At 37.2% G+C, this 72,089-nt stretch overlaps 1 protein-coding gene across 1 annotated transcript; it reads right to left on the bottom strand.

Moving 5' to 3' along the window:
- Nucleotides 1-12,467: 12,467 nt before the first annotated feature.
- Nucleotides 12,468-70,367, bottom strand: LOC131168649 (uncharacterized). The gene is made up of 11 exons (XM_058128252.1): nucleotides 66,883-70,367; nucleotides 66,470-66,709; nucleotides 36,093-36,222; nucleotides 27,533-27,685; nucleotides 27,138-27,373; nucleotides 26,940-27,009; nucleotides 21,877-22,083; nucleotides 16,360-16,577; nucleotides 14,802-14,880; nucleotides 14,580-14,720; nucleotides 12,468-13,258 (listed from the first exon to the last, which is right to left on the bottom strand). Exons 1-11 carry the CDS (start codon nucleotides 70,191-70,193, stop codon nucleotides 13,091-13,093), a joined length of 4,953 nt encoding a protein of 1,650 aa, XP_057984235.1. The 5' UTR covers nucleotides 70,194-70,367; the 3' UTR covers nucleotides 12,468-13,090.
- Nucleotides 70,368-72,089: the final 1,722 nt, after the last annotated feature.

Below are 72,089 nucleotides of genomic sequence, written 5' to 3'. Positions count from 1 at the left end.
GGGTTAAAGATTAGGGCTAAAACGCTAGATTTTTTGGCTTAATTCAAAAGCTTCGACCGTAAGGAACCGGACAAGGACCATAGCTGACCTTAGGGGCAAAATTGGAATTTCACGTGCCTTTTTTGGCTTAATTCAAAAGCTTCAACCGTAGGGAACTGGACAAGGACCATAGCTGACCTTAGGGGAAAAATTGGAATTTCACGTGCCTCGGTCGACCGGCCATCGCAAGGTCATTTGGCCTCGGTCCACCGAACTGAGAAATTTGACCAAAGTCAAAGCTTCAGTCGACCTAACCTTAAGCAATACAAAAGCCTCGGTCGACCGAACTAACCAGAAGTCAACATGTTGACTTTGCTCGGTCGATTGTTCTGAAATGAACGTGTCTTTCACGGTCGACCTAACTCGCACGTGTCTGACCCCCAACAACTTGGTCGACCGAACTCATAGTTCAAAGTGGTCATGGTCGACCGAACCTCATGAATGGTCAACTAAACCTCAGCCTTAGTCGACCGAACCTCAAAGGGTTTAGAATCGCCTTGAGACGGTCAACCGAACCTATAGTTCAAAATCACCACGACTGACCGAACTTATGAATACGGTCGATCGAACCTTTAATACAGTCGACCAAACCTCTCGGGTTGGCCAGATTTTTACCTAGGTTAAACAAGGTTATTTTTCATTAAACATGATTAAACATTTTCAAAAATACCCAACGTGTCCCCAACGATTATATTTTCACCCAATTCTATATATACCCCCTCATTACTCATAATTAGGAAGTTGATTAGCTCAAAAACTCTCTCAAATTTATACTCAACATATACTCTCTCTATTATTTCTTTTGTTCAAGAGAGCATTGTTTTAAACATTCTTTGGGCATTTTTTTTACATATCTAAATCATTTTTACTCTCATCTTGCATATATATTTTATATTGTATTTTGAGAGTATTATCTTAGTTTCTCCCACATATTTATTTTGATAAATATTTTTGGGAGTTAATATTATTTTCTTGTGAATCTTGCACATCCATTGCAAGATTCAAAGACTCATTTGCTTGTCCTCAAGTTCCTGCCTAAACCGAATAGAAACAAGACCCTGTATTCCAAAAATCTCAACTTACTCAAATCTCAGGAAAACACTCATTTAATACTTTCTAGGTTCCATATATTTCAAAATAATAATAAAACCCTAAAATATTTCACTTACCTTAATTTTGGGATGGTTTCTAAGTACTCCAAATCAAAAATCTGCTTCGCCTATGTTGCAGATAATCTTCCCAAGAGTCTCGTGGTGGCTTCCGATTGTCGAATCGGGTTAAATCCGGATCATATTCGAAGAAAATAGGTAGGAAAACCAAAATACAGTGAGAGAAAATGAGAGAGGAGAGAGAATTTTGTGGAAAGAAGTGCTAAGGCCTATTTATAACCACACCCTCGTCGACAAGACACATGGATTCGTTGATGAGGCCAAGAAGAAAATTCTTCTCTGAGATAAAAAATGTTCGTTGACGAGGCGTTTAAAACCCGAATGTTCCCTGCTCTCGGTAATTCCTCGTCAACGAAACCTAGAAGATCGCTCGTCGACGAGAAGATCAACGTCGTTGACGAGTCCCTGTTTGATACTTTAAAAATTTCTTTTTCTTCTTTCTTTTATTTTTTCCTATTCCATTTATTATCTTACTTATTATTTTAATGGTTAAAATTTTTAGGGTCGTTACATTCTCCCCTCCTTTAGAAAATTTCATCCTCGAAATTCGTTAATTACAACATTCATACAATTCAATTAATTCTAACATATGCAACATCAAATCACTCAAAGTCAAACAAATCATTACTTATGCAATCGTAAACATATTACCTGCACCTCTGGTATTGTCCCCCTTAGCTGTACCAAGCATATAAACCTACACTGGGCTGCTGCCGCCACGAGGCACTAAGTTGTTCCTTTGATTATGATTTGGAGCAGGTGCGTTGTTCGGAGGTTCCTAACATTCGCATGCTATATGGCCATATTTAGCACATCTATAACACACGACACCCTTACCTAGACATTCTCCCCAATGCCTTTGATTGCATCTAGAACAGTGGGGGTGCGACGAATCTCCCTATTGCCCTCGATCATTCCTTTCCAACCCCTGACCTGTAGCATCTTTGTCTCCCCTCCATGACCCTTGTTTGATATTTGCTTGGGGACGAGGAGATATGGGTCTCCTTTTTCGTTCCGATGCCTCCGCACCTCTCTGTAAACTCGGCTCTGTAACAATGGCTTTTTCCACTAGTTCTGCGAAATCTTGAATCTGCAAACACGCCATATGCTCATGAATCCTTTGATTTAGGCCCTTTTCAAACCACCTCGCCTTTTAGTACTCATCTGGAACCATAAAGGTGCAAAGCGGGAAAGTTCCAATAAATCAACAGCATATTGTTGAACAGTGAGACGCCCCTGAGTCAAGTTGAAAAATTCTTTCGCCTTCACATTTCTGGTGGTGACAGGAAAATATCGGTCGTAGAAGACCTGCTTGAAACAACCCTAGGTCATCGCTATAGGTATTGCTCGCTGCTCTTCCAACATCTTCACCGCATGCCACCACTGTTTAGCTTCTCCAGTCAGCTTAAGGGTGGCGAAAAGAACTTTCTACTCCTTAGTGCAATTCAGCACTACCAGTATCTTCTCCATCTCTTGCATCCACGTCTTAGCCTTGATTGGGTCAATGCCACCCTCGAAAGCAGAGGGTTTCAAGTGGATAAATTGATCAATCATACAACCTTGGTGCACTGGTGGGTAGCTTGATCCCCCAGGGTCTCTTCTCATCTCTTCCCTAACCCGATGAGCTATTCCTCACAATAGTCGGGAGGTGTCAATCTCATCCCTGCTAGAAGCTCCCAACTCGCTTCCTCCTCCTTCATCCACGCCTTTGCCTCTAGGATCCATCCTGAATATATACATAGGCAAGTTTAGAATCTCTACATCTTAATATATCTAACAAAATTATAAAACAAGAAACCAATTTAATATCCAAATTCTAAATTAAACATCCGCCATCCAATTATTCGCAATCATCTTAACCTCCAAATTCAAATTCCAAAATTCAGTTCCTCTACTTGGAAACATCACCATCGATGGATTTACCATGGTTTTCTGAAACCGTCGACTGATTCAGAAAATTATAGAAGTCCATCAAGGGATTTCTGCCTCCAGGCTATGAAACAAAACTCAAATTCCTGTCAATACCTTAATCTACCCGTTCCTATCCTTTTTCAACTCAAACCTAAACTCTGGTATTAATCCTCCTAAAGTTTGCAAAATCTATAACTTAAAGCTCTGATACCAACACTAATGCCTCGTACCCGCCATGTGGGGCCTAGGGTGTTATGAGACCAATCCGATGTCTCTAATACCATTCATGCGGCAGAACTAATAAAAAAAAAAAAACAACCTTAAACAAACTACTAGAGTACTATATTTACATATGCAAACATAAAAGGGTACAACCATACTCTCCATATAACATAACCAAGACAAAGTTATTAAACATAGAACTGTACACATATTCGTTCTTTTAACTACTCACAAAACTAATCCTGCCCCGGAGCTTCCTAAGCTCGATCACCTGAAGAACCTGAAAAGATTAATAATTTGACGGGGTGAGACACCTCTCAGTACGGAAGAAAGAGCTATAAACAGTGTGTGGCAGAGAGTTTAATACATACCAAAAGTAATTATATGATAATCAATAACATAAATGCTGAGAAGTCACATTACCAACAATCACACTGTCATATGATATTATATACACAACCATATTTATTTTTACTGATAATTCCAGAGAATAGGGAAGACTACCCGCCCATACAAGTAGCTTCCCTTTACTCTAACACTAATGTTAGGGCATTCACCTTACTCAGTAATCCCTCGGGTTATGTATCCAGGTAAAGTCTTCGAGAATATAGAAGATTACCCGCCCATACAGGTAACTTTCCTTTACTTTAGTACCATAGAATATTACCAAGGCACTCGCCTTTCTCGGCAAGCTCTCATATGGAGTATTCTACTTTACCATAAATACTTATGTAATTAAAGTTACACATATCCAATGTCATCACTCACAAAGATCCACATACATACGCATACCACAAGCAATCCAAATAGGATACATACACAGTTCATGCACACCCACAAAGGGTCAATAACCACACGAACGATACAGTCCACACAAGACCCACATCCACACAAGATTATTCACACAGTCTTCATTCACACCCACATAGGGTTCAAATCCACAAAAAATACAACGTCCATATAGGACTAGTCCACACAAGACTAACATCACACAGATTACATGGTCCACACAGGACTATCAACCACACAAATTACTACTTCGCACACACAAACCCATTCATAGAAAATCAGTAAAACAAACTCCTCATACCACTGCCAATGTTTTACCCCATTAATATAAATGCCCATATAACGACCTCCTTATACCACTGCTAACGCCATATGACAATTTATATCAGGTACGATATAACGACCTCCTCATACCACTGCCAATGCTATATCACAATTTACATGAACTACAAAACATAACAATAACAAAACCAACCACTCAAGCACATCCACACATTTACCACAATATACTCAATCAAACAGAATTTGCAGCCCAAACAGTAACCACAGACACACAAAAAATCATAATCCCGCAGTAATCGTAACCATTTAATTATGAAAGTATTTTTCATACCACACGATTTTCCCCAAATACCATATATTTAATTAAAATCATCCTTGATCCAAAAGTTAAACCATTCAGAAAATTATACCTAAATATATATAATTTTATACTAGAATTTAACCGGTTCAAAATTAATTATAAGGTTGCTATAACATTTTCCCCTTATCTGGTCCTTAAGTTCCTGCCTAAATCGAACAGAAACAAGACCCTATATTCTAAAAATCCTAACTTACTCAAATCTCAGAAAAACACTCATTTAATACTTTTTAGGTTCCATATATTTCAAAATAATAATAAAACCCTAAAATATCTCACTTACCCTGATTTTGGGATGGTTCCTAAGTAATCCAAACCGAAAATCTGCTCTGCCTATGTTGTAGAGAATCTTCTCAGGAGTCTTGTGGTAGCTTCCGATCGTCGAATCGGGCTAAATTCGGGCCGAATTTGAAGAAAATATGTAGGGAAACCAAAATCCAGTGAGAGAAAATGAGAGAGGAGAGAGAATCTCACAGAAAGAGGTGCTAAGGCCTATTTATAACCAGGCCCTCGTCGACGAGACGCGTGGATTCATCAATGAGACCAAGAAGAACATTCATCGCCGAGATAAAAAATGTTCTTCGATGAGGCATTTAAAAACCCGAATGTTCCCTGCTCTCGGTAATTCCTTGTCGACGAGACGCATATACTCGTCGACGAAACCCAGAAGATCGCTCGTCGATGAGAATATCAATGTCGTCGATGAGTCCCTGCTTGATACTTTTAAAATTTATTTTTATCATTTCTTTATTTTTCCCTATTCCATTTATTATCTTCCTTATTATTTTAATGGTTAAAATTTTCCGGGTCGTTACATATAAAGTGCAGGAAAGTAAAAGCAGCACACGATATGTTATTAGGGTTTGGCCAATACTGTCTACGTCCCCGCCTCAGCTCACAAGTTTGAGGATTCCATTAATGCTTACTTAACAGGTGGAGCGGCACCGGTTACAACCAGGTCAAATTACACCAGAGCTGAACTTAACCTTTACAAACTCTTATTTCGGGGTGGAGAAGGCCCTACCGATCCTTACGGGCTAGATCAAACCCCTTCGGGCTTCGCCTAGAATACAACCAATTCAAAATACAGTTTTGTGTACAAAGTATGTGCTTCTCCAACAAGCAGATTTGTACCAATATCAATCAATGCACATCAATAAGATAGGAACTATAAGCTCTGTGTAATATGTGTGATAACACTCAATTTAATGTCAATATGCAGTCAAGTTCAAGATTATTTAATCAATCTATCTTTGAAACTATGTATCTATATTAATCAAACACAACTAGGGTTTCGAAGAGTTCAAGAGATATCTCAAAAAATGATTATCTCAAAATATTAGCTTAAGAGATATTTGAAGTATAAGCTTGTCAAAAATAATTTTATCACAATCAAATACAAGCTTCGGAGTCTTGCAATACAAATGCAAAGACTCATTCAAAGTTGTCCCCACACAATGAAGTTATTAAATAAACCGGGGGGAAAACTTTGGCTAAAACTTTCAATACAAAATCAATCAAGCAATAAATCAATGAGAGTTTAAGCTAGTATAGACAATGTAAAATGACTCAAGGTACTCTCACCAAGTTAGATTTTGCAAGGGAATAACAAAGGGTGAGTGTATAAGCTTTGTTTTTGGAAGAGTGAGCTTTGAAAATTTCAGAGAATTTCCACTTAATAAAAAATGCTAATCAATTGTTAATTTAAGCAAATGAGGCCCTATATATAGACATGCCACAAATTATGACTGTTGGGGACACCAGGGGAATTATTAAATTTGTTTTAAATGTGTTTAATAAAATTAACCCTGTTTTACCCCAATTAACCCTCGGTAAAATTAGGCCAACCCAAAAGTTTTGGTCGAATGAGCCATAGGTTCAGTCGCTCGAACATTCATAACAGGAAAAGGCAATTTTGAAGTTCGGGTGTCTGGTGAGAATTTTGGGTGGCTGAACCAAGGCGATTTCCAAACTGCTGGAGGTTCGGTCGCCCGGTCCTAAGTTCGGTCTGCCGAACTTGCATGTTCGGTCACCCAAGGGTATTTTGAACGTGGAGTTCAGGCGCCCGAGTTATTGGAAAAGTCAGGTTTAAATATTAGGTCGGCCGAGAACATTACATTCTTCTTAGTTCAGTCGCCCGAAGTCAAGTCAACACTTTGACTTTCCTATGTTCAGTTGACCGAGGCGTTTTCAACGCCAAGGTTTGGTCGCCCGAAACCTTAACAATTTACCACCTAAGTCATGTTTTTGAAAAATGGTTTCCCCTGATGGCATATATGATAGTGAGGCTAAACCTAAGTGCTAGTGTAAGGACCTAGGATCTTTTCTAAGGTCTAGGCATTTTAACTTAGCCTTAAAAACTTGGCGTCGGTCGACCGTCTTGGCTAAGGTCTCTTGATTTCCAAGTGATGTGTAGGGACCTAGGGTTGTTCTAAAGCCTTTGAGCTTGTAGTTCCTATCATTCATAACATGCATCAATTATTACAGACCTTTTGATTAAAATTATAGACCCGAATGAATTAAATATAAATTGCAAATGTAAATAATTTGTCTTCAAATTCTTTGAGTCACCACATGTAACGACCCGAAGAATAATGGTATTTAAATAATAAAGAGGGAGAGGAAATGGAAATAGTAATAGAAGGAGGTAGTCGACAGTGTTCGTCGACGACATCGCATTTTGAATATAATAACCTGGGGGATTTTCTCATGGCCTTGTCAATGAACACAGGGGATTCATCGACGAGGGTACAAGAGGGTCTCGTCGACAAGGGCAAGTTTCGTCGACGAGAAGATGCCGAGAGAGGATTTTTGGAAGTCTGAAATTCATCGACGAGGGTGCAGGTTTGTCAACGAACTTTCTATAAGACTTGTCGACGAGGTAACGTGGTTCGTCGACGAATCCCGCAGTATAAATAGCCCTAAACTGATTTTACTCGCAGAAAATCGGCGAAAATCTCTCCTCTCTCTCTCTCTCTCTTGGACAGTTCTTTCTCCATCTCTATTTGATTCCGGTCTCGTCTCTTGCTGAATCGACGATCTGAGGCCACCATGACGCTCCTGGGGAAGTTCTCTCCAAGTCTACTGGAGTGGATCGTCGGTGGGACGAAGTTGGAATTCATCCCAAATTCAGGGTAAGACCTTTTAGTCAATTTTTGGCCTTCTGGCAGTTGTAGGAAATGATGTAGGCAAAGAAATAATGATATTATGTTCTGGTGAATGTTGTTTTTAGGGTGTAGAGTAGGAGCCCTACGGGGGTAGAACTAGTATACACTAAGAGCTTTTTAATAGTCAGGTAAGGGAAATATGCTATGTTAGGGAATTTTAAAATGATTTCTAGAATGAAATGTATATTTTTACCAGGATATTATTTATAATAGGACTTTATACAGTTTATTAATTATGAATATTACGTATTAAATTACCGTGTTGCTTGAGAATATAAATATATATAGAACCATGTTTTACAATATTTTCAGGGTATGTTTTACAGAATATACAGCCAGTGGATATGTTTTATAGTAATTACAGAATACCATGATTATACAGTTTTCAAAACTATGATTATACAATTTCAGTACCATGACTTACAGATTATAGTTCAGTTCAGGAATACAGTTGACACAATTATAATTTATTTCGATGTAATGGTTAATACAGTTATTTCAGAATTATGGTAAATCAGATAGTTGTATATAGAGATGTATTATATAGTATCAGACCCTGTTGGACCATACAGTTACAGAGCACGGTACTGTAGCTACAGATATTCAGTTCAGAGTGCAACCACCTATTTAGATCATACGTGGTAGTAGGTCAATCGTGCCCAGACGTGGACAGGCTCCCCATCAGATATGGGTTAAGGAGTGGCGGATCTAACTGAGGGAGTATAGTGATTTATCTTGGTCGGCTAGCTAGGGTAGATCCTGCCTATGAACCACACAACCCTATCATGAGGGGTTAAATCATGACACACAGTTATCCACAGGGAAGTTTTCAGTTACTATTATGTATATACAGATTTACAAAGACAGAAAGTACACTTATTTATATTAGAAATATTTTGAGTGGAAACCTAAAATACAGATATGTTAAGCAACATGGAAATGGGGATGGTTTCTATTATTTGTATTGTATTTACAGGTTCAGTTATACATGATTTTATAGCTACAAATTTTCATAGTATTGTAACTCATTTGCCACACACTAGTAATAACATATTTTGTCTTACTAAGCATTGGCTCATCCCAATTACTTTAACTTTTTTCAGGTGATCCAGGTAGATGAGCAGATCAGGCTCACAGATAGAGAGACCTCAGTATTGGCTTGACAGTAGTGTGAGTATTTTTTGAGAGTATTTTTGTATAGCCCTAGCTGGTTGAGAGTATTCTAGAAAACAAACATGTATGTATATTTTGGGAAACATTTTAGCACTCTGGTATTGTATATAATTATATATGATTATGTTAATTTGATTTTCGCTTCTCGCTGCTTAGGTTGATAGTTGGGTTTAATTCAATTTGGTATCAGGGCATTATAAATGTTGTAGTATAAAAATAAAAAAAAAAACCCAGTTAAATAGCAGGTCGTTACACTATATGCCTTTTCCAATTCATGCAAGACTGATAATACATGCAAACTCGACAAACATTAAATATCAAAGTATTTGTCATAATCAAAACGGGATTTGACCCATAGGGTAAAAAGAGATAACATCACAATTGAAGTTTGGAAATGCTTAGGTGATAACGAACTTACATGATTAACTAATTTATTTAATACTATTATGAAAATTAAGAAAATGTCAGATGAATGGAGGAAAAACACTTTAATATCTATATACAAAAATAAAGGAGATATTCAAAATTATAATAACTATCGTGGAATTAAACTTACAAGTTATACGATGAAACTATGGGAAATGATAGTTGAACAAAGATTAAGGATAGACACGAAAGCCTTAGAAAATCAATTTGGTTTTATACTTGGGAGATCTACCACAGAAGTTATATATCTTTTAAAAAGATTAATCGAAAAGTTTAGGAAAAAGAAGATGGACTTGCATATGATTTTTATTGACTTTGAGAAAGCATATGATACCGAGAAAAGTTCTATGGTGGGTTTTAGAAAAAAAGGGTGTATGTAGTAGGTATACTGATGTCATTAAGGATATGTACGATAGAGTAATGACTAGTGTAAAGACTATAGATGGAGAAACTAAAGAATTTCCAATCACCATAAGTGTACATCAAGGATCTGCTTTGAGTATTTATCTTTTTGTTTTAGTGACGGACCAATTGACTAAAAGTATTCAAAAGGAGGTTCCATGGTGTATGTTGTTTGCAGATGATATTGTATTAATTGATGAAATTAGGGACGGAGTAGAGGCTGAGTTAGAATTATGGATAAAAACTTTGGAATCTAGAGGGTTTAGGATAAGTAGAAATAAGACAGAATATATGAAATGTAATTTTAGTAATGATAGCACGAATATTGGAAACAAAGTTACACTTGATGATGAAGAAATAAATAACACTTGTAGATTTCGATACCTTCTTGAAATATTTTCTAAAATAATCAATTTTATGGGTTTTCAAAGTCTTCCATTTCTGTATTTTCTAAAGCATTTATAAGGAGCATTTAATATTATGTGGGTTTGTCTCACATTGGAAATAGTAAAAAAGGAAAAAGTTATTAATAAAGGTGAAATATTCTCTTAAAGTTGGTTAAGAGATAGTGCTAGTGTGAACCCAAATAATAGATTTGGATTTACTTTTGAACTCTAGTACGAAGCACCGTCCACATAGGCACACGCACACGCACGCGCGGGCACGCGTGGCGTGGTCTATAGGGCGCTAGTGGCGCATTTGAATAGATCTAACAGTTGGCAATAAGCATAATTCTATCTATTTAAAGAAAAAATTAACTCCTAGAATCCTACAAAAATATTCAATTATTCTCTCATTCTCTTTCTCTCATAAGGCTTTCACAAATTATATCTTCTTCAATTCTGGGTTTTGTTTTCTACAAAAATAGAATTCTAGAAATTTGTTTAAATTCTTATAAGGGTGTTTGTGATCATTTTTCATTTGTGTATAAAGCAAATTGATATCAAATTATATTCTAGGCTTCATTGTATCTTAGAAACGTATTTGCTGACTCAATACACACCGATCTAGTGGGGGCAAATAATGTTTTAAGGAAAACGATATTGTAATGTGCCTTGAAGCGTTTTCTGTTCTGCAGCATTTTCTCTATTTCTTTTTACATACATTGAATTTATTATGCAAGCTGAAAGAGAAATTGAAGATGATGTAATGCATAGATTTAAAACAGGTTGGGTAAAATGGAGAAGTGCTTCAAGTGTGTTCTGTGATCGTAGAATACCCTTAAAATTGAAAGAGAAGTTTTAAATGTTAGCTATAAGACTAGCTATGCTTTATGGATCGGAATGTTGGGCGACGAAAAAACATAATATCCAAAAAGTAAAAGTTGCCGAGATGAGAATGCTTAGATGGATGTATGGTATAACATTGAAAGATAAATTAAGAAATGAACGTATTCGTAGCAAGTTAGGTGTAACTCCTATAGAGGATAAGACAAGGGAAGGACGACCCAAATGGTATGGACACTTGCAACATAGGCCACATAATACACCAATGAGGAAGAGTGAGTTAGTTACCGTGGGGGACAATAGAAAGGGTAAGGGTAAACCTAAAATAACTTGGGAGGAGACTCCAAAAAAATAACAATTCAACGACTACACATTTGAGATATATTTAATTGTCTTGAAATTTCTGTTTAAGTCGTATTTATTTTCTCTGGTTTCTTTTTTGTAGTGAAAATAATAAGATTTATACCCATTTAAAATAATATTTCATCCTGATTTTTAAAATTTTAATTGATTGAGCGTTATGGCTAGATTGGTACTATGTCAAAGAGGCAAACACACGAGGCAGAGGCTGTTGAATTGTTTCAACACCCCATCCCCCTCCCCTTAAAATTCAGTAGAACGCTGCTTTAGACCTTCGAATAAGCAAGCATGTGAAGCTTCCTATAATAGCATTAAAATTTTGAAGATCTACAAGCACCATGGAAGCTGCAGTAGAGTGGATGGCTTGCGGGGTGCATCAAAGCTTGCAACCCAAAGATCAAACAAATAAAGGGATCAATTTCTTCATATTGGGGTCTCCTATGTTTAGATATTGATTTTTAAGCCAGTTTCATAATTTAGAAGTAGACATTATTTAGGTTTTTAGATTATGTTTAATTCGCAAAATGCGTTTTTCTAAAAACAAATTAGTTATGGTAAATTAATTATCATTAAATAAAAATATATTTGCTTCTACAAATCAAATATTAATGTAAATTTTTTTATTAATTCAGAATAAGAAATATAAAGGAAATAATTATTCTCAAATTTCGTCATGTTTATTCCTCTCATTACATGATGAAATAATAAGAAATATAGAAAGATAGCTATTATTTCTATTCTCAATTTTCTCATTGTTTTCCATCTTATTCCAAAAACGAAAAATATATTCTGTGTTCCAAATGTAATTTTAACACTTCAGTTTTGTGAAGCAACCCTCAATCAAACTGGAAAACCCGAACTGTAAAATCTAACACTATTTTCAGTTTTTTTTTTTTTTTGGACTGGGAGGAGCATCTAGTGTGGCAGAGACAGCACAGTAAGGACCAGCAATCAGTTCTTTATTCATTATTTTTATTATCATCACGTGTTCTGCAAAATGTCTAAACTACACAAACTTACTTCATTGACTCAGGATGCAAACAGCTGCAAAGCTGTGAGATTCAAGAATGCATCTTCTCTTAAATACAATCCACAAACAAATCAAAAATATTGTCTCATATTGAACATTCACCCCAACACTCTCCCCCCCACCCCCCACAAAAAATAAGTAAGTAAAGAGAACACAAGAACCATTTTTACTCTTCCATCACTGGCACTGGCAAAACTGTAGATAGATGAACCCATTCTCTGTTGTTCTATGTAGATACATTCCTATGCATATTAAGGTTGCCGCTGCACAAAACCTCTCAGCCATCTAAATTATCGGTTGTGAAAGTTCAAAATCCACTGTGCAACACGGAGCTGTCCTCAAACAGAAGTATAGCGCATCCATAAAACAGGCCTAGGCGCCAACCATTTACAACTTGGCCATATAAGTGCACAGAATCTCTTGGATCCACAACCCATCATGGGTCTTGAGCTGTCCATAGGCTGATCTGGCAAACTCTTAGTTCTGCTAAGCAGCCCAAGTATAACGAATGGTTAACTGTTTGGCCCAGATTCATCTTACCATTGCGAATGTTGGTGCCCATATGCCCTAGGTGTCCCGCGCCACTTTCTCCTGTTTGGACTGGTCTCGAATGGATAGCTATGAGTACCTGAAGGTCTAGTAGAAGCACTGCTTCCGTTTCTTTCTTTTGGTATTTTCCTAATTTTTTCTTCATATTCGGACCGCTGCCAAAGGAGTCAAAATGAGTGGTAAGCTTAATAAAATAAATGGGTCAAGATACAATAGCCACTGCATAGGTCAATGCATGAGTCAAACTAGATCCCTACATCAAGATAAAGACCTTGGATAAAGTTCAAATGTAGCAAGATTGTCCACCAAAACAGACACATGATACGTGCGTAGCAACAAAAAATGACCAGAATACAATACCTAAACCATCTTCCACTGTCCCAGTGTCATGATCAAACCCAGAGTAACTGACATGTCCTGTAAACCCAAGCTTCAGGCATGCATATTTTATATATCCAAGATGGGAACCAACCAAGGTCTTAAATTTCGATTTCAATTCAAATTTAGAATCTCCAAAAGTATGGAAATTTTGACGGAAATTTCAATTTCCGTGTCAATTTCGATTTCAATTTGACAAAATAATGGAAATCAGTTGTAAAGCATGAAATTCTTTTATGAAACTTTAGAAATGGATAATAGATGTAACAATATAAGTTTTAGTACAAGTTGAATACATCTATGTTGTGTATGAGGTGGAAAAATTGTAATATAATTTGTGTATCAAACATATTTGTAAGATAATGTCCATTAAACATATTCAGTTAATACAAATTAAATTCCTAAATCATTTAAATATTATTTATTATACAAATAATGATAATTTAGACATGAATGGTTCGATAAAAAATATTGTTGTAAGTTTATTTTTTTATATAATTTCAAAAGCCTTCGTAATACTCTTTTGTTTCAATAAAAAAATAAAATAATTTAAGAAAGAAATTTCACTTCGATCATAAATCTCTGATTTTAATTCCGAAGAAATTTTGCTCAATAGTTAAAATTTCGACAAGTTAAGCTAAAATTTCGAGATTTTAATAAATTTTGGATGATTTGTTGAAATTTCGATGGAAATAATGTAAAACAGAAATCAACTGCAATTTCGATTTTGAGGGTGATAGAAATCGGAAATTTCGATGGAAATTTCAACAATTTCATGGAAATTTAAGACCATGGGACCAACTATATCGAATTCTGGTTATTTCATTGGTAATGCGAAGCAAAAGTAGGATGTGAATATGATCATGTGCATGCACACATGTAAAGGACAAAAAAATTCTTTACATCCATTTGAAGAAACCTGACACCATCACTAACTAATAATCTATTAATCTGGGTTATAAAATTTAGCATACTATGAGACATTCAAGAGAACATGTGCTGCTGATGAGTTACCACCAGGGGCAATGGTTGAAATTTTGAGCCAGAATATGCATATAAAAAAAATCATGCTGCAACCATTATGTGTAGGAATAAAACCTTGGTGGGATCAGAAAGTACTGCATATGCCTCCCCAATCATTTTAAAAAGCCTGTCAGCATCCCTGTGAACCTCGTCAACAATTTCCTTCCAGAGTTGCCCATCATCTCCACTCCCACTTCGGGTTAAGAATTGACCCGCCTAGATCCCAAAAAATCATCTGATGAGTAACAAATATGGTTGTCAAATCATAGATAAATAAAAAAATAAAAATATAAAGACCTTGTCTGGATGATGTCTGAGAGCTGCTTTCCGATATGCCTTCTTGATTTCAGATGCTGCATCTGATGCTTTGATTCCCCTGGCATTAAGAGTTGACAACACAGTTAGCTAGCACAAGATGAAAAATAACCTCGAAGCAACAATATTTCCAGTACTCTGTAAGCACAAATGGGAGTATCAACCAACATAGTTGGGTTGTCAAACAACTCAAACTCATCAACAATTAAACATGTTGTGGCAGTTATCAAAATATTTTTACCCCGAAAACAATATAAATGTCCTATTTCAATGTCTTCAGGTGAACAAAAACTGTTTCCAAAGATAAAAAATAACCCTAATCCATTATCATAAATATTTCAATATTATAATGTGTTAACAATTGAGATAATTGGAATTTGGTGAACTAATTGTCCCGTACCAATTGTAATCATTCATACACAAAAATGTAATTGCCAAGTTTACAACAAAATTCACAAAAAGACGATTATAGAAATAAGGACTGAAAGAAGAATTTTGTAAGCTTCACAAATAGAAATGCTATCACGAGTCTAACTGTCAAGTTTGAACAGCAAGTTATTTGCACATGTACAGGTGACACTGATGCTGCAACTGTGAACCACATTCTTTTCTAGGCAGCAGGTGAACTATGAAAATGTGGAATGCAACTGAATCTCATGGGCGACAGCTTGTTCAGTGTCCTGTGAGCCGTGGGCTAGAAAGGGAATTAAGGCTTGTAAAAAAAGGAGGAAAAGTGTTATTTTTGATCGCTATCACTGCTTTTTGGGTCATGTGGTGGGAAAAAAAAAGCATTTGAAGGATAAGAAGTGGATATTCAAAGCCTAAAGGCATCAATTTTTGGTCTTGGTATACTGAGAATTATTCTGTTGATGTGCAGTCTCATACATAGTTGATTTATTGATTTTGTACATGGATTGGCACCACTATTGGTGCCCCTTAAAGACACTTTCTACCTCTTTATCAATCCCAACCACCTCTTCTCCAAAAAAAAATTAAAAAAAAAAAAAAGGTGAAATTGTCAGAACTAGCCCAAAAAAAAAAAAAGATCCAAGCATTAGCAAATGAATTAAGATACCATTAATAAAAAATGCCACTAAAGTTGGATCAACAGCCTATGAAAAATTGAAATAGGCAAGAGTTTGAAAAGAAGCACAAGTAAATGTTTCAGTGGAGACATGGTTATTGTTTCTCAAACACGGGTACCATAAGGCTGCCTAAAGCTTTTGCTTCCACACATAACATATAAGAATAAAAAGGGTTCTGAGATGCGGCTGTCTTAATGTTGGGTATACATAGGCCAGTTGAGGACTCAGTTGCTGAGGATTTGTGGCTTTGGCCGAAAATAAATTGCAACTACTTGTCCACAGAAGAAAAGGTCATTGTATTAATCCTCCTAAAAATCATTGAGTTGAGTAGAGGGAAAGAGCATTTGAGGGAGAGATGTCAAATAGCTGAAACATGGTAATTAAAAAAACAAAGGAAAAAGTTAAAGCACTACAAGAAATACCAATAATTTAAGGTCTGGATCTAATGAACTTACAAAATGAGGTAAAGATCCAAAGGGATTCCCTTTTTAGCTTCTTCTTCGATTGAGGACAGATGGATCTGAGCCTGTTGGATTTCTCTTACACCTCTGGACCTTCTATCTGGTGTGCCATGTGACTGATTTTCAAGAGCAGATAGAAATCTCCGGAGGTCAGTGGCTGCTTGTCCATAATCTCTAATCATCTCATGCAAGGTGGCTCTTCTAGAAATTGCCTGCACCAAGGACATGAGATCAGCACAAAGAATACAATGAAGGATGATACAGATATGACCAAAAAAAAAAGTTGAGGTTTGTCCACTCTGTCCCTCTCTTCTTCTTTTTTTTTTTTTTGGGGGGGGGGGGGGGGGGGGGGGTGGAGGTTGAATACAAATAATCTACCATGCAAAAAACAAAGCCTCAATAATAAGTATTGACAGGGTAGAAAAAGAGAAGTGCTCTAAAGCCTTCTCTAATCACCAAATGCATCTAGAATACATAACATAGGAATTTATAGAATGACAAGTAAGCAAGTTTTTTTGGAAGAAAAAAAAATTTCAAAATATGAGGTATCAAGACATAGCAAGAGCTTATTATCACTAAATCAGTGATTCATTATTTAATGCATGACTAATTCATGAACAATTAGACTGCATCCAAAGACATGCCTGCGGAAGCCGCTGGCATATCAAGACATGATGATGTAGGACAAGAAGCAAGACATTGGGAAGATCCATGTTCAAGACTTAAGTGTATTGAGAATTGTTGGGTTTAATTAGCAGTTTATTAAGTGTTCAGTTTAATTAGTATAGTATTATGTGTATTGTGGGGGCTTATTTGAAATATATGTGTAATGTTGGTGCATGTTTGTAATGTAATTTAGTTTTAGGGGTTTATGTGTAATTTCATGTGTTTAGAGGCTTTCTTATAAATAGTGTGTGAAGGCCATGATGCAAGAGTTGATGAATTTGAATTGAATTTGAACGTGAGTTCCTCCCTGGTATCTCCTCCTTTCCCCTTCCTTCCTCTCATCTAATTTCTCCATGGCTGCAGAACCATGATGCTGCCCCTGCTTTATTTGGCATTAGAGCCCAACTTTGATTTCCATTCTTCCACTTCAGTCCCCCAATCATCCCCTTCTCTCCTCTCTTCTGTCCTGTTCTTCTCCCATTCTCTTCTTTTATCTCTCTCCAAATTCTTTCTATTTCTGATTTCTTCTGTAATTCTCATCCCTCCTCTGTTCTGATCTCCTGCTCTGTCCCTAATCCTCTGCTGCCCAGCAGCCTTCTGCCCTCTTTCTTCTCTGTTTCCCTTCTCCTTTTCTTCTTCTTCTCTTTAATTCTCTCCCATAACTCTCTCTCTCTCTCTCTCTCTTAATTTTGATTAAAAAAAAAAATCAAAAAGCAGTTCTGCAGTTTCTGAACATTTTCTGAAATTCCAATTGTGTCCCATTCTTCGAAACCCTAATTTCCAGCCTAGATTCTACATGACCACCCACATCACCAAAAAGATAACTCTCTGAAACCCTTCCCCTTTCATCACCATCCGTCCACCGGAAGACACGCCACGCACTGGCCAAAAAATATCCAGCCGTCGGCTCTTCAAAATCCCTATCCTCCCGTTCTTTTCTCATCACACTACCAAGACCATTGTACTCCCCTATTCATTGATCTCCTTTTGTCCCAAAAATTATTGTTGGAAAGTTTCCGGCAGCGACTCACGTGCCCCACCCACCGGCAACTGCGAGTGGGATTCTTCCAGACTTCCCTCCTGCCATAATCGTGAGAAATTGGTTCCCAGCTACTAGAAATTTTCTTTTCTCCACGATATTGTTGATATGCAGCATTAAATTTCAATTGCGGACAGAACATAATGCAAGCAGGTGCAATAATTTGACACCACTAAAAATTGAAGAATTATTGCACCATCAGCACTTTGGAGCATGGAGTTTTCACTGCCAACATAACAAATCAGTTTGCATAGCTATGTTTGTGAGTTTTCTTTGTGAATTTGTTTCATTTCAGCTCGACAATCAACATCAAAGGTGAATTGAAGACAGTTTTTGAGAAATTAAGAGCAAGGGTTGTCGGAAAATTGTGTCAAAGATTTTGGTGATATATAGTTGCAGTATATAGGAATAAATGTAGCAATACGGTGACAGCTTATTGGACAATTGAATGGCTTTTTTCATACTCTTAAGCATAATATGAAGACATTCCATACCTTTCTTAAGTATGGGGAAAAAGTATGCAAATTCATTTTTGATGGAAGATGCCCTATTGAGTGTGATTTCTAGAAATGAAGTGATTCGTGTGTAACTTCATTCAGAACCCCATCCAAGCCTTATGACATATCTTGGATTGATAACACTAACATATATGTTTGTGAAAGATGTTTGGTTCCTATCCAAATGGGTGACTATTAATGTTTGGGGTGATATCATACCTATGAAGACTGGCCATGTTTTCCTTGGTTCTCCTTGGTTGGATGATTTGGGTGACTCAAGGACATGAGAACTCATATGTCTTCCATTATAATGGAAAGAAAATCATTTTGAAGCCAGCTCTTAAAACCAACCAGGACAAAGAATTTGAGATTATTGATCATGTCAAAGTTAACTTGAAGACACTACAAGCAAGGCAATGAATGTGTTTGAAGACATCCAAAGTCTTTCAAACATTCCTATTGTAGAGTCATACTTAATGAACTCATTGATGCTAATTCTCAAGTCAAGTCTATGGTGCTGCCAATGGAACATGAATTCTTGTCTCATTCAAGTGCTAGCTTTCAAAGAGTCCAAGTTTGCTTATCTGTTTTGATCCCCCAACATTTCAAAATTTGAGGCAGAATTTTTTCTAGCTGGGTGAGAGTTGATGTAGGACAAGAAGCAAGACTTTGGGAAGATCAATGTTGCAAACAACTTAAGAAGAATTGTATTGAGAATTTTGTTGGGTTTAATTAGTATAGTATTATGTGCATTTTGGGGGCTTGTTTGTAATATTTGTGTAATGCTAGGGCATGTTTGTAATCTAATTTTATTTTAGGGGTTTATGTGTAATTTCATGTGTTTAGAGGGTTTCTTATAAATAGTGTATGAAAGCCATGATGTAGGAGTTGTTGATGAATTTGAATTGAATTGAACGTGAGTTCCCCCCTGGCATCTACTCTCTCCTCCAGCTTGAGGGGGAGTGGTAGAAGAGATAGGCTATATGAGTACTTATGTGGTGTAAGTAAGGGAATTTTTTTCTATCCAGTTCATTATTAGTAGATAAGAGGGCAAACCTGGAGCTAAACGTAAGGCTCGAGGAAACTGCTACCTCCTCCTTTCTCTTGCTTACTTTTTTTCTTCTCTCCATCTCACACTTTACAACTAAGAAATTTATTAAGAAAAGGGAGAAGAATTTACACAGGGAGGAGTATAAGAAATCTTCCTAACATAACTAAAAAGGATCCTAATACTTCCAAGGAAACTGCTGCCTCCTTTCTCTTGCTCACTTCTTTTCTTTTCTCCATCTCTCACTTTAAACAAATAAATTTATTAAGGTAGAAGCATTTACGTGGGGAATATAAGAAATCTTCCTAATAGAACTAAAAAGGATTACAATAAAGCCCTCCTAATACCTCTGAATATCTAAAAACCATTCCCCTTCAAAGACCAAAAGAGTGAGCCCAAAAAAAAGCTAGGAGAATGACTCTATCCGAAAGCAGGCTAAAGGGGGTTTTCTTCTGTTAGCGATTCCTTTTGATCCATAGTGTCCAAACGAGGGCAAAGACAATGCATCTCCATAAAGGCACTCGTTTCTTGCTCCTTCTGAAACTCTTCTAAAGCACACCATCAAGAAAGTATCAGCAGTCTGAAGAAGCACCACGGGCTCATCGAAAACTATAAACAGAAGGATCCGTGGTTGCTTAGCTGCCCAATAATGGAGAAACAATTGGTTAATGGTTTTGTTTGACTCAAAGCACATGAAAAATATATCTGAACTCATGGCCTTAAAAGTTCTCCTCAGTTGTAACAAATCAATGGTATTTAGCCTATAAAGGGCTACAGTCCACATGAAAGCTCTGATTTTGGAAGGAGCCTTAGCTTTCCATATGAAATTATTGAAAGGGAAAGAGCAAGGACTTCGGGATTTCATGAGCTGAGAGAGAAAAGATGTTTGTGGAAAAAGAGCTAGATGTATCCCCTATCCAAATCCTCATGTCATCTCTCGTATAGAGAGAAAGAATCTGGCACTCTAATTAAAGTAGTCAGTTCATCTACCTCTCTTTCTTTGAGATTTCCTGAAGAAATGGAAATCCCAAGAGAGAGAGCCCCCCCCCCCCCCCCCCCCTCCTTTTTTTTTCCAAATGGTAGAAAGCATTAACTAAAAAGAATTGTATGAACTAGAAAGTCTAAAGCAGTGAGAAACCGAGGACTACAACAAAATTATCCTACCTAAATGTCTTCCCAAAACTGAGTGAGGTTACCATCAGGTCCATTACCAAATACCAACCTAGAAACGTGTGAGTATAGGAAAAGTGGGCTTCCTAAGAAATGAATTTCTAAGTGCCAGCTTGAGAAGCATTGCCACTTCCTCTGGTACCCCATCCATTCCGATCCAAACCATACTTGCTTCTATTTACAATGTGCCAAAGGGCATCAACCTCCAGGGGGAATCTCCAAAGCCATTTTTCAACTAAAGAGATGTCTTTGGACACCACTTTCCTGAGGCCTAAGCCCCCTTCAAATTTAGGTCTTCTGACCCTAACCCAACAAGATGGTCTCTCTTACCCTTCTTGACTCTCAACCACAGGAAACCTCTCATAATCCTTTCCAAAGGCCTCTGCCAACCCCATTTGAATTAATAAATTGGAATATTGGAAAGAGCAGCATTGATAGGGGCAATAAACCCTCCCAAAGATAAGGAAGCCCTTTTGTAACCCCCCAAACCAATTGCTCACTCTCTCCACCACTGGGTCCCAAAAGGAGGATGAGTTTGGGTTGCCACGAAGAAGACTGAGGTATGTCATAGGCCACTCCAGAATGGAGCACCATGCCAAGTCAGCCAAATCCTCAAGCTCTTTCCTGTTCAAGGTTATTGCCCACCACACCACTCTTAGACATGTTGTTCTTGAGCCCCGAAATATTCTCAAAGATTTTCAACAAGGTAAGAATCTTTCAAAATTTCTCAACATTATCTTCAAGAAAAAGGAGAGTGTCATCAACAAACTGAAGATGAGACACTGCGACCTCCTCCTTGCCTACCTTAAGGCCCTAGACAACATTAAGACCCTGAGCATGGTTGATTATCCTACTCAGCACATCCACAATGAGTGTAAAGAGAAAAGGGGAAAGGGGATCCCCCCTACCTCAACCCTGTGAGGTCTTGAACCACTCCGTAGGTTGTCCATTCTCTGAAACTGACAATCAACGTGGTCAAACATCCTTTCATCCTCTTTCGGTAATGGTAAAGAACAATATAAAGTAGGATGAGTGACAATTATATACAACATGCTTAAAATCTAGAAGAGCTATAAATTTTCAAAACTAACCTTTTGATAAGTTCCATCAAGAGCCATGGCTACACTACAATCAGCAATGGCATCAGCAAATTGGCCCAAAGCTTGGTGCGCAGCAGCACGATTGCAAAAACAGACTGCTGCAAAAGGTCGTGATTCGACATTCATCGATAAAGCAGCAGTATAATGCTCTACTGCTTCAGTATACTTTCCTGACAGAAAAGCTTCATTCCCTGCATTCTACAGTTGAAAAAAAAAAAGAAAAAAAGAGGGAAATAAACCATTATAGTAAGAACACCAATTTGTCATCGACCATTAAGGGATAAAGAAAAAAAAAAACAGCTTATAAATTACACAAGGGCAACAAATGAACACCAATAGAATGAATAAAAATAGGTTAACCAACTTTTAAAAATGGAATCCACCCAAAATAAAGAAGGGATAAATATCTAATATTTTTAAAGAGATATTTTAAAAAGATAAATAGCCTGAATAAAAACCATTGCTTGTTAAATGATTATACAGTAGCATGGTGGGAATTATTCTCTTTTATTTATTTATTTTTTATTTTCTGATAGAATGATGGGCATCATTCTTAAAATATAATTTAAATCAAAACATGACAATCAATCTTGAGTTTGTCAAACTACAATCATCCCAAAAGCTTAAGCTGTTCACAATATGATTCAATGGGTTCAGAGTTTGTCAGTCTATGTTTCAGACAATAATGGAAATCTTCTTTTGGATGGATTGATGGATCATGTAGAAGCCCTAGTGTCACCATGTATGCTTATAGCAGATTCAAAGGTTTTTGAGGTGGAAAGCAATCAGATGGGTCAGGTAGAGGAAAAGGATAGCCATAAATATCACTACATTTGAAGGGTAAGGCTTTCGAGGTATGCTGCCCGGACGAGTACTAGTAGTCTCATCCTGGAAAGGTGGCAGACCAGATTTTGGTTCCTGTTAGGACAGACTGTACCTTATTTCCAGTCAGGAGGCCTGATGCTGATTTCAATTCTTTGGTTTGTTCTTTTTCTGTCCCTGATCCTTTATATGAAAATGATTTGCAGGAGCTTCCTTGGATGGTTATTAAACCTTATGCTGGTATTGTACCTACTTAAGGAAGGATTTAATAGCTCTTAAGTTAGTTGAAGAAAATTCCCTCGATCGCTTGAATTGGCAGAAAAGGTCTCATATAGCTGACCACACATAGTGGGACTTGGCTTGCTAGTGTTGTTCTTGTTGCTGGTATTCTACCTACTCCTCAAGGAATCTATTTAGCTGCAGGTACATCTAAATGCCATGGGGATTGAGGTGAAAATGATAATGTTGTATGTTTTGACACTTTAGATGGTGGGAAGGATTGTAGTGATCCATCGTCATTGTAAGACGAGTTAGCTATTAAACTGGTTAGTCCTATTTGCCAAGAGCTCAAAAGGGTAGTTTCCCTACGATAACAAAAGAGAAGAAAAAGGTGGAAAGGGAAATGCAGAAACTAATTAGCTCTTAAGTTAGTAGAAGAAAATGCCCTTGATCGCTTGAATTGGCGGAAAAGGTTTCATATAGCCAACCACAAATAGTGGGACTTGGGGCTTGTTAGTGTTGTTGTTGCTGGTATCCAACCTACTCCTCAAGGAGTCCATTTACCTGCAGGTATATCTAAATGCCATGGGGAATCAGGTGAAATTGATAATGTTGTATGTATTGACACTTTAGGTGGTGGGAAGGATTGTAGGGATCCATAGGTGTTGTAAGACAAGTTACGTATTAAATTGGTTAGTCCTATTGAGCAAGAGCTCAAAATGGCAGCTTCACTACAATAAAAAGAGCGAAGAAAAAGGTGGAAAGGGAAATGCAGAAACTAATTAGCCCTGTCAACTATAGCAATAGTAGGGGAAATGAGGGTGGGATAATGAGATCCTAAAATTATGATTTTGGATTGGAATGTTAGGGGTTGGTCCTAGATAGCGACTTAAGATTAGGCGGGTGGTACTCAAAGCTTGCTCTGATGTTGTTATGATTCTAGAAATTAAGGCACCAATTGGCATTGCTATAAAAACTAATGGAAACAAAAAGCAAATACAATAAATTAATCTAGAAACAAGAACTAAGAACTAAGAACTAAAAACTACCAAACTTGATTAAAATTTCCAAAAAACTTAAACAAATTAAAAACATAATTGAATGGTACGTTCATTTTTAAAATAAAAAAATTATGATTAAAATAATGAAAATGCAAAATAATACAAATTGGAAAATGTTATATCAAAATTATAAATTAATTATAATTATTTTGCTTATGTATTATTGTTAAACTCACCTTTTAGTGCTCCAAGAACAATTCTATTGTATATGACAATAGAAAATTGGTAAAAATATTTTTGAATGAAATTTATTATTTTTTTCAAATATTTTTAAAAAAGTATAGATCTTTTTATTTTAATTAGGTTTAAATCCACATGATCATTTTATTTTAATTTTTTAATAAAAATTGCATATAGGATGATTTAATCCACAAAAGTGAATTCTGGATAATAAAGTGTTGGCATAACAACTAAAAATCATAAAATATGAACAAAAATACAGCGCCCATTTTTTATCACCTATTTCTTTAGGTGTACCTTAATGAAAACAGAAAACAAAAACTGAATGACACCAAAAAGCCCCTAAAGGCACAAATTAGGGTTGTTGATGGCTTTCTTGGTTAGGAGTAATAGGGAGTCAAGATCTAAAGATTGGGTTGTTTTATCTCTTCAGCAGGTATTCTAATTGTTTGAGATACTAGGTTAGGAGTTATTATTGATAGACTTGTTCAATATTTTTATTCATTGGTTTATTAGGGTTACGGGTCGGGGTCATTCATGGTTCATGTTTATTGGTCCTAAATTTACTCATCTTTAGCAGTTTTTTTTTTTTGGTGGTAGGAACTGTTGGCATTTTTTTTCTTTTCTTTTCCTTTTTTTTTAGGGGCTCCTTTTTGGTTGGTGTGGGGTGCTTTTAGTGTTAAATGAATTTTTGCATGGAAAGGTAAAGGGCATATAGCATAACTGCTATATGAGGGGTCCTAACTCCTAATGACACTATTTTATTTTGCTCTAACAATTTACGTTGTTTGCTAATATGCTTACCCTTTTGCAAATTTTTGGAAAAGCATCAGGGTTAAAGATAATCTTAATAAGAGTGGTCTAACAGGATATTAATTTAGATCAGTTACTTCTATTCAAGTTTGCAAAGCTAGCAGGTTGTGTATGTCATAGCTTTGGTTGATAATATCATAGAGTTGTGCCCTTTTAGAATCCAGTTGTGAAGAAGACAGCTAGGGGATAGAGAAGGGTGTATTACTTTGATTCAAGTGTCTTTAGCTTCTATTCCTCTTTACTTCTTGTCTCTTTTAAGTCCTGTAAGAGTTGGCAATAAGATTGAGAAGAAGATAATTTTGGGGGGCCAGGGATGAGTGAGGGTGAAAGGGTCCACTTGGTTAATTGGATAGGATTTTTGTAAGTGGATTTGGGAGTGTGATTTAAGGTTTGAAAATTTAGTTTCCAAGAACATTGCCTTATGTGAACAATGGTTATGGCATTTTCCTTTGGAGCCTGGATCCATATGGCAAAGGATTATCTGCAGCAAATATCGAATCCATAAGAATGGAAGGGATGCAAAAGTTAGTGTCAATACTACTCATTGCGAATCCCTGGAAGTTTATTTTTTCAGATTTTGCATATTTTCTCTCAAGTTAGATTCCATGTTGTTAATGGAGAGAGTTTGTTTCTGAAAGAACCTTTGGATTGGGACAAATCCTCTGTGCATTGCATAATCTCGCCTTTATTGTCTTTCGAATCACCACAACTCTCCAATATTTAAATTATTGGTTTTTGTGGGGGCTACTTTTTCTTTCGATTTTATTTTTGAGCAGAAATAAGGTTGACTGAGAAGCAGATGAGCTTCCCCAAATTTTGCGAGTGATTGATTCTTTAGTTCCTCTTATTGTGATCCTAAGAGTTGGGTCTTGGATGGTTTAGTGGAGTTTTCTCATTTTTCAATCATCTTACTCATGATTCTATTGGTTTGCTATTCTTGATAGGATTAAAACTAATGATTGGCTTTGGATTCGAGGATTTTGAAAGTGTTGTCTCTAAATGTTACGTCTTTGTTTCCAAAGCAGCAAAATGAACGTGCATTTGTTTTCACATTGTCTTTTTTTCTTGAGGCAGCTGAGGCAGGCTCTTTGGTGTGTCTGGGGAGAATTGGGAGTGCCCTTCTTCTTTTAAGGGTTTTTCTTCAGATATTCAAGGGATTTAGAGGTCGCAAGGACCTGAAAATGCATTGGAGGTATGTTATGCATGGTGTAGGGTTTTCCTTTTTCTTTTTTTTTTGGCTTCATTATGGTGCTGTGCTTTTGCTTTGTTTCCTGGGATGCGGCTTATTGATGTGCAGCGATTTTAATTTAATTTTAAAATTTCTTTGATTAATTTCCTTCTGTGCTCTTCAGGAGGGCTGCTTGTCCTCTGATTCGTAAATGTTCTCTTTTTTTTTTTGAAGATGAACCTGTTCAAGGCCCTCATAGGGGCAGGCTCATAACCCTGTCTCCAACCACCCCAAACACAAACTACCGAAAATGTCGAAGGCAACCCAACACAATAAATATCAATAGATGTCCTAGGCAGACTGAGTGCCCACAAAGGGGACTCGAACCTCCATCTCCACAAGTCAGAATGGGGAGGTGAACCACTAGGCCAAAGGCCTGGTTCTTTTTCTTCTAATAATACTTCTCTATATTTAAAGAAAAATATCTGGCTCATCAACATTCTTCTTCCACTAATATGTCAGCATGTCACTAGCTACAACTTTTCACAGAAGGACGCCTCATCATATGGTCTCTTCAATAGTTTCATTACACATCAATTATTTCGCAACAATTCACTTCTTATAAAAAATATCATATATTAGGAACACGGAGTTAAATTAGCAATAGTAATGCAACATGTAACATGCATAAATTATTGTTCAACATCTATCTCAAAAGACCACCAACATTCTGGCAACTACAATTCCAACGCTAGAGAAAACAGACGAATTTAAAGCAATGGGTTCAATACCTTATGACGTAACAATTCACGTATAGTGGCAGCTAATGGGGCTGATGATCCCAATTTCTTGTTCCCAAATCTATATAAAATAAAATTCAGCAACATGAATCTCAAAGCTATTTCAAGAAAAGAACATCGCAAATCCTAAATAAATTACACAATAGGAAATGTCAAATTGATGTATGAAGAAAAATATATATGTATTACTCATCCATGATAGATCTCGCTTGTTCTTGCTGCTTAAGAGCCATCTCAAGCTTTCCCAAATAAAAGTAGGACTTGGACATCAAACACAACCTCCATAGACTTAAAAATGAGCTGCTTTTGGATTCAAGAACTTCCATATTAGCAGAATGGTTATCAATGCCTGCAGAGGCAAAATTTTTTTTGGCAAAATCGATAGTCTGCTCACACAGATGAATCACCTCTTCATATTTCCGCAGCTGCTAGTTGCCAACAAAAATACAACCATTCATGAAGCAAAAATGTTGATGCACATCATACAAATAAATAAGCAGTTTGTTAACTTCTACTAGTTTAAATTGGTGGACAACAAATAAATTCAAATGGAAACAAAAGTAATAAGCAGAAATAAAACAGACCCTGCAAAGAGCCTCCGCTTTCATTTCAAGTAATCTTTCCGAGTATGGGCATATCGAGCAGGCCTCAGCAATTATTCTTAATGCACAAACTGCCGCATCAGATGTTCTTTTTTGCAAAAGTTCAGCAGATTCTTTCACATGCTCATCCACTTTCTGCCAATCAAGAAAACACTCAGTAAATTATTGCAATATCAAATTCCAAGTACTGAAAGAGAGCTTCTAAAAAACCCATGGAAACAATCATACAATAGCAATAACAAACAAATAAGCTGATTGTCAGAAATGTTTGGCAATTTTAGAGAGGAAATAATTCACATCTGCAACAGCAAACCAAATAATACCAAGAAGATTAGAAGATGCAGGATCTATCAACCAATAGACAAATATGTTTTGCGTGTGAGATCGGAATTACTGGACCTTTGATATCCAAATAAATGTTCCACAAACATGTGATTATTGAAAATTATGAACTCTATAAACATAAGAAAGTTATAAATATTCTTAGGAAAACCATTAGCTGCCTACCAATGTCTAAAATCTCGCATAGCTCAAATTTATAAACACGGTATATACTACAGATAGAAGATCAACACAATAACTAAAATGAGAACTTAATAGTTTAAGACACTTCTCGCTAAAGAATGCCACCTACCTCTGCAACATCTTAAAGGAAGGGATTCGCTCTATTTTACGGCATTTAAAAGGTACCTTCAGAAATATCTAACCTTTAGACCTTCAATAGACAAAGGGTTTTGGGTCCCCCCCCCCCCAAGGGAACCCCTTAAAAAAAAAAGCTTAAGAAAAGTTTTCTGTTACTAATTGTACTAAAATTAGCAAGATTTAATATCTACTTAAAAAAATTCACCAATTGCAGGTTGCAAACTTGTCACATAAAAAAATGTATTTGAAAAAAAAAAAAACAAAAAAAGAAGAAGAACAACCACAAAAATAATATGAAACAACAGTAGCAAGCCTCAATTCCCAGTAGGGGTCGGCTACATGAATCCTTTTTAATTGACCTGATCCAGAGCATTTGCCTTTATTAGATTAAGGGCTATTAAATCCTTCCTCACTACCTCATTCAAAGTAATTTTAGGCCTACCCCTACCCCTTTTCATGCCAAAAACCATAACTAACTCACTCCTCCTCACAAGTGCTCTACTAGGCCTACGTTTTAAATGCCCAAACCATCTAAGTCGCCCCTCCCTTATCTTGTTTTCAACCGGTTCTATGCCTAAATTATTGCGTATATGTTCATTTCTTACTTCATTTTTTAATATTAAACTACTCATCGACCTTAGCATACGCATCTCAGCAACTTTCATTCTTTGTATATGTTGTTTCTTAGTTGCCCAGCATTCTGAACCATAAAGCATAGCTGACTTTATAGCCATCTTCTAAGACTTTCCTTTTAAATTTAAGGGTACTCTACGATCACACAACACACCTGACGTGCTCCTCCATTTTACCCAACTTGTCTTAATTCTATGTACTACATCTTCTTCAATTGTCCCTTCACCTTGCACAATGGATCCAAGATAAGATTCCACTCCGCTCCTACTATCATCAATCAACACGATATCATTTGCAAACAATTGCAAACAACATACGCCAAGTCATTATCTTTTTTCACTTTAGTAATTGATGAAATTACTAGGAATATCCAAGATGAGATCCCTTGGCGTAAGTTGTTTGCAATTGTTTGCAAATGATATCGTGTTGATTGATGATAGTAGGAGTGGAGTGGAATCTTATCTTGGATCCATTGTGCAAGGTCCTAGTAATTTCATCAATTACTAAAGTAAAAAGATAACGACTCAAAGTAGAACCTTGATGAACACCAATTGAGATTGGGAACTCTCTAGACTCTCCTCCTACGGTCTCGACGCTAGTCACTACTTTATCATATATATCCTTAATGACCTCTATATATCTACTGCAAGCTCCCTTCTTTTCTAATACCCACCAAAGCACTTCCCTAGGTACTCTATCACAAGCTATCTCTAGATCAATAAAAATCATATGCAAGTCCTTCTTTTCCCTAAACTTTTCCATCAAACTTATTAAAAGATAAATAGCTTCTATTATTGATGTCCCAGGCATAAAACCAAATTGATTTTCTAAAATCTTCGTTTTTAATCTTATTCTATGTTTAATTACCCTTTCCTATAATTTTACTGTATGACTCATAATCTTAATTCCACGACAGTTATTACAGTTTTGAATGACGCTATTGTTTTTATACAGAGGTACTAACGTACTTTTCCTCCATTCTTCTGACATTTTCTTTGTTCTTATAATATTGACTAGATTAGTTAACCAAATTATTTTTTTTATCCCCTAAACATTTCCAAACTTCAATTGGTATTTATCTGGTCCTATAGATCTCCCACTTTTCATCTTTTTTAAAGTCATCTTAACTTCAAGGACTCTAATTTTATGAATAAATCTCCTATTTTTAATCTTCTCTTCATTTGTCACTTCCAAGTTCTATATTTCATTTTGGTATTCATTGAACAACTTACCAAAGTATCTCCGCCACCTTCCTTTTATGTCTTCTTCTCTAATTAAGACATGATATTCTCGTCTTTTATATATTTTACAAAACCTAAATCTTTGCAGTTTCTTTCTCAAGCTCTAGGAAGTCTATAGACATTTATATCTCCTCCTTTTGTGTCTAGCTTAGTATATAAAGTATCATAAGCTCTACATTTAGCATCATTGACAGTATTTTTTGCATTTTTTTTCGCTTTTTTATATTATTCAAGAGGTTTCTACAATTTTGCCATATCTTATACTAATTTCTTTTTATCTCAACTACTTTTTGGACTTCCTGATCCGACCATCAACTTTCTTTACTACCCAAGTATCTTCCTTTAGACTCACCCAAAAACCTCTTTTGCTATCTTTACAATAGAATTCTCCATTTTATTCCAAACAGTATTTGCATCAACCTTATCCCCTCTTGTCCAATTACACTCTTTGCTCATTTTATTTTTGAATTTTACTATATTATCTCCCTTCAAGTTCCACCATCTAGCCCTCTTGTGTTGATTTATTCTATTCCTTCTCTTCCATTCTTTACTATGTATATCTAATTCTAAGACTCTATTTTGTGTAGCCAAACTTTCACCTGGGATAACTTTACAACCCTTACCAAATAGATGGTCCTTGTTCTTAGTTAAAAAGAAATCTATTTGATTTTTATTGTACCCACTCTTGAAAGTTATTAAGTCTTCTTCTCTTTTTATAAAGCAAGTATTCAATATAACTAAATCGTAAGACATGGCAAAATCTAAGATTGTATTACCAGACTCATTTTTATCTCCATATCCATGCCCTCCATGTATCCTCTCATACCCTATATTATCCTTCCCAAAGCGACCATTCAAATAAGCTCCTATGAATGTCTTTTCAGACATCGGGATCCCCTGTAAAATACTATCCATATTTTCCCAAAATTGTCTTTTCAAATTTTCTTTTAAGCATATTTGGGAAGCATATGCACTAATGACATATGCTATCTCTAGGCCTAAAACTAACTTGATTGTAATGATCCTATCCCTTATTCTTTTAACATCTTTTGCATTATCTTTTAGGTCACTATCTACAGTAACACCCACACGTTTTTATGTTTCTCCTTGCGAGTGTACCAAAGTTTAAATCCTAATTTTTCAATTTCTCTAGCTTTCACTCCTACCCATTTCGTCTCTTGAAGGCAGACTAAATTAATTTTCCTTCTAAACATTATTTCCACTACTTCCATACTTTTTCCCGTAAGAGTCCCTATATTCCAAGTTGCTCATCTTATCTTAGTTTCCTATATTAACTTATTAACCACCCCCTCCCTTTTATACTGACCCCGTCAATTCCCTTGATCTAGGTGATTTTGGTAAGAATTCATGATAAAAAGATTTGACAAAGTTTTATGTTGGTTGTCAGCTACCTAACACAACCCTGCTCCTTTATTCGGGCTTGGGACCGGCTATGTGTACAAAGACTTTGTGTTACACAGGCGAAGTACATGTTTGCATTTTTTTTTTTTTTTTTCACAAACTTATTTCACAAAGACAGTTTTCTAAGTTACACCCTACAACTAGTAGAAACTACTCCAGCAATACAATGCATTAAAAAAAATTTATAGCGTAAAATTTCGAGTGTGCATCCAAGCTAGACTCAAATCCACGCAATAGAACTTTTTGAAAAAATAAAAATAAAAAAAAAATAAATTTTGTTATATTCCAAGACTTGCAAATGAAAACACAAAAAAAAAATATTAAGCCTACAAATCCTAGACACAAAAATCACCACAGCTAACCAACTATTGGAAAATAATAATAATAATAATTGTAATAAGAAAAGAAATAACAAGAGAGAAGAAGATCTCACCCATGGGTGAAACTAAAAAGGAAAACTACCTTTGATGCAAGAAAAATTGAGGTTGGTGACGAGAATCAATTGAAGAATATTTAAGCAATGAGGAATTGCAAGAGTTCTTCAATCTGCCCAAATAAGAGTTGGGTTGGAAAATGAGTTTGAAGTTTTGGGTCAACCACGATTTGATTTCCTATGGCTTCGGCTGCTATATCTCGTCTCTGCCGCAAGAAATTTGATGTTGCTAATGAAAATCAATCAAATAATATTTAAGCAATGAGGGATTGCAAGAATTCTTCAATCTAAAGCAAGATTCAAAATCCAAGAATATTGAAAGAACAAGATTTCTCAACCCATAAAAACTTTATTGCTTTTTCATGATTTTAGGGTTGAAGAAACAAGAATACTTAAATTTGTTTGGGTCTTTGGGGGAAAAGAAAGGACAGAAAGGAAGCTCCTGATGTAGGAGAGATATTAGAATTTATATATATTGATAGAATTGAGAGGATTAGAAGAAGAAGAAGAAGAAGGAGAAGAAGAAGAAGAAGAAGATAAGAAGAAGAAGAAAAAGAAGAAGAAGAAGAGAAGAGAAGCAGCAGCAGCAGCAGGGAGAAAAAAAAGAACAGATAAGGGAAAGAACATAACATAACAGAACAGAACAGAGGTGAGAGGCAGAATCAGAAGAGAAAAGAGAAGGAAGGAGGAGGAGGAGGAGGAGGAGGAGGAGGAAGAAGAAGAACAGAACCTGCCAGAGCGAGAGAAAGAGAGAGATAGAGAGATCCCAAGTCCCACAAAAACAATATGAAATGAGACAGTTAATCTAGTGTTCATGTGAAGTATTAATGCATATTAGCCAAGAGAGAATTTCTGTAAATATAATCTGCATCAAATGAGAATTCTCACTTCTATTCCCATGAAATATTTTGCGAAAGTTTGCTGTGTATTGCTAGTGATTTAGTGTTTCATAAGAAAGCAAATCATAACAAAGCATTGTACATATATCAAAATACAACAGGGATAAATATTTATTAAGTCTCTAGCATAGGGCTGGAAAAGAACCAAGTTGTTCACGAACAAAGTAGAGCTTAGCTTGGTAAAAAGCTTGTTTATGTTTCCTTTAAAATAGAGTTGAGCTCAGCTTATTATACTAATGAAATTGTACAGAGATAGATGCCAAATATGCAATTCTCAATGTGCCTGTGTTTGTACTATCAGAGTGCAAGCATGGCCTTAAATTTCCACGAAATTGTTGAAATTTCCGTCGAAATTTCCGATTTCTATCACCCTCAAAATCGAAATTGCAATTGATTTCTGTTTTACATAATTTCCATCGAAATTTCAACAAATCATCCGAAATTTATCGAAATCTCGAAATTTTAGCAAAACGTGTCGAAATTTTAACTATTGAACAAAATTTCCTCAGAATTAAAATGAGAGATTTATGATCGAAGTGAAATTTCTTTCTTAATTTATTTTATTTTTTTATTGAAACAAAAGAGTATTACGAAGGCTTTTGAAATTATATGAAAAAATAAACTTACAACATTTTTTATCTAACCATTCATGTCTAAATTATCATTATTTGTATAATAAATAATATCTAAATGATTTAGGAATTTAATTTGTATTAAATGAATATGTTTAATGCACATTATCTTACAAATATGTTTGATATACAAATTATATTACAACTTGTCCACCTCATACACAACATAGATGTATTCAACTTGTACTAAAACTTATATTGTTACATTTATTATCCATTTCTAAAGTTTCATAAAAGAATTCCATGCTTTACAATTGGTTTCCATTATTTTGTCAAATTGAAATTGAAATTGAAATGGAAATCGAAATTTCCGTTGAAATTTCCAAACTTTTGGAGCTTCGAAATTTGAATCGAAATCGAAATTTAAGCCTTAAGCGCAAGGACGAGTTCTCATTTGATTCTGCGATGCACTTTTCTTGGGGGATGCAATGCATGCTGTTTTGCATTTTTAAGGAGCTGTGGGTTTGGGTGGCCTCTTTGGAGTGTTAGTATCTTCATCATTTCAGGGGTTTCAGTAATGCCAAGGGAAAGTTATCAGAAAGAAAAATAAGAGAAAGCGAAAATTCAAACCAATAAAGTCAACCAAACCTGCTGGAAATCTGAGAAAGCAATCCCCCTAAAACAACCAGAAGAAAAGGACCACAAAAAGCAAGGCCTGCACTGGTTAGCCTGATCTTTTATGGTCCTCATTTCTCTATGGTGCTCTGAATGGCTTTCTCAAAAGAGATTTCTCCAACTGATATGTACAGATATCAGAGGGCTTGGATTCATTAGTTGCTTGTATTTTGTTTTGTTTATTTTTCATTTATGTTTTTCTTCATTTAGTGGATGATGTCTTGTCCAACCTTTGAACACTTATCTTTTATCCTCTCCTAAGACAATTCTTTGTTTATCTAAGAATTGTTCACAACAAAACTCGTAAACAAGTTAACAAACAAGCTTAATCAAGCTTGATATTAGATCATTAAGATACTCATTTAGCACTTTTTATTTACATAAAGTAGCAATATTTTATCCTTTTTTATTGGAAAGATTTTATTAAGAGAAAAGAAATAATGCACAAGATGAAGGACAGAAGTCCACCTGCAAAAATTAAAAACGGACAACAAAAGGCATCGCATAAGTTAAAACTCCCCAGTCAATCTGAAGATGAATCACGTGAACTCCTGCAGAGGCACCAGCCACAGAAGACCACAGTGAAGCAAACCACCCTATTCCAAATAAAATTAAGGGGTAGAGAAGTATCACTAAAGATCCTCAAATTCCTCTACAACCAAGTACAGCACACTGTAGGAAACAAAGCACAGCCCATAAAACTCTGCAGTCCTCATGGCACCCTAACCACGAAGACTTAAACAACTCCTCTGCAGAATTTGGCCATACCCAACACTCCTCATCAATACTTAAAAGAAGATTCCACAACCTCTAGACAAAAGGGCTGTGTAGGAAAAGAAGAACAATAGTCTTGCTACTCTTGCACAAAGTTCATAACACATATCAGATGATAAAGCCTTATTAGGCCTTCTTGCTAGCAAATGATCATTGGTATTCATCCTATTGAGAATCATGCACCAAAAAATGCCTTAACTTTAAAAGGAAACTTGGCCTTTTACATAGTTTTACCAAATGAAAAGGACTATCAGTTTGGGTCTGAACAAGAAAATTACATCAGGACACAGCAGTCTCTCATCCATAGAAATGAGAACATGACATGAATCAAGAATGGAACTCAAAAGAACTGAACTAGGCTTCCTCCCTATCATTATGATTTCAAAAGAACTGAAGGTTTCAAGAGATTTTTGTGTTATACCTCGCATAAAAGTGTAAATCTTCCCAAAGCCAGGATTCTAGAATCATCCCCCAAGTCCCAGGAAATTTCTCTCATATTTATCCCACATCTATTTTATCCTTTTACATGATGCTTCCATTAAACACAATAATTATTTGTTATTTGTTCCTATTCAAATATTACATATACAAGATAACTTACGAGGAGTGAGCAACACCCTTAATTTGTGTCTATTGAAGAATTAAGCCATTAAAAAATGAGTTACTATATGGAGCGCTGAAATCTCTGATGAGGAGACTGAACAATAGCCCAACTTCAACCTCCATTAAAAGCATAGTGGTGTTACATTGGATGCTTGAGATCAAGGTTTATAAGCCGAACTCCTAGGATTTGAATTAATTATCTCACATTCTCCAGTCCTTACATTTACCACCAAATCATCACACCTGGTGGTCCAACTATATGTCAAGTAAAATGGTGGGCATGATTAGTGTTCATGCTTCAAATCATCAAACTTGAAGGAGAGTAGCCAAATAATAAGTTTTAATAATGATTGCACTATAACTCCTCCCGTAGATACAGAAACATAAGTTGATAGACACACATGAATGGAAAGCGAGATTTCTTTGTTTCTCTTCTCTGCTGTTCACCCCTTCCTCTCTTCCTCTTTTCTTTCCACTTGTATACGACAAAAACTTGACAATCTTACCCACACATATGAGTGAAATAATACACATTAAACATAAACACTTCTCAATAAAGCATTGTAAAAGAATAAAGGTATTAGAATTGCCATCATAACTGATATTATATTTTGAAAAAACTCCCATAACCAAAAACAACTGCAGTACCTGAGCCTTTTGTATGCCATCAAAAGCTTCAATTATGATTCTTCGATCCAAGCACAAACCACTCACTGATTCCACACACTTGCTATAATATTGAAGCGCGTTATCAACTTCCCCCAGCATAAGATGACAACTGAAACAGATGTCATAATTAGAAAGGTATAAATCACTTTTTAATATAGCAATCGTTAGGGGAGGGGGGGAACATAACAGAAATACAATGAAATATAGAATATTAACAAGCAGAGCCTTCAAATTTGAACAAATACAGTTAAATTCAGATGAATTACTCTAGGGATAAAAAATCTATGGTTGGGACAACAGCTTTTTTGTTGATGTAGAATGAGGACAACAATATCCTCATAACGTTCAGAGATTCCTTTAAGTTAAACCACTGAACATGCTTGAATCTGGAAACTCAAACTCTCAAAGAATGTCTGAAACATGCAATGACACTGCTCTGAAATGGTGAGAGGATCAGTTACCAAAGGGACTCTTCCCTTGACAAACATGGACAAGATTCTCAACACAGCCACAATAACTGAACTTGCAATGTGAAACTAGCCCTAGTGAATAAAAATAAACCACGCATGAGAAATTAAAAGGTGCTTCATTGCATTGTGTCACGGTCCGACTCTTTTCACACCGTTGTGAAGGGCCGTGCGGCGCTAGCTAAAGCACTCTTGCTTAACTAGCCAGCCTATCGTTTACCAACATTCATCCACAAAACACTTTCATTAACATTCATTCAGATAGCAGCAGAAATAATAATCAATTCATGAAAGCCGTGGCAACCAAGCAGTAAACATTGAAGCAAACGTAATTCATTAACAAATCCTCCGTTGACATGTTGTACTTAGCGAGGGAGGCAAGTAGGCTAAGCACGCTGACAATTGCTAGTGAGTTTTACAATGACTGATGAACACTCACCCTCCCCTAAAGAGGTTTTTATGTAATTATCATCCTGGCACTAGGAAACATCAAAGTGACCGAGGAGTCATACTGCCTTATTTGACTTACAAAGACTCTACTAGCAGAAAATAACCCTACACTAGTATTTACATTATGGAAACCCATCCCAAGCACACGAGATAAGTGGTCACAGGCAAGCATAATGCCCTGAACAAGCTTAGCTCGTGACATTCTCCCCCACTTATGCGGTCGACGTCCTCGTAGACTTTTGGCGGTAGGTACACTTCAACTTTGTCCACGAATGGCTTCAAATCTTCTGCAGAAATCCAGCTGATTTCTTTGTCATGAAGGCACTTCCACTTCACAAGGAACTTCTGCCGCTTCTTCCTTGAGGATATGAACTTTCTGTCTGCAAGGATCTCTTCAACATCATGTCTATTAAGTTGCATTGTCTTCAACTCTGCGCTGTTTGACTGACTTCTGCTCAGGTTGTTGTGTTGGCGTTGAATGGCTTGAGGCAGCTAACATGAAATTGCGGTCTTCTCTCCTGATCTGCCCACTTCTTCATCTGCTTAGAAGCTTTCTCTAGATAGGCTTGGGCAAAGTCTGCATTCTGTCTCCCTTCACTGGTGAAGATGTACGCCCTAGGACTCTTTCGTTTGTACGGCTCGGCCACTGTGTGAGGTAACAGCGGCAGCTGGCCTGTAACAAGCTCAAAAGGGCTCTTGTTGGTTGTTGAGCGCCTTTGGGCGTTGCCACAGAACGGAGCCACATCAAGTAGTTGTACGCCATTCTTCTGGTCGTCGTTGACACAATGGCACAAGTACTCATCTAGTAGCTCTTTGAATCTCTTCATCTGTCTGTCTGTCTGTCGATGATAACTCGAAGAGATGTCAAGGTGTGACCTGAATATCCTGAAAAACTCTGTTAAGAAGTTGTGAGTGAACATTAAATCCTGGTCACAAATAATAACTTGGGGAACACCCCAACGTTTCACAATAGTCACAAGGAACAATTGTGTCGTCTCCTCTGCCAAACAGTACTTTGGTGCGGCCATGAAAGTATCATACTTCTTCCGCTCCCCCTTGTCTTGTTGGCAAGTGAGACAAGTTTTGGTATAATCAACCACATCATCTCGCGTGTGCGGCCAATAATACCTCCCCAGTAGTTCTGTCATTGGAGTCATTCTCCACGAATACCCCTTAACGAACTTCCGGTAGTATTCAGTAAGGCCAAGAAAGGAACGCAACTCCTTCACTCTCGTGGGGATCTTCCGTTTTTGAATCATCCTTACCTTCTCCATACCCCTCCGGATACGACCTTGTTCAATGACTTGACCAAGGAATTTGTTGCACCGCCGAGCGAAAGAGAAATTCTCCTTCTTCACATTCAGACTGTTTCTCTTCAGCCTGTTGAACACCTTCCGTAGATGCTCTTCATGTTTCCTCTGAAACGACACCGATGCTCCCAACGGTGTTTTGGAAGGGCAAACACATCCCGCTTCCACTTCATCAAGTTGCTTCCCCAACTCTACTGTCTCTCAAGGCGCAATCCGACATGGCCCTTTAGTAGGTGGTTTCACTCTTGATAACAACTCAATCTCATCCTCCACAGTCCGTCGTGAAGGCAAATTGTGAGGTAGCTTATCCGGCAACACCTCCTTATACTCATCCAACACCGCTTGGATGGTCGTAGGCTCCAACTCTTGGCCTACTTCTTTGTCTACGACCACCATGGCTAGACGTGTTTGCTCACCCTGACCCAATCCTTCATTGAGTTGTATGGCTGAAAGGGACTTCCCGTTGTCTCCTTTCGTTGCAACGACTTGCACCATGCACGAGTGATCTCCCATCAGACACAGGGAACCAACCGAAGGCATCAGCACTGCCCTCGTCCCCATTAGGAACTCCATTCCTAGAATGACCGGATAGTCATCCAATGGCACCACTGTGAAATTCGCATGACCTTCCCACTGTCCAAGCTTTATAGCCACTTGCTTGGCTACTCCCAGAGTAGGCTGGGCTACAGAGTTAACTACTTTCATGCGTCCTGTATCCTTCTCTAAGGATAAGTTGAGTTTCCCTGCTTCCAACTGCGAAACAAAATTATGAGTAGCTCCCGTATCCACCATAGTGCGAGTACTCTTCCCATTTATCCTCAAGTCCACAAACATTAACCCTTTTGCTCGTGTAACTTTCGGTGTTTTTGCCTGCTTTTCCAATGCGTTTACCAACCGCACTGAACCCACCCTCGGGGCATCATCCTCTTCCCCATCGTCTTCCACTGCCTGTTCTACAATGGAAGCCTGTTAAGGCATTAAGTGATGCTTTGTGAGGGCACTCAAAAACTTTATGAGGACCTCGACACAAGAAACACTCAATTTTACTCTTCCCCTTTCCATTGGGTGTGTTGAACCCTTGAGACGACGAAGCTTCCTGTGAGGTTGATGATTTAGAGTCGGCTCCCCCACTCTTGGGTTTGCCATTCTTGAAAAACTTTCCACTGTTTCCCTTTACGCCAAACTGTTTGGACGAAGCGGTATCATCACCAGCGTAGTCAGTCAAGCGCTCTGCAACCGTTTGTGCAGTTGACAAGTCTTGAACCCTTTGCCTATGAAGTTCAGTTCTTGCCCACGGTTTCATCCCCTCTAGAAAATAGAACAACTTGTCCTTCTCCGACATATCCTGAATATCCAACATTAAAGCAGAAAATTGTTTCACAGATTCACTGATTGACCTCGTATGCTTGAGATCTCTCAGTTTTCTCCTTGCATTATACTCAACGTTCTCAGGAAAGAATTGGGCCTTGAGCTCTCTCCTCAAGTCTGCCCAACTATCAATTACACAGTTTCCATTTTCAATTTCTCTGTACTTGGTACGCCACCACAGTTTGGCATCACCAACCAAGTACATGGTCGCAGTATCCACCTTTGCCTATTCTGAGGCCATCCTCACAACGTGAAAGTACTGCTCCACATCAAACAAGAAGTTCTCTAACTCCTTGGCATCTTGGGCACCCCCATACGTCCTCGGTTCTGGCACCTTGGTTTTGCTAACTCCCAGAGTGTTGGAGTTCCCCATAGCAAGAACCATCACATTCATCTTTGCATCCAGATCTGCAATCCAAGCCTGCAAAGCTTCCACTGTGTGGCGAAAGTCCTTTGACAAGTTGCCTAGCAAACTTGTTTGATGTTTTTGTGATCCCATCACCTCATCAACAAGTTCTCTCATCTGGGCCACCTCCGCGGCCATAGTGTTGGTTGTTGTCTCAACCTCTGCTTCCAGCACGCTGATCCTCTCAGCAGTGTTTGGTGCCATGGTCACTTACCAAAGCTTCCCAAATCCAACAACGAAGGCAATCGAATTCACGTAGCAACTCAACCTTGGGCTCTCACCAAGTGTCACCAACTTGGCTCTGATACCAAATGTCAAGGTCCGACTCTTTTCACACCGTTGTGAAGGGGCGTGCGGCGCTAGCTAAAGCACTCTTGCTTAACTAGCCAGCCTATCGTTTACCAACATTCATCCACAAAACACTTTCATTAACATTCATTCAGATAGCAGCAGAAATAATAATCAATTCATGAAAGCCGTGGCAACCAAGCAGTAAACATTGAAGCAAACGTAATTCATTAACAAATCCTCCGTTGACATGTTGTACTTAGCGAGGGAGGCAAGTAGGCTAAGCACGCTGACAATTGCTAGTGAGTTTTACAATGACTGATGAACACTCACCCTCCCCTAAAGAGGTTTTTATGTAATTATCATCCTGGCACTAGGAAACATCAAAGTGACCGAGGAGTCATACTACCTTATTTGGCTTACAAAGACTCTACTAGCAGAAAATAACCCTACACTAGTATTTACATGATGGAAACTCATCCCAAGCACACGAGATAAGTGGTCACAGGCAAGCATAATGCCCTGAACAAGCTTAGCTCGTGACACATTGTAATGATATTACCAAGTCCAAGTCTGAAGGATCTATGCTGATTCTACATGTTTTTTTTTTTTTGTTATTCATGAATCATTGATTCTAATAACCACACTAGTCCATACATTCTATTCTATTATATTTAGATAAAATATAAATACATCTAAATATTAAACATAAAAATGTAGGGAAAAAGGAAAAGCATAAAAATAGGAAACAGAATAATAGTAATATCAAGGATCCTTTAAAATAGTGATTTATCGAGCAAGACAAAATAGTGAGTTAAAACTTAAAACTCAACTCCATTTTACCTAGATCCCATCTTCATTAGTTCAACCATTTTTAAAGATATTTTAATTAAAAAATTGATTAAAGAGAGAGAAGAAAACAAGGGGGAGGAGTGAGGACAAGGCATCCTCCTAAAAAACTGAAAGGGAGGATGGAGCACCCTCCAAGAAGCATAAACAAAAATTACATCAAAGCAGCTCTCTGATAGTACTGCAAAACACCCAAAGATATACTAGAAGCACCAAAAGAGCTTGCCCAAAAAAAATGCTAGAAACACAAACTTATCCTGAAAATCCTTTCATTTCTCTTTATTCTTAGCACCCAAAGAATACTGCAGCAAGCACACCTCCACAAAATCCTTTGCTTCTTACCTCTCCCAAATCCATGAACCTCTAATCTCATAAACCCTTCGACATCCCCCATGCAAACCCATACTACACCAAAAAAATCAACAAATTATTCAAAAGCAGCCTACTAACTTTGCAATGAAGAAAGATGTGTGAAGTTTTAACTTGTGAGGACTTGCACATAATGCACATGTGCAGACTACAGGCCTTGTAAGGTCTGCTCACCTACAACAAATCATTGGTATTAATTTTATTAATCAAAGTCCATGTGAAAACCTTAACTTCACAAGGAATCTTTGCACGCCAAGTAATTCTGTCTAGAGAAAAAGTAGAAGAGGTATCTTTCAACAAATGCATCGAAAAGGATTTACAAGAAAAATGTTGAGAAACTCCAATGGATGAGCTAACTCCACTTTCTTATCATTGAAATTCCATGAAAAAATACCAAAAACAAACCTCCGTCCAATGAATAGAACAAAGAAACAATGGTATTATGAAGATAGAAAAACTTGTGCAGCCAAAGAAACCCAAATGTCCTCCTAGAGCTTGCATGTGTAGCACTAGCCCCTCCGGCATCCAACTCATTCAAATGAAGACTGTACAACTCCTAATAACCTTGGGCCATAAGGAGTTAAGTTCCAAAAGGAACCTCCATTTACCTACCAAGAAAATGTTTTTAGACACCAACCTTAGCTTTAGGCTAACTAACGACCTCCCAAGAGTCCCAACTAACAAAATTATCTCTATTCCCATCAACAATTCCAGACCATAAGAAAATCCCAATATAGCTATAGGAATCTAAAACAAAGACATAAAATAAAGAGGAATACTAAAGGACAAGAAGAGGTAAGTGTAATATGCCCCTACAAAGATATAAGATCTCTTCCAATCCACCAACCCTCATGCTTAATGGATTCCACAAACAACCTAGTATAACCAAGCCAACTTCCTATAATAAGCTAGTATTCTACTAAAATACTAGCCCTCTATCAAGATTGATCCCTGTTACCCTATAATAAGCCATATTGATCTTCAAACAAACACCACCTCTAAAATCTTCAACAATAAAGGAACCTTCTGAAACTTGCTAGGCTAAACTTCCAATAAAAATATGGTATCATCAACAAATTGTAAATGGGGGACACTCTACACCCCCCCAAAAAAAATCTAGGCATGCATAGTTTTTCTACTTAATGCATCAATTCCATCAATTCCTATTATAGAGAGAGAGAGAGAGAGAGAGAGAGAGAGAGAGAGAGAGAGAGAGAGAGATTGTGAATCACCTTGAGTGAGCCTCCTTTGTCACAATGAACCAAGCTTTTGGCTTGCCATTTACAATTACAAAGAAAACAATGAGATACAACCCCTTATCCACTTCATCAATTCCCAAACCCCTTCCTCTCCTCAACCTTATCTAAAAAACCCCAAACCCTATCATAAGCCTTTTCCAAATCTAGTTTGAAGACAATACCTCTGTTACCCATCCTAACATCTTCAACAACCTCATTTAGTAGCCAAAGTAGCATCCAAAATCAGCCTACCCATAAAAAAGCACTCTATGACATAAATCTTGTCTCAATCTACCTCAGGTAAAATCTTATAAAGACTAGTAACCAAGCTAAATGGCCTATTATCCTTGATGGCTTGATCATAAGTGAGGGCCACTTATTCGGGGCAAGTGCTACAAAAGCATAATTTACATTCTTCCCCATTACACCATTGTTATAAATTTGATGACAATACCTGGTAATACCATCCTTAAAAACCTCTCAATTACTATGAAAAAATTCCATGATGAAACCATATGGGCTGGGTAGTAGTATATCTATACCAAATATTGTTGCCCTTACCTCACCCTTCTCACAAGGCTGCTCTAACCAACAAGATTTCTCCTCAGTGTGAGGACATCAATCCACCACCTCAATCAGGGGTCTAAAATGAGATTCACCAATATATAAATCCTCTAAAAATGCAATATTCTACAATTTTTGCTTTATCACACACCAATTCTCCGATCTAGCTCTAACAACTTAGTAAACTTTCTTCTTCAACATGTAGCAACTCTATAAAGCACAAATGAGTGTTGCAACCACCTTCCCTTGTCCACCTTACTTGGAATTTTTGCCTAAGACTTAAATCCCCTGTCAACAAAGCCTCTTCTATGTGATTTTCAGAGATACCTAACTCTAGTATCATCTTCTAAAGATCCACTTGCCTCTAACTAATCAAAATTACTCACAAATGGCATTTCATTTTTCCTCTCTAATGTCCCAAAAAAACTCATTATTTTAATCCTTCAATAAACCTCAACTTACTAAAAAATTTAACTCTCCAAAGCCTACTATATCTAAAAGTCCACCCATCACTCTATGCCCCTTCAAGTGAATGATGGTTTAACTGCCTAGGAAAAGAAAATGATGAGTTAACAAGTTTTCAAACTGAAGAGTAGGCCCCCACTTAACTCAAGTGAATTCCAAAATGATCTAGAAAAGGATTAGAGAGAAAATTTCAATGTAGAATTTCCCCGAACTACATTAGGAAAGCTATCCTCCCATTCATTTGTAAAGAGAAATCCATCAATACAAGAAGAAAACAAACGTTTTCCTTAGAAATACAAAGTAAACCTGGAAGAGTATATCCCAAATCACAATAGGGAAATAGACCTTCCTCAAGGTAGTAGTCACAAAAAAGCGAGGAATAACTACATAACCTATACAAACCTAACAATTTCTAGCCCTTTATAAACCTTCACAATAAAAAGTAGTAAACCCCAACAATCCCCAGTACGAGTAAGATCTAAAAAAATTAAAATAGAAAAAGAATCACATACACTTCCACACGACTAGGCATGCTCCTTGAATATGTTTTAAACTAAAAAGTCATCTGCCTCATTCCATTTAGACTACTTGGTTAAAAGTACGTCATGACAATCACCTTTTTAATCCCACATCTTACACATACTTCATAAGCAGCGAACATTCCAAGTTGGTATCCACATAATGAACCAAACTTTGAGGCTTCCCTCCTCCCCTCTACGCCCTTCATGATTCACAAATGATGAAAGCCAATTTAACTTCCTATGTAATATTCTTTCCTTCTTGCTCTCCAGCTTAGACTCCTTCCCAACCCTAATTTCAAAATTTTCAACTTTGGTAGCCTAATACTTATAGCATTTAAGATATTGTGCGTGCCGGTTGTCTTTCTTGTTCTCCAGTAGATTTACAGTCAGTCTTCCCTATTAGCACCATTCCCCCGTGTAACAAGGGGTTTTAGATTCAGTGCTGCTCAACAAAGGGAAAGGTAAACTACCAGAAGGTAACTCTGCATCTCTGCCCTACAAGACTCCTTCCAGAATCAGATAATTGAAGAGCATTTCCAAAACTCCAAGGAATGGTGCTATGGACAAAAGAAGGGGGAACAGTTGTCTCAGACACCTGAAGATAAAGAAATAAAGAAAAATTATTGCTACTGAATCTCCCTTCCTCCAAAGACAAAGACCCAATATTTGAAATCCTCTTAGCCCCAAACATGCAAGGCAACACATGATGGTTGGTGGTCATGGAAAGGAAGTCTTTCAACCTGGTATTCAATGAAAAGAAAAAAAATCCAATCTTAAAGTCACCGAATACCAAAGGGGCACAAGGGTTTCCATCTTCATGCAAGTGGACAAGGTGGATAGTTTTCGCACCTTATAGGCTGACTTCAAGGCCAGCAACAAGCCACTTTCTGGGTTCAGAAGAGGAAAGGGAAGAAAATCATAATGCTCCAACACAAAAGGAACAGATTCAGCAGGTTTATTGCACTGAAGGAGATTAACTTGGGTGGACAGAGGTATATTGCCTTTCCTAAAGGCTTCAACTCCAAGGGTGGGTTTAAAATCTAAATCACAGCAGAAGAACTGGGTTGAAGAATCACTTCTAACCCCAAAAGGAAAGCTCATGAGCCTGCTTTTCAGTAGTGTTCGTTGCCTCGCCCCCTACTGTAATGATGAAGGTGTTTTCACCTCATAGAGGAACCAAGAGCCAAAACCACATGGACACAGTGCATTTCTACCCTCACCGCGACCACTGCATGACAAGTCACTCTTGGACTACAACCCAGTGGGCACGCAATCACCAAACTTTGAGGAAATCAGATGCCTTGACAGCAATAGCGATCAGTTCAAGGATCAGGTCTCTCACTGAGTTCTCCAGAAGCTTAAAAAGGTAAGCAGAGACATTGGATTCTTGTTTGACAGTTTTAAGGATAAAGCTGTGAACCTCTTTGAGGCAATAGATTTTTTTTTTTTTAAAAAAAAAGTAGAAAAGAAGACAAACAAAACCATAAGAAGAAAGTGAGTAACAGTAAGAAGGGAAAAAAAATAAAGCAGGAGATGGAAGAGGTTGGAATTTTCAGAAAATTTTGACAAAAATGGGAGATTTTCGGATCCTGAGTAAGCTAGTTGCTGCAGTGGTTGTTTGCTGGATTTACAACACTAGACTTAATTCTTGGAATTTTAGGGGTCTTGATCATAAATCTAAATGCCTGTTTTAAAGTAATTTTTAAAATAGTGGAATGGGGAAGCAATCAGCCTGCAAGAAACCAAGGTAGAAACTCTTGACAATAACCTCATCACCAGCATTTGGGGATACAGTAATTGCAGCTGCATTTACCTCAGGGCTAATGGCAATGCTGGAGGACTCTTGGTTATTTGGAAGGAAGTTGCAATTGATTTAGTGGATCAAACAATTGGAGCCTTCTCTATGTCCTATCTCTTCTCAAACAACAACTTTTTCTCTTTACTTGTGTTTATGGACCAGGCAAAGAAGCTTCCAGACATTTATTTTGGAATGAAAATACTGAAGCTAAAACAAAATGGGATGCCCCTTGGATTATTCGAGGGGGACTTTAACATGATGCTTTTCCCTCATGAAAAAAAAGGAGCTACGGAGAAGGCCAGCAAGAAATAGTTTTGGAGCTTCCTTTTTTATTGACCTCCCACTCACTGGAGCCTCTTTTACTTCGTCCAACAGAAGAGAGACCCCTTCTTTCTAGAGAATTGACAGGTTTTTAATCTAAAGGGATGGGAGGAACACTTTACCAAGCTCACTGAAAAGCTCCTCCCTAGGCCTACCTATGACCATTTCCCCATTTTGCAGGACACCAGGGGAGGAAACTGGGGACCAACTCCTTCCTGCATTGAAAACATGTGGCTCAAGCAAGGAGGTTTCGCAAAGCTTATCAAGGAGTGGTAGCCTACTCTCCGTTTTGAAGGCTTCGCAAGCTTTATAACCACTTCCAATTTGAAAAAGATTGAAGGAAAACTTAATGGGGGGATAAAAACACCTTCAGAAATACCCATGTGAAGAAAGATGCCATCTGGAGGAAAATTCAGGAACTTGACATATAAGAAATTTCTCAATTCTCAAGTCCTCAATGATGAAGACAAAACAAGAAGGATCCTATTTAAGATAAGACCTCTAGGTTCATAAATGTGGAAAAAATTGCTTGGAGACAAAAACTTAAGGCGCTATGGCTTAGGAAGGGGGACTGTAACACCAAATTCTTCCATAGTAATGCCAATGCTTACAACACCTTGAACAGCATACTAATTAATGGGGACTTTAGAAGGTGGGAACAAGACATCAAAGAAGGCATTTGCAAATTCTACAAAACACTTACTTTGAGCCATCTACTTGGAGACTGCAGGATGAGAGGATCAGTTTCAGAGGAATCTGCACCTCTACAGCTCTGTGGCTTAAAAATCCTTCTAGTAAGGAAGAAATCATTTGTGCTCTGGAAGATTGTAATGCGGACAAAGCTCCAAGTCCATGGCCGACCACACTTAGTGGGACTAAGGCTTGGTTTTGTTGTTGTACATTGGGATGTTTTTTGATGAGGTTCATTCTTCAGGCAGATTTGTGGACAACATGAATTCTACCTGTGTTATGTTGGGGCTGCTAACATCAAGGATTTCCACCCTATTATCCCAATGGCAAGCATTTATAAAATCATTGCCAAAATACTAGCGGAGAGGTTCAAAAAAGCAATACTGGAAGTCACTGTACAGTATCAGCATCCTTTTGTACCTGGAAGACAGATTATGGATGCTGCCCTTATTGCTAATGAGGCGGTGGATGCCTATCCGAAGAAGTAGAAAAGGGGAATAGTGTGCAAACTGGGCATAAAAAAGCATTTGATCATGTCACCTAGAACTTCCTTCTCCATGCCCTCGGGAAAATAGGCTTTGATGAGCTATGGTGTAGCTGGATTGGTCAATGCATCAAAACCCCAAGCCTCTCAGTGCTCATAAATGGCCGCCCTTCTTATTTCTTTTGCTCCTCTAGAGGCTTGAGACAAGGAGATCCCTTGTCCCCTTCTCTGTTTATTTTGGTTCTGGAGGTGCTTAGCCTCATGCTGATGAAAGCTACTGAAGGAGGAATCTTTAGAGATCTCAAGGTGGGCAAAAGTGAAGGACTTACAGAAGTTTCTCATCTTCTTTCGCAGATGATAGTATCATATTTTGTGAAGATGACCCCCTTTGTATTCTCAACCACCAATGCATTTTGTTTTTTTGTTTTTTTCTTTTTTTTTGAGAGGGGGGGGGGGGGGGGGCGCACTTCCTTGCTGGTCTTCTGGGTTGCAAGATGGGAACCTTTGCCGTTAATTACCTCGGTCTCCCCCTTGGAGCCAAATTCAAAGATGAAGGAGTCTGGGACCCTATTATTGAAAAGTTTGAAAAGGAGATTGGCAAGATGGAAAAGAAATTTCTTATCACAAGGAAGCAGGCTCACCCTCATCGGGAGCATTTTGATGAATCTTTCAATTTATTTCATGTCTCTCCTTCCCTTATCGGCCTCAGTCACTAGGAGATCGGAGGGAATTCAGAAAAATTTCTTTAGGGGAAGCTTAGGGAAGGAGTTTAAATATCACCTTGTTAGATGGGGAGTGGTCAAACAACCCATTTGTTTGGGAGGTTTGGGTTGAAATCCCTCCTCACTTTCAATCAAACCCTCCTCAGGAAGTGGTTATGGAGGTTCATGAAGGAGAAATACCACTTTTGGTGGGATATTATTGTTTCTAATACAGGCTTGAGCACAATGGTTGGACAACTCACAATAGAAGGGGTCCCTATGAAGTGTGAGTCTAGAAAATCATCAGAAAAAGGTTGGGATGATTTTTTCCAATTTGTGAGTTGTGACATTTCAAGTGGGGAATACGGCCAATGTTTACCTTTGGCATGATGTGCAGCATGAGAACAGTAACCTTAGAGCTGCCTTTCCTTCCATCTACAGCTTGGCTTGTGACAAAAATGCCCTTATCAGTCAACATCTCCAAATCACTAATCAGGGAATTTTCTGGAATATTCCTTTTACTAGGAATGTGGCAGATTGGGAACTTCATGCATTCTCTGACTTTTACAAATTTCTCTATAGATTCTGTTACCAAAACATCCCCAATGAACCAAAATTGGCAATTAGACAAAAAAGGTATTTTCACTGTTAAATCTTTCTACAAGAAGCTTCATCTTTTGGAACAAATTACAACAACTCCCCTTGGGTTCACATTTGGAGGACGGCAGCCCATTCAAAGATTGCCTTTTTTTGTTTGGGAGTCCATACCTAGAAATATTTTAACCCTTGAAAATCAGCATAAAAGAGGGCTTACAGTCACAAATAGGTGCTTTCTTTGTATGGATAATGCAGAATCAGTCAACCACATTCTTCTCCACTGCCCCGGGACAAGGAACTTGTGGAATTTGGCTCTTTCTTTAACTGGACAGCAGTGGGTTACGGAAAATTCAGTTGGAGGGGAGATTTGAGTTTGGAATTTCGGAAAGGTATCAGAGCGACCAAGGAGAAGTGAAAGGCTTTGAACCTCATCCTTCTCCACCATCTTTTGGTGTGCTTGGAAAGAAAGAAATAAGGGAGCCTTCAAAGATTCAACTACTTCGCTTCAGACTTGCAAAAACCATTGGATTGCTGCTGTCCCCAGCTGGCTTAGTGGGAAAATTGCTAATGATCATTATGTAATCCTTGATGTTTGCAACACTCTACAAAGTGGTTTGATGTTTTGTACCATGGGTTGGCATCCCCATGATGCCTTGCTAATATTATTTTCTCTTTGCTGATAAAACAAATGAATTCTACCTTTGTTGCTTTGATCCCTAAGAAGACGGGGTATTAACATCAAAGACTTGCCCTAGAAGTTTGGTGGGAAGTGTTTACAAGCTTTTATCCAAGGTTTTCTCCTTGAGACCAAAAAAATTTAATCCAGATGTCATTGGACAGCACCACCATGCCTTTGTTGAAGGGAGAAAAATCGTTGACGCTGCCCTTATTGCTTTGGAATTTGTAAATAGTCAATTCAGAGGTGGATTTGACATGAAAAAGCTTTTTGACCACGTTTTCTGGACTTTCTTCTATACATCCTTAAAAAAGGGCTTTGGAAACTACTGCTTTATATTAAAAAAATGACTTTCAAACTATATCAGAAAGCCTTTGTCATCTCTTTGTAAACAACTCCTCCCATAGCCCTTTCCAATCAAGCTTTTCCAATTGGAAAGCCTTTATATATTACTTTGGATCACTAGTTGATGTCATCAATCCATTGTGTTGTGCTTCAGGTTCAGTGCTCTGCCCCCAAGGAGACAACCCATCGAGGGGCAAAAGCTCTGTAGGTTTTAGGCTGAGGGCAAACGCCTAGACAATAAATATTCCTACCTGCCCAATTTATCCTCCCCATAGGACTTGACCTATTTTGTTGGCCCAAGCCATTTAAAGACCCCATAACTTTGGTTTGGGCCCCAACAGCAAGAAGCCTCTAGTCCAAGGTGTGTAGCACTTAGCCAGTGAGGAAAAGGCCTGAGATGTTGGCAAGTAACAGCTAAAACATGGCACTTGGGCTACTATAGTGTAAAGGACTTGATTGGCACTCTCACTATCAGCTAAAGCTTTCAGTTTTATGGTGGGTGCACAGTCCTACAAGTGGTTTCAGAGCCAAGGTCACACGTTCAATTCCCAACACCAACAAGTATTTGGTTTTTTTTTTTCGTTTTGGGAGGGAGGGGGGCTGTTAGCCCACTTGTAACAACAACTAAGGGGGCATTTGTTTGATTTGAATGTCCTCTAAATAGAGGCTATATCTAAACTAATTCACTAAATAAGTGAACTGGTTAGATATCAGAGCGTTCAGTGGCAGCTCTAAATCTTCTTAAAATTCCTCTAATAGAACCAACATGGAAACATGTATATTTCAGCTTCAGAGATCTCTTTTCCAATTCTATTCCTTATAAAAAAAATAAAAATAACAAAGAACTCAATACCCAATTGATTAAAATTAAAATAATAAATTTTATTTTTGTATAATAATAAATTATATTATTTTTATTTATAATTATTGAAGAAATATATGACAAGAAAATATTATTTATGTTACATTAAAAACTTTAGCTTATGTATTGCTTATTAATTTTATCAAATATTTATGCTCCAAAGAGTTGAGAAGATTAAAAATGAAAACAAAACATCTATATAGTAGATATCAAACAGTTAAAATAATTCAAATTTTATATTTAGTGACTGGTTCAAATTCAATTCAGAACTGATTCACAAAATCATATTTGAATTTAGTGTTCAACACTTAATTTTACCAAACACCCCCTAAGTGGCAAAGGCTGGGTTTAAGCCAAGAAATAGTCAAAAGTAGCACTTGGGCAGTTCTACTACAAAAATATTTGGCTAGCACTCTCACTCTCAGCTATAACTTTTAAGTGGCAGGTGCTCAGTCCTGCAATGCCCATTGCCTATTTAGAATTTAAAATCAGTTGAAAACTTAAAATAGGCAGAGAAACACAGCCTACACCAAATCAAAATGGCATCTCCTTCAACGTTTCCAGCTGCATTACAAAGCCCTAACCATTCCATCTGATCAGGCACAAAAAAAAAATCTAGTTTCATACTCTACATTCGCAGGGCCACAACTTTCGCAGGCTCCACGACTCCTCTAGAACTTTTCGAACTAGCAACATAAACGCCAAAAGAAAATTCCTCAACCATCTTAAAGAAGCGCCATTTAACCAGAAGCTCTTAAATTGCAAAATATTTAGTTAAAGGCACAATATAAAAATATGGCATGACATTTGTTCAAAAATGCAACATTGGCAAAATGCTTAGAAGCTCTGTAAAATTTCACCCAAAGACACCCTTTCTTCTTAAACCAGAAAATCTTCAATTGCTTAACCAACAACTTTTGTCCCTCTAGTGAGAAGATCGCAGAAGATTTCCTAACACAACTCTCTAAAATGTGAAGAACTCCCACTTTGAATGAAGAAAAAAGGCTTCTTGTCTACAATCACCCTCCTTTCCTCCATCTTCTATGCTTAAAAGACATCTACTCTAAATGTCCCTCTACTCCCCTCACCCATATTAAGATGAGATATACCAATCTCTATCTCATATCAAATCAGGAAAAAACTTAATAAATCTATAGATATAAGTTTCAGGATCATATGTCATCCATAGATGAGATTTGGGAGAGCATTTTTTTTTTTGGCATCTTTATGGGTGTTAGCCACTCAGTGCTAGCAGGCCTTCTCTGATACTCGGTGTGATTTGTTGGCCCTTTTAGTTTAGTTTTTTGGTTTTGTTTTAAGTAATTGCATACCTTTGTTTTTGATTTCCTTTTGTTTAGTGACAATGCCTCATCCTCTACGTACTTCCCTCTTTTCAATGAATTTTTCTTTTTCCATTAAAAACAAATGATAAATCCATGGAAAGGGATCAAGTCATTGAAAATTGTTCTTCTCCGATAATTTGGTTTGAGGAACATGTTGAATTCTTCTTCACATGATTTGATGAATGTTGTACCATTCAAGTGAATTTCATTCTAATGGAGGTCAATTAAAAACAAAAAATAATGATAAAAAAAGGATCCTTTTTGAAACAATCATCATATTGATATTTTGTCCAATGTTAGTAAGCATTTTAACCTAGACTTGGGATGCAAGGATGGTTGTTCAGATAACTTGACAACAACAAAAAATTATTAATTTTAGAACTTCAGAATGCTAATAACAATGCTTCACTCTCTGATATATGACAGACAATAAAGGAAGAATGAACCAAAATTTAAGCAAGATGCAGACTGAAGAATTAAACTCATCCCATTGAAGCGACTGCTCATTTCAGTAAATAAGCTTGGCAAATTTTCCCAGATAAATCAAAATTGTCTGGTTTACATCAGCTTAGGGAGTCTAAACTTTTAGACCAAGAACAGACAGACAAGCAGAATTGTGTTAACTTTTTTGGTGCAACACAAAGATCACTATAGTATTGTTCATTCTTTCACTCATTAACCCAACAATATGCCCTGATTTTTCATATTAAGGAGGAAGGGCTTTTCACTTTGACATCTGAAGGTTCTCTGCACTAAGTCATCTCTCTCATTTATCCTCGATTTGTTGGCTGTAATTTATTCCAAAGTCACCTAAAATGAAGAGTAGTTTTGAATTTCTCCATGCCCCAAGTATCCTTTTATTTCTTTGGATACTTGCAGTTCCCACAGCAGATTAGTAGCAGTGACCAGGTCCTAATGTCCTCAGAAACAACTACGAAAACCTGCCATTGTGTATAGGTCCCCTAGATGGCCCTTCTAAATGCAATGGCAAAAACCAACTTATGCATCCGTTGTTCAATCAACATTCTCAAGGGACTTCAGGTGTATTACATTATTGAGAAAAGAATTTACAAAGCTTAGATAGACTCTCCAACTCAGGAATGGGTGAATAGATCGTGGTGAGCTGCATAAACAGCACCTACTGGGACTTCAGGCTTCAGACTTTTCCCAATCTCGGGTTGACTAAGCTTTTTACAATTTGATAATTAATATCAAAATACTGAATTTGTGTGTGAGATTGAGGCATGGGCAGGTCTACATGTGCCCAAGTGTGGCCTATAGCCCCCATTCAATTGAGAAAAATCTAATTATATTATATATGTAAGTAGGCCTAAAGTAGTATGGTTTTTTTGGACTTGCACCCAGCCACCCACTCAACTTGCTCCTTCATGGGGTAAGTCCAAATATATAAAATTTGGGGGATTGTTTTAAAATTTGTGTGTGTGTGTGTGAGAGAGAGAGAGAGAGAGAGAGAGAGAGAGAGAAGGATATCCAATGTCATAAAAAGTTGAATTTTTTTTAATAGTAAAAGAAGAATTTCATTAAGAGAATAAGAATATACAGCTAGGAGAATAAGACATCTCCTTAACATAGTCAGGAAAATTCAGATAGAGAACACAGAAACAACCTGAAAACTACAAAACAAAAGAAAGAAAACCAACACAAACTAACACTCCAACACATAACACCAACCATGCTGAATATCAGAAAAGCTCACCCCCTTAAAATTTCCCTGCCCCACACACCAAAGAAAAGCCAAATAGTGTATCTTTTCCCAAACCAGTAAAAGAGACAACTTCTTACCTAGAAACATACGCACATTACGCTCCATCCAAAGCCCCCAAAAGACTGCCAAGAAAAAAAAAGCACATTTCCAGAGCACTGTCCTTTCCCTTTCCCTGCTAAAACCAGCAAAGGACACTGCCAAAAGGTCCTCCACTGTCTCAGAACTCACCCAACATTTGCCAAAAATACCTAATAACTTGTTCCAAACCCGCCAAACATAGTCACAATGAATGAAAAAAATGAGAAGAAGATTCTGAACAATTAAAACAAAGAACACAAATATGTGAAGAAATAGCCTTCAAAAGTCTCCTAACATGTAGCAAGTTATTGATATCAGCTCTATCAAGCACCACTGCACAACCAACCAAATAAAAGCCTTGATTTTAAAGGGAACTTTGGCCTTCTTAATGGAACTATAGAGAGGAAAAGGTAAAATTTAGACCTATTCAAAAAATTCACAAAAAGATTTGCAAGAGTATACCCCTGAAGGATCCAAAGACCAAGACCAACTATCCTCCTCTAAAGAAAAATGACAGTTATTCAACAAAACCAGCAAAGAGGATAGCTCTACCATTGCCCTATTCTTTAATGATCTACGGAAGTGGAAATTCCAAGTAGGCAAAGGACCACTTGGATCAACAACAAAAGAGGAAATGGAACTATCCTGCCCTGAGCTCAAGCAAAAAAGGCATGCAAAAGAGGTGGACAAAACAACATTCCCCCAACCAATGGTTTTTCCTTAACATATTTTTTTTTTGGGTCTAAATCTCTAATGCTATGTCTAAATTGATATTATAATAATTTATCATTATGAATGACTAGTTATAAAAAATCGTTAGAGGTTATTTATGTCTTTTAGTGTAATTATTAAGTGTGTTAGTATGTTAATTAGTGAGAGTTCGTAAGGGTATTATTGTCATTAGAATGATTTGATTTGTATTATAAATAAAGGGAAAGACCTATCTTCAAGTTAGGCCATTCATTTAATCAAAATCTCAACATGGTATCAAAGTGTGATCCAACCTAAACCCTATCATACTCAGCCGTCACCAGAAAACACCTTTCTGTCACTGCACTTCTCAGATCCACCTCCACCCTTCATTATTTCACAAAACCAACCATATAGCCAAAAACAGAACACTATGAAGCCTACCACCACAAAACCCCATCTCCGGCAAGTGCCCCATGCACCTCCACGCACCAGCCAACTTCCAGCAATGCCGACCCCATGCGCCAGCGCGTAAAAGAGTTTCCAGCCACCTTTTTTTCTTTTTCTTTTTCCCCTCTGCCATGTTTTGATTTTTTATTTAGACCATATTATCAAGCTGTTGGACATGTTTTATTGCTCAAGGATCCAATCTTTTTCGACCATGCACTCATGGTAATTTGTTAGTTGTTGTTTGGTGTTCGTAAAGGCTTCTTTGTGAGTTTCTTGGAGCAGTAGCAGTGTTCGTAAGTTGAGTTGTGCAGCTGTGGCAGTGCTATGACAGTTGGTAAGTTGTTCAACTTGTCTGTGGTTGTGTTGGTGCTTCAAATAGTTTGCAATTGTTCTTATTAGTTTCGATTGTTCTTCTTGTTTGACATTGGTGTGGCTGCAAGTTTGTGACTGTTGGGATGGAGTCTTTGAATCCCAAAAACATGTTTCCTTCATCGCTGCCACAAATAACAACTCAAAAGTTGGATGGAAATAATTATGTTCTGATGGGGATCAGCATGCCCTACCTGTCATTTTCAGATGTTGTGACATGTGGACAGCCTCCCGATGTCCACATTTCCTTTGCCGACATGATGACACGTGGATGACCTCCTGATGTCCACGTCGGTTCATAATTGTTTGTAGATTTTGAATGGATTATTTGAAGACTTGTTTTGAAGACTTTTAGTGTGAGAAAGACCCGAGTAGAGATGTCAAAGCAAGTCCGGGTTCAAGACCCTTGTGGACCCCACACGGCTCCATTGGGCCCACACGAATTGGGCCTCTCTTTGAATTTTGTTTGTATGTAATTTGTAAACATGCAAAACAACTTGCTTGCATGTGTATGTTAGGAAATTGTGTGAGTATGTCCAGTGAGTTTGAGTGTTAGTAAGTTGTGCTTAGTATTTATTGTGTCTTAAAAGTTGGAACATTTATTCTGTTAGTAACTTGTAAGAGTAATTAATGTGTCTAGTAAGTTGGTGTTTTTATTATTTGTGTCTCTGATGCTTGAGTGGGAATTGTTAGTTGTTTAATGTCTTTGTCCCCCCATATTAGCTAAACTTATTAATGCTTTGTCCCCCCTGCTAGCTATATATATACCCCTTCATTGTAAGAACTACGTGTAGAGAGAAAAGTATTGATATTGAAAGGATTTTCCTTTGTGAAGCTTGTTATAGCTTTGTCCCATCCTTGTGATTGTGTAGTGAGAGACTACGTTGTTGTCTCCGGAGATCAAGTGGTGAGAGACCACTAACCTATCCAGCAACTCCATCTCCATATCCCCCCTCCCTCACTCTCACGGACACCACCAAAGTTACATCCACACAGCCAGCACTTTCATATTACCACACGGACACCATCAATCCTTTGCATTGCTGCGTTCAATTGGTATCTCACAAGCTTGATCCAAGGACCTATGGTGTGATCCAGCTGCGTGTTGGGCAACGTCTAGCATCCATTGAAACTCTTGGTAAATCAGTATCTATTTGAACCTTTACTAAATCTTGTTAAAGCCCTATCTTCAATTTCTGAAATTTCATATTTGATAAGCCTTTGCATCCGTAGGCTTCAATATTTTAGCTTGAAATCAATTGTGGAATATTACTGTGCTAAACTTAGAATTTTATTCTTGAAATATTGAAATAACATCTTTGCTGTATCTAACTTAATACCTTTGTGAAAGAACCAATTGGGACTAAATTTTGAAAGCATTATACACCCTTTCAAAATTTCCCAACATGTGAAATGTCCTCTGATTTATTATGTTTATGTTTGTTAATCTAATTCTTAATTTAAAGTGTTTTGAATGTATGTGCTTGTGAGGGTTAAACTGTAGGACATAGGCCACCCTTTCCCGTCCTACATCATGTTCAATGGTCCAAAGTTGTACAAATTTATTTAGCAAGATTAGGAAAATCTGACCTCTTGCTCTAATTTGATCCTTCTGATGGGAAGAGAAAAGAAGTGTGCATTCAAGAAGATGCCTTGATTGTTTCCCTGTGTGGAATTTGATGGAGCCCGGACTGCACGAATGTGCATGCATCTAGATACGTCTAAGGAGATTTGGGATCATGCCAAGTTCTATACTCTAGTAACATTAAACGTGTATACGATTTATTCCAGTAGTACTTCCAATTACAACATGGAGACAGGAGCATTGCAGATGATTTTGGAGAGATGAAACATATTCCTAAGGAGCTTAACGTTGTGCAACCTACGACCACCGATGTTCATGAGATGCAGAAACAGAGGGAGCAAATAACAATTCTTCGGGTTCTAGTGAGCTTGAGACCCGAGCTTGAGGCAATCCTGTCCTAAATACTTAGTAGTGCAAAGTTGTCATCATTTACTGATGTTTTCTCTCATGTCCTTCATGCTTCCTTTAGCACACATGAACCTGCTCTTGCATCCGGCTTTGAGAGGACAGCCTTTGCTAAACAAGGTGATTCTATAACAAACAACCGCAGAAGTTATCAAGGTGGTTCGAGTGGTCGTGGTAGTAGAGATGGACGAGGTAGAGGCACTCCTCACAAGTGCACTCGTTGTGGACAAGGTAATCATACTATTGACCAATGTTGGGATCTCTACAGTAAACCTTCACGTGTTGCCAATGCAGCCACCACCGACTTCATGCCTTTGGGGGCAGCCAATGCAACTACCACCAATTCCACGCCTTCAAGGGCGGAGTGGAGGGCAACGTACTATATCTATGTTAGAGGAAGAGTATTCCAAGTTCCAGCAATATCAAGCGTCATAACAAGATTCTCTCCCCATTGCATCTCTCGCCCAAACAAGTCATCCCATAGTATGTCTGTCATTCAGTACTTCTCATCCTAGTCCTTGGCTTATAAGCTGCACTGCCACTTATCATACCACAGGTATACCTAATTTCTTCTCTAATCTTCAGTATCCTACAAATTTACCTTGTGTTACTCTTGTTGATGGATCCACCACAGCAATCAAGGGAATTGGGACAATAAATCCCACTTCTTCTATTTCTCCTTTAATTTTGTGTATTCTCGTGTTTCCTTTCAATCTTGTGTCCATTAGCAAGATTACTACATCCATGGATTGTTCAGGTAACATTTTTCACTGATTCTGTGCTTATTCAGGATTTGAAGAAGAGGCAGATGATTGGCGGAGGGCATGAAGCTGGTGGACTTTATCACTTTGAACCACTATCTCCTTTACTGCCTGCATTGCTGCTACCACACCTCTCCAAATTCATTGTCACCTTGGTCATCCTTCATTGGAAAAGTTGAAACGTCTTGTTCATGATTTGAGTTCTGTGTCTAGTTTTGATTGTGAGTCTTGTCAGTTGGGAAAGCACCATCATGTCCCTTTTCCTTCTTGAGTCAATAAACGGGCTACAAGCCCTTTCATGTTAGTCCATTTTTATGTTTGGGGTCCTGGTAGAGTTGTGTCCAAGTTGGGTTTCGATACTTTGTAACCTTTGTGGATGATTATTCAAGAATGACTTGGCTATATTTAACAAAAAATCATTCCAAGTTATTTCATATATTTTTTTGTGCCTTTTGTTCTCAAATAAGACTCAATTTGGTTTGCCAATTCGAATATTTCGAAGTGATAATGATAGTATTTCAATTCACAATTCACAACTTAAATGACTCAGATTGGTATTGTCCACCAATCATCCTATGCCCACATTCAACAAAATGTGGTTGCAGAAAGGAAAAATAGACATATCCTTGAAATCACTTGCACTTTACTTCATCAAATGCATGTACCTAAAGTGTTTTGGAGTGATCTTGTACCTACTGCTTGCTATCTGATCAACAGGATGTCATCCTCTGTTCGTAGTGTAAAATTCCCTACTCCATTCTCTTTCCTAATTCACCTTTGTTCTCTCTCGCTTCTCGTATATTCAGGTGTGTGTCCTTTGTTCATCAATGAAATCCTGGGGTGGATAAGTTGGATCCTCGTGCTATAAAATGTGTCTTTTTGGGCTACTCATATACTCAAAATGGATATCGTTATTATCACCCTATGTTGCATTGCTTCTTTGTTTCGGCAGATGCTACCTTCTTTGAGTCTACACCTTACTACACCCAGTCCCTGAGTGCTTTTGAGCTCAATGAGTCTCTTCATCTACCTAATCTTCCAAATTATAGTTTGTTGTTCTTAATCAACCGTTTGAGTAAAACTTCTCATCATCTCAATCATCCTAATTTGCATGTGTATTCACAACGGCAGCTCCAAGGAAGAGAGTCCCCTCTAGCTTTTACTACCACGTTTTTGGTTTCCTCTTCTAATGATGATATTTCCCATGATATTGATCTTCCCATTGTTGTTTAGAAAGGTAAATGCACATATACCCAACATCCCATTTCTAACTATGTTTGCTATGACTTCTTATGACCCTCCTATTATTGTTTTGTTACTACTATATCATCTACCGCCCTTCCTAAATTTTTGTTTTGGAAGCCTTAGCCCACTCTGGGTGGAGGAATGCTATGGTTGAAGAGATGAATGCTTTATAGGGCAATGACATTTGGGACTTAATATCTCTTCCTCCTGACAAGTTTGTGGCTGATTGTCGCTGGGTATACACTGTGAAAGTCAACCCTGATGGTTTTGTGGCTCATCTAAAGGCCCGTCTTGTTGCTAAGGGATATACTCAGGTGTATGGTTTGGATTATTCTGATACTTTTTCTCCAGTTGCCAAACTTACATAAATACGTGTGTTCATCTCCTTGGCTACTACTTGTCACTAGCCTTTGCATTAGTTAGATGTGAAGAATGCCTTATTGCATGGTGATCTTGAGGAGGAGGTCTACATAGGGCAACCACCTCGAAATTTTAGCAAAACTTGTCAAAATTTTAACTATTAAACAAAATTTCCTCCGAATTAAAAATGAGAAATTTATGATCGAAGTGAAATTTCTTTCTCAATTCATTTTATTTTTTTATTGAAACAAAAGAGTATTACAAAGGTTTTAGAAATTATATGAGAAAATAAACTTACAACAACATTATTTATCTAACCATTCATGTCTAAATTATCATTATTTGTATAATAAATAAAATTTAAATGATTTAGGAATTTAAATTGTATTAACTGAATATGTTTAATGCACATTATCTTACAAATATGTTTGATACACAAATTATATTACAACTTTTCCACCTCATACACAACATAGATGTATTCAACTTGTACTAAAACTTATATTGTTACATCTATTATCCATTTCTAAAGTTTCATAAAAGAATTCCATGCTTTACAACTGATTTCCATTATTTTGTCAAATTGAAATTGAAATCGAAATTGACATGGAAATTGAAATTCCCATCAAAATTTCCATACTGTTGAAGCTTCGAAATTTGAATTGAAATTGAATTTAAGACCTTGGTTGCGAGTCAATTTCTAGATTCTCCGAGAACAAGTCATTGGTATGCAATAATTCACGTCTTGAGATATCTTAAAGGTGCACTTGGGAGAGGTCTTTTATATCGTGATCAAGGTCACACTTATCATGGATATATAAATGCAAATTGAGCTAGGTTGCCTTCTAACCGGAGATCCATAATCGAATACTGTATCTTGGTTGGTGGTAATTTGCTTTCTTAGAGTAAGAAACAAACTATGGTAGCCAAGTCAAGTGTTGAATCAGAATATACAGCTATAACCCACACTACTTGTGAACTAGTCTAGTTGAAGAACATGTTGGAAGAATTGGATTTTTCACATTCTCAGCCTATAAAGTTGGTGTGTGATAATCGAGTTGCTCTTAATATAGCCTCCAACCTGATCTTTTACGAGCAAACGAAACATATTGAAGTTGATTGTCATTTTGTTCGGAGAAACTAGTGCATAAGCTCATTACTACAGCTTATGTGAAGTCCGACATGTAACTTGCAGATTTGTTTACCAAAGCTTTGGGGGGTGCTCGTGTTAAATTTATTTGTAACAATCTAGGAGCATGTGATATTTATGCTCCAGCTTGAGGGGGAGTGTTAGAGGTTATTTATGTTTTTTTTTAGTATTTATTAAGTTTGTTAGTATGATAATTAGTGAGAGTTAATAAGGGTATTATTGTCATTAGAATGTACTTGATTTGTATTATAAAAAGAGGGCGAGACCTATCTTCAAGTTAGGTCATTCATTTCATCAAAATCTCAACAAAAATTAATCTTATAATTTTAAAACATAAAAAACACAATAGGCACGAGCTTTATAACCCCCCCCCCCCCCCCCGGGGGACTGCAGGTCCTAGACCTGGCACTGGTTTGAGGACAATATTTCTATATTAAAAAAATATTCATAATCCTGGAGCTTGCTGTTACATAAGATTGAAGCACTCCAATTCATTTCCATAAGCCCTTAGCAAGATAGATCGTTAGACAGATTCAATCTACAGGGAAAACTACATATTTGCATCTCGAACTTAGGGGTTGGTCTCCAAAATTCTAAAAATTGTCCATAAACTATTAGTTTTGGCAAAATAAACCCGGTTCTATCAAGATTAATGTTGACTTTTTGTGTCCGATCCCGTTTTGATAATGACAAAACACAAATATCTCATCTGTGCGTTTAGTACTTGAATAGGTTTATACTTCAAGCACGCACACATGGCAAAGGAAAAATGGAAGGAGCAAATGAGTGAAGACGTAGTTTTATTTCAGTTGTATTGTTTTAGATTATATTTGTATATGCATGATCATATGATATAGTTGGAAGCTCAAAATGACATATAGATTGACCATGTTTTTCATGACATATTCATATGCATTAACTTAGGTTAGATAGGGCTGAACAATAGGCAGCTCGTTGACGATTCCCCTTGTCTTGTCGACGAATGACTGAAGGCCACTCGTCGCTGAACGCTTTGCTCTCGTCGACAAGAAAATACCGAGAGCTCAAAAATCTCAGACAGTCCACCACCCGTCAATGAATCCCCTAGTTTCGTCGCCGAATGAGTGTTGAACACTCGTTGACGAGTTCATAGCGCAGAACGACGTTTCAACGCAGACACGGACGAAATCTTTTATTTTAAATGATCCAACGGCCAGAATTCTTCCAAATGGCGAGAACACTTATAAATATCAAACCCTAAACCCTAGTTGAACAACTCTTGAACCTCTTGCCTGCACTCTATCACATTCAAACATCTTTTGGGCATTCTCTTAGTTTTTCAAAGAGCTTTCACGCATACATCTTGCAAACATCTTTTGGATTGAGGTTTGATAAAAGCAAGTATTTGATTTGTGTTTTCAAAGTATTTCCTCTCTCTTTCGTATTCTTTTATTTAATATTTTATTAAGAGAGCAAGAACCCTAATTTTCATATATTTGTTTGAAAAATCTTTTGGGAAAAGTTCATACTAGGACTTTAAATCTTTGAAGCATTCTTGATATTATTTTTACATAAGATTTTATATTCTTTTATTTGTGCCAAAAGTTATTTGAGAAAACCCTAGATGTCCAACACATATTATTTGAAAATCAATTTTTTGGAGATATATTGCATTGGGTGTAGATCTTTGAGAAAACTCATCATACACATTTTTGTATACAAAGATCATATATTATTCATTACAAAAATCATATTGAAATCAACACATATTCTCTCTTGAACTTCAAGTTATATTTTGTGAGAGTGCTTAGGGCTTATTGTACACATTAGCTTGTTGAGAAGCCTTTGAGTGTATCCAAAAATTGTATTCATCTATTGTACTTGCGGTTCGGTGTGTGGACTGTGGTGAGAAAGCTACGTCTCGTGGAAGCAACGAACTGTAAGGAGGAAGCTACGCCTCTTGTAAGCAGCAAGTTAAAAGGAAGCTATGTCTTTTGTAAGCAGCGGATTGTCGTCCCAATTTAAGGAGCGGAATAGTGAAATCCTTGGGTGTTTTGCTCAAGGTGAGGACATAGGCCGAGTTTGGCCGAACCTCGTTAAAAACTATGTGTTTGCACTCTCTCTCTCTATCACTCTTTACATTTCCGCACTTATGCTCATATTCGATCTGCTGTGCATGTTTTAAATATTGCCACATCTGAATATCTAAAATACTTGAGATTAATTGGGTAATACTGAATTGGTTGAGATATCCATAGCTTGAATTAATTGGATTGTGTAATACTGAAATCTGTATATCTCCAAACTTGTGTTTTTATGGTTGGGTTTTCAAATTAGGGATTGACAGACCGAAATATTTTTAAATACCCAATTCACCCCCCCTCTTGAGATTACACCTAAATTAACAATTAATGCAACCCAAACCATCCTTTACTCCCAGTCTGAAATATGAAACAGGGGTAATGTCCTGAATTGGCATGAGTAAGAGAAATGTAGCAGCACATTACAGCAATAGTGTCCGCATGCACATTTAAAAGACAATTCGAAATTATTCTCAGCATCATCCTGACACTGGGCTCTTTGTTCTTTTTTTTTCTTTTTCATTTTCTTTATAGCAAAAGAAGAATATTTCATTAAAGAAGGAAGAGTACAAAAGGAAGAATAAGAAATCCTCTTAAACAAGACAGAAAAAACAAAATAAAAAACACTAATCAAACCAACAAAGAAAGCCAATCCCGTTGGATATCTAAGAAGCTCAGTCCTTTTAATCACTCAGAACCAACACACCGAAACAAAGCCAAGTAATGAATCTTTTCCCCTAACAACAGAGTATCAGCTTCTTCCCAGAAAAAAAAAAAAATGCATATTACATTCCAACCATAAACACTCCAGCACTGAAAAAAATGTGCATCTCCATAATGCGATGGCATCCATTTTTCTACCAAAACCAGAAGAAGAGATTGCCAAGAGGATCTCCACTGTGTCCAGGCAAACCCAACTTTCTCCCAATAAATCGAAAAGCTTATTCCACATTTTTCAAGAAAAATCGTAGCGCAAAAACAAATGAGAGGCTGTTTCTAAACTATTAAACCATAAAAGCATACATCTGGAGAAAGCGCCTTCAACCAAGTTATTGTTGTCGACTCTATTAAGCAAAACCAAGTGAACCAACCAAATAAAAGCCTTAACTTTTGGGGAACTCTAGCCATCCAAATTTTTTATTGGACAGAAAGAACAATTAGCACTAGTCAAAAGATCACAAAAAATATTTGCAAGAATAAACGTCCGAAGAATCCCAAGAATCAAAGATAAAAAATGACCACCTGTTCCAAAGGAGAGACAACAATTATCTGAGATCAGCTACAGAGAAGAGAGCTCATCCGCCTCCCTATAATCCAGAGATCTGCAGAACTGAAAATTCCAAGAAGGCAAAGGACTACCAAAAACACAAAAAAAAAAAAAAAAACAAAAAACAAAAAAAACAAAAACAAAAGCAAAAACAAAAACAAAAAAACAAAACTAAAAAGAACAAAACAAAAACAAAAAGCAAGAAAAAAAAACAAAAACAAAACAAAAGTAGTATTAGCATTATGCCTCGAACTAGAGAAAAAGACAAGGAAAAGAAGTGAACATAGCAATATTCCCTACACAGATATCTTCCCAAAAATGAATACAAGAACCCTCACCTTTAACAAACTTAGTATGGGGAATCAAAAGGGGATAAATCTGAGAGACTTACTTCCATGGACTTTCCAAAGAACATCTAGATCCCAAGTTAGTATCCCAACAATTCACATGCAGTCCAAATGTACTTTAAATGACTTTATACCAAAGGGAAGAATCCGCTTATGGGAACTGCTGAAGCCATTTAGCTAAGAGGCAGTGTTTCTAGGCACCAAATTTCCAAGATGCAACCCCCCTCCATTTTAGATCTACAAACCACATCCCAATAAAAAAAAATGATCCTGCTTCCCCCCGACCTCATACCAAAGAAAAATCACTCATAATTTTCTCGAGCTTAAAAGCAATCCCCACAGGAACCCTAATACAAAGGGGTATAGCAAGACTGGCATGACTGAGTGTAATCAACCCCCAAGAGAAAATAATGCACCTTTCCAATCATCTAAACACTTAAACACCCTCACCACTGCTGGGTCCCAGGAGCCATCAGATCTAGGATTACCACCTAAAAAAGACCCCTAAATAAGACAAAAGGACCAATCCAAAATACCACAACCTGCAAGCAACGCCAACTCCTTGACTCTACCCACACTCAGATTAGTAGCAGCAATACCACTCTTAGCCAAATTAATTTTAAGGTGAGAACCCACTCAAAAATATGAAGGAGGCTCAAATTATTCAAAAAAGAACTGTGATCATCTCAAAAGAATATAGTATCACCGGCAAATTGAAGGTGGGAAACAACCACCCCCTTCTTCCCCATTTCCAAAACTTCCACCAATCCCTTATCCAACACCCTATTGACAATTCTACTCAAAACATCGACCAAAAAGGGAGAGTAGATCCCCTTGTTTAATGCCCCTCGATGCATCAAACTAAGATTTTTAGGTTCACCATTCACTATAATAGAAAAGAAACCATTGAATATACAACCCCTCATCCAAAAACGCCACCTCTCACCAAATCCCTTTCTCACAAATCTTCTCCAAGGGATTCCAACTAACCCTATTATAAGCTTTTTTAAAGTCTAATTTAAAAAATAATCCCTTTATCCTTTCTCCTTGGGCATCCTCCACTACCTCATTAGCGATTGAAACAGCATCCAAAATCTGCCTACACCCCACAACCGCACTTTGGGCCTTAGAAATAGTCTTATCAAGCACAGCACTCAACCTATTAGCTAGCACTTAAGCAATGAAGTTATAAACAAAGAATACTAAGCTAATATGCCAAAAATCTACAATCTTGATAGACCTACTCTTCTTAGGCACAAAAATGATGAAGGTGGAGTTAATGCTCTTTCTCAAAGTCCCATTCCAATATATCCAATAAAGGCATTACCATACTTCAAATTGGGACTAATGAACGGCTTAGATTGCACCAATCATAAAAATATATGGTTTAATTGCCATAGTTAATAGTTTGAGAGTCATTTAGAAACCAATCTCAAAGTTTAAGGGCTAAAAATGTAGCTCTCCAAATAAATTAAAATAGCCTAACTAAAAGAATTATCAGTATATACAACCATTATTTTTATAAGTAAATTCAATCATATTGATTTGCCAAAACAATACAATTAACCACAATAGCATATGCTAAAAAACATTTTTTTCATCACCCAATTTGTTTAGAAACAGTAAACCAAACAAATTACTAAGAAACAAACCAAGTGAATAAATAATTAAATTTTAATCTGGTTGCAAGAAGACAGAACTTGTTAAAATCAGTGTATACTAAAAATAAGATGGAGTACAGAGGGCCTCACTTTGCTGCTCTATATTGAGCTTTGAGAAAGTTAGGATCCAGTTTAACAGCCATCATACAGTCACCCAGAGCTTCCCTTATCCTTCCAAGAGACATTCGTGTCGCTGCACGGTTGCTGTAGCACAGGACAAGAGGCTCAAGGCAGCACCCCAACGTCTCACCTGGAGAGGCAGAATTTATCCCCTTTGTGTAACAATCCTCAGCTTTAGAAAGATTTCCATCTTTATAAGCTTGGTTTCCCCTGATAAATGTCAAATTTTTCCAAGTATGAATAGCAAAAACACAATAGAAAAAAATGTAAATATCATAAATGATATAAACAGAATAAATTAGCAACCAGCCTACATAGTGTGTAATATCTAAAGAGACATTTTTAAATTTGAAATTTTTTTTAGAAAATTATGCAAGAAGCACCTGAGTCGCCACTTTTCCCAGGCTTCCTCCATTGTCGAGCAGAAGATAGACTGTAGCTTGACTTGTAATTCATCTGCTTTGGATTTAGCTGGCGCTTTGCCATGGAAAATGGAGGAATTTCCTTTTTGACCCTGCATCGAGTCTGAATTTGAAGTGGTAATATTAGGGGCCGAAAATTGGATGGAAGAAGCAAACTTAAACTTTGTACTTGAATTACTACTACTTGAGTCACAACTGCCCTTCAACCTATTTTTCTTTCTATATTGATGTTTTGCAGCTGATAGACACCCTGGCGCAGGTGATGATGCAGAGAAGGTAAATTTCCTCTCTCTCATGTCTTCAGAACTTGAAGAAACACCAAACTGTCCCCTGCAACTGCTCTCTTGCTTCTCTGTCTTCAAACCGAAACCAGCTCCAGCTTCTGCGGAAGCAATACCAGTGCCACCACCCATGCAAGCCTGCTCTGTTTTGGACTCCTGGCATGGAGTTTCAGCTTTAGGAACAAACTCTTCCATAAGACACTCATCACAAAAATGATTTTCATGATCCTGAGAAATTCCCTCATTCTTCTCTATGCCTATCTGACCACCTTCATTGGTGGCAAGCCTTTCTCTTGTAGCTGTCAGTTTTTCATCAGTAGCATCAGTTGATAATGTTGAATATGCAGTTGTGGGTGCAGAGTTATTGCCTCCGTGGAAGCACTCATTCAATGCTGAAGAAGTTTCTCTTGAGCATTGCTCAGCTGCCGCAGTTTCTTGATAGGGAGAAAAATCCATGGGAGAATAACATCCAGGGGAGTTTAGGTTTTCCTGTGCCATGAAATCATTCCCACAACACTGTTTAGCCGGGGTATGCTGCCTCAACTTTCCCTTCTCTTTCTTTAACCTTCTGTTCTTAGCTGATCCATTCTTTGAACTGAATTCCGATTTTTTATTTAACCCAGGAAAGAAATTTGTGGTAAAAGAAAAAGATGCATCTGACTTCAATGTTTTAACATTTGTACAAGGTGAACCCACTCCATTTGGCACACTGGTAAAACTACCTCTATCCTTGCTTTCAAATCCACCCACTGTAGGTGCCTCAAAAGCACTATCCTTTGGCAAAAAGCTTACATGGATAGACGAGAACGAAGATGGTTTGGCATCTCCATTTAAATCAGCACCATCATTTACCTGACCTTCTGGATACTGCCCCGCATCAGAAAACTTAGCCAGTCCTGCCTGATAAGTAAAAGCTGGTGGAGAACAACCAGTAGCAGGATGATCAAATCTCTCATCATTTAACTTTATTGGCTGCCCCTCCTTTCCAAAAAATTCAGAAGAACAACCCAACCCACTCCTAGTTTCATTAGGCACCATATTTTCCGTGCCTCCATAAAAAAACATAAAATTGATTTTACTACTTTCTGATTTAAAATTTTTGTTGTCACTGGTTTTTAGATTGAACTGATTAGTTTTCTCAAAAGCATTACCACTTCCAGGAACTTCTGAAGGTGAATTTTTTAGATGACTGTTAGAAGCAGCTGAGCAAACAGTAGAAGAACCAGAAGCACTGATACTTCTAGATACAAATGTATCATCAGCCTGGGAGCATGGGCTTAATTTAGAGCCCTTGCACTTGTCAGGACCATCAACATTAACAAAACTATCTATGTTCAATTTCTTCATTTCATCTGAAAGTTTAAATACTGAGTTAATGCCAGAAGCACTAGCCATTCTACAACTGCTACTATCACTACCACTATTACTGCCAAAAACAGAAGTGTACTTGTCATTGACATTTGAACCCAAATTACTGTTTTGAGCCTTTGTGTTGCCATCGCACTTTCCAAAATTTTCACAGTTCATGTCTGTCCCACCAGGAAGCATATGTGCCTTATTCCCAGTAAAACTGGAACTTTCATCACTCCCATCCAAATGCAAACTCCCATTTGCAGCAGCATTATAATCAACAGCAGCCACCTGTACTGTCTCAAAATATGTTTTACCCTGAATCTTCACCTTCCTCTTATCAGCAGAAACAAATGATCCCGTCTGTTCACAACACTCTTTCTTTTCCAGATTTGAATTTGAAACCAAGTCACTATGATCAGCACCAAACACAAAGCCCACAGAATCATACTTCCCAAACTCCACATCAATGCCAAGTTTCATCTTTACCCTATCACCAGAAATGTACTTCCCCACATTTTTAGCTGATTTTCTCCTTTCCATTTTTGAATTTCGCACTGAATTATTCTGGCCGGCACCAAAAACAAAACCCGCATTACCATACTTCCCATTAGCTGCTTCACAGTTTACTTTTATCTCACTCCCATTATCAGAAGCTAAATTTCCAATATTTTCTTTCTCCGCTCCGCTATCTTCAGAAACTAAATTTCCTACATTGTTGCCAGATTCTCTGTTCTCCAAATTGGAATTTGAAGCATAAACAATCTGACTAGAGTCAAACACACACCCCACCTTATCAACCTCCCCGGACTCTGCCCCGCTCTCAAATTTCACATTCAACCTATCACCAGAACCTGATGTTCCCACAGTTTCACCAAATTCTCTCTTTTCTTTTTTTGATTTCAAAGACAAACCACTCCCGTCGACGCCAAATGCAAAACAAACATTACCAAAATTCCCAAGCTCTACTACACCCTCTGATTTGATATTCTGCCGATCATTTGACCGCAAATTTCCCACGCTTTCATTGAATTCTCCATTTCCTGCATTCAATTTCACTGCCGCATTCCCAGAATCTACTTTCATATACCCCCTACCCACAGAAACTGATTTTCTCGCGTGTTCACATGATTCTATCTTGTACGAACCTAAACTCGCCGCTGAATCACTCCGATTAGCACCGAACACAAAACTCATATCCCCAAACTTCACAGAATTAATCTCACCGCTTAAATTTCTGAATTCATTTGAGACACCACCGTTATCGACAACTCGATCGGAACTCTCAGACATTGAACAAAACGGGTTGAATCCCGGACCAATTTTTTTCGGCACAGACCCTGGCCTCCGTTGTTGAGAACCGAAATGTCTCCTCATCTTCACAAACCTCGGCCTTGACCTTCCCGGAGCCCCTGACACACTCAACTTCTCATTCCCCGATCGCGGCACTGCCGGCGAAGAATAAACGCCCTCGGCACCGCAGTCCCTCGCAAATTCAGCAGCAGGCGAGCTCATTTTTTCAGAAATGCTAATCGAACGGAAAAAAGACGACGGGTGGGGTTCAAGCTTAGGGTTTTGCAGGGACGGGGAGTAGGACAACGGAGAGGTCATACGCAGCTGGAAGTCGATCAGCACAGACATTGCTTCCAGGAAGACATGGGGCGGTCGGGCGGCGACGGAGGGCGGCGTTTCCCGGCGAGATCGAGGCGGAAATGCAAGGAACAGAGGACAAATACGGCGGGGTTTGAAACGCGTTTTTGCAATGTGAATGAAAGGGCTCGGGGTTTTTGCTTAGTTTTGAAGGAACAAAGACAGAGCTCTGTCTCCGAAAGTTACAACGGTAGGGTTTTACACTTCGGTCCCCGTATGAACACTGTAGTTTTCAAAAGCTTCCGCGGGCTTCTGTTTTGCCCTTGCCCTTCCGTTTAAATATTTTCAAAACAATAATATACTGTCATAATTCACTCTCTTTTGTAAACGAAATAAAAGAGAAATACAAAAAAAATTTGTAGTTATAAAAATTCAATTGTTTAATTTTTTAAGAACTAAATGTTATTTATATAGGTAAATATATTAACATTCCAAAAGTTAGTCACATAATGAATCATAATGTCAACATATTAAAGGTTGTAACCTATTATCTAGATAGTTATCCACATAAATATGCATATTTTACAACACTTTCCTTTGGATGACTATATATTATGAATATGTCTTGTTAAAACATTTGTAAGGAAAACATTATAAAATAAAACCTTAACGAAGAAAAAATAGTACAGTATTTCATACTTCTCCTAAAAAATACAATCAATTAAGAAATGTCCTTAAGTTGTCGCATTCCAATGTTATGGACATGTTTTTTGAAAATTGAAGTTGACAATACTTTGAAAATTGAGTTGTCATTTGAACGAATTTTTCAAGTGTTAACATCTCCTTTTTTTAGAAGTTCTTGAGTGTAAAAGAACTTTAGTAAAATATGTTTAGTTATATCATTTTTATGTACCCACCTTTGATTTGTACAATACATGCTGCATTATTCTCGTACAATATTGTTGGCTTGTCATTCTCCACTGATAATCCACTTGTCCCTTTAATGTGTTAGATTATAGTTATTAACCATACACATTCACAACTTGTTTCATGAACTGTCAGTATTTCTGAATGGTTTGAAGAGGTAGCAGTGATCGTTTGCTTTACAGACCGCCATGAGATAGTAGTATCACCATATGTAAAAATATATTCTATTTGTGATCGAACTTTATGAAGATTAGAAAGATATCTAACATCAGCATATCATTTCAACACAAACTTTACTCCCTTTAGGTAAAACAAACTTATATTAGATGTGCTGCGGAGATAACAAAGAATATATTTTATTCCATTCCAATGTCTCTGAGTTAGTGTAGAATTAAACCTTACTAGCAAATTTATCGCAAAAGTCATATTTGGTCTAGTGCAATTTGCAAGATACAATAGTGCTCCAATTAAATTATAAATACTTAAAGCCATTAATAGAAGTTATATTATGTTCAAATTTATTAATATAAAATACTATTATGACATCAGATAAACATAAGGACACAACCAAATATTTTAATTAAAATTATATAAAATAATAAATGTTAATTTATTTATGTACCATTATATATGACCAAGTCTAAAAAATACAAAAAACTTCTTTCTTGTTTTTAGTAAGAAACTATAGCGCACATATTTCAATAAAAATATCAATAAGCTTGTTGTAATTTTAAGATTGTTGTTTATAATTATATAATGAATAAATTTTATTGTTTGAGGGGTACTTATAGGTCTATAATTTTATTTTTAAAATTTATCTTTTATGTGTTAGGTTATATTTACATATATAAGACACTTTACAAACAAATTTAAAATAAAATTGTCATTGTCATTTTGATATATACTTTAGATATATACTTTATTTAACATTTAGATAATAAAATTAATAAGATAAAATTTTATCACTAAAGATCGAGTAAATTGGCCATATCCAAATGGAAGAAAATAAAAACTCTCAAT

The sequence above is a fragment of the Malania oleifera genome, chromosome 11 (assembly GCF_029873635.1).
Source record: "Malania oleifera isolate guangnan ecotype guangnan chromosome 11, ASM2987363v1, whole genome shotgun sequence".
Classification (NCBI taxonomy): domain Eukaryota; kingdom Viridiplantae; phylum Streptophyta; class Magnoliopsida; order Santalales; family Ximeniaceae; genus Malania; species Malania oleifera.
The sequence above is the reverse complement of the archived record's forward strand: the minus strand, read 5'-3'. Positions and strand labels throughout refer to the sequence as shown.

What these genes read in the sequence shown, in the direction of transcription:
- LOC131168649 (XM_058128252.1), bottom strand. Translation starts at nt 70,193, where the DNA reads ATGTCTGTGCTGATCGACTTCCAGCTGCGTATGACCTCTCCGTTGTCC. An exon ending in GCTCAATATAGAGCAGCAAA is followed by an intron (nt 36,223 to 66,469) that starts GTGAGGCCCTCT and finishes CATCTGTTTCAG; the next exon opens with TTGTCATCTTATGCTGGGGG. An exon ending in ATGGCATACAAAAGGCTCAG is followed by an intron (nt 27,686 to 36,092) that starts GTACTGCAGTTG and finishes CTTGATTGGCAG; the next exon opens with AAAGTGGATGAGCATGTGAA.